This window comes from Dioscorea cayenensis, chromosome 19 (assembly GCF_009730915.1).
Source record: "Dioscorea cayenensis subsp. rotundata cultivar TDr96_F1 chromosome 19, TDr96_F1_v2_PseudoChromosome.rev07_lg8_w22 25.fasta, whole genome shotgun sequence".
Taxonomy (NCBI): Eukaryota; Viridiplantae; Streptophyta; class Magnoliopsida; order Dioscoreales; family Dioscoreaceae; genus Dioscorea; species Dioscorea cayenensis.
Window position 1 is genome coordinate 9,950,266 of NC_052489.1, and position 72,089 is coordinate 10,022,354.

A 72,089-nucleotide genomic window follows, 5' to 3' on the forward strand; every position below is an offset into this window, starting at 1 on the left:
TAGGGCCATGTTACAGGTGTGGTAGTCTGGAGCAACATAGTGTCCACATATGCAGTCTTCTAGAGCACAGAGATCATCCACTGTTTAAAATTCTAGACATATACCTGCACCTAAATCTCAGGGTTCTGTGGGTCAGCTTACAGGGAAGGAGGTGGTCATTGAGCAACCATCATCCTCAACTCAGCAAAAGGCAGGAAGGCCGAAGACACAAGGATATGTTTATGCATTGACTCAAGAGGATGCACATGCCTCAAATGAAGTGGTGTCAGGTATATTATCAATTTATTTAGCATATGCCTGTGTCTTATTTGATTCTGGAGCTACGCATTCATTTATCTTGTATGCTTTTATTCGGAAGCATATTTTGCCTATTACTACTTTTGAGTATGATTTGTGTGTTGCCATCCCTTTGGGAGTTGATGTTGTTCTTAGTAGAGCCTGTGAGAACTGTCCCATTATTTTTGCTGGTCATGAGTTGCTAGCTCGCCTTCATATTATGAGTATGATTGACTATGATATTATTTTGGGAATGGATTTTTTGTCTAAATTCTATGCCATATTCGATTGTTATGAAAAAAGGGTAGTGTTTAAAATCCCTGGTGAAGCAGAGTTCACCTTTTAGGGAAATGAGTCTTTGTCACCGTCTCGTGTGATTTCCACTTTACAAGCTTGGAAATTACTCTTGGGTGGGTGCTCGGGATTTCTTGCAACATTGAGAGAAGTTGAATCAGAAGGGCCAGTGTTAGAGGCTATTCAGGTGGTCAGAGAGTTTTCTGATGTTTTCCCTGAAGGTCTTCCTGGCTTGCCACCCGACAGAGAAGTTGAATTTGCCATTGATTTGGTTCTGAGAATGAGACACATATCTAAGACTCCTTACAGGATGGCACCTGCAGAACTTAAGGAGTTAAAGAAGAAACTTGAGGAACTGCTTGAGAAGGGATTTATTCGCCCCAGTGTTTCTCCGTGGGGTGCTCCAGTTTTGTTCGTGAAGAAAAAAGGATGGCAGTTTTCGATTATGCATCGATTACAAAGAGTTGAATAAGGTAACAATAAAGAATCGCTATCCAATGCCTCAGATCGATGATCTTTTTGATTAGTTGCAGGGTTCTCAAGTGTTTTCAAAAATTGATCTCAGGTCAGGCTATCACTAGCTGAAGATCAAGGCAGGGGATGTGTTGAAGTTTGCATTTCGAACTCGATATGGGCATTATGAGTTTCTTGTAATGTCTTTCGGGTTGACGAATGCCCCGACAGTTTTTATGGATATGATGAATAGAACTTTTAAACCTTTCTTGGATAGGTCGTAGTGGTGTTTATTGATGATATTCTGGTGTATTGGAAGAGTCGGGAAGAGTATGAAGAGCATTTGAGGATTGTGCTAGGCATCTTGAGAGAGAAGAAAGTGTTTGTAAAATTCTCTAAGTGTGAGTTTTGGATGGAAAGGGTAGCTTTCCTTGGTTATGTGATAACTAAGGATGGGATTTCGGTTGATCCCAAGAAGATAGAGGCTGTTGTTGAGTGGAAGAGTCCTACTAGTGTGATATAAATTCGCAGTTTTCTGGGACTAGCTGGTTATTACAGACGGTTTGTGGAAGGATTTTTAGTGTTGGCGGCACCATTGACCAAACTCACCAGGAAAGGAGCAAGTTTTCAGTGCTCAGATCAGTGTGAACAAAGTTTCCAAGAGTTGAAATGCCGATTGGTATCTGCACCTATTCTTACACTTCCATCTCCTGGTGAAGGGTTTACCATTTATAGCGATGCTTGTAAAACTAGCCTTGGGTGTGTATTGATGCAGAATTGTCATGTGGTGGCTTGTACTTTTAGACTGTTGAAGCCATTTGAGGTGAACTATCCCACTTATGATCTAGAGTTAGCTGTAGTGATTTTCATTCTAAAGATATGGAGGCATTACTTGTATGGGGAGACTTGTGAGATGTTTACAGATTATAAGCGCCTTAAATACATTTTCACGCAGAAGGAGCTGAATATGGGGCAGAGGAGATGGTTGGAGTTATTGAAAGACTATGATTTGACCATCAGCTATCATTCTGGAAAGAAAAATGTGGTAGCTGATTCCCTTAGTAGAAAATCTTTCAGTAGTCTTGCTACATTAATTACCTCCAAGAAGCCTATCTTGGAGGATTTGAGACGAATGGAGCTATAAATGCTGTTAAAGGGTACCGACGTGTATTTGGCAAGTTTAGTGGTGAGACCCACTCTATCTGAGAGGATTAAACAGCACAAGAAGTAGATGGTTATTTATAGAAGATTCGGTAGGAAGTGGAAAGGGGCGTCCAAGTTCAGTTTAGAATTCATGAAGATAGCTCAGTAAGATACGGGGATTGGGTTTGTGTTCCAGAAAATTTAGAATTGAAAAAGGAAATCATGGAGGAAGCTCATTATACCAGCTACTCAGTATATCCCAGAAGCACCAAAATGTACAAGGATTTGAAGAGTATCTTTTGGTGGAATAACATGAAGAGAGATGTCGCACAGTTCATGGCACAGTGCTTGACCTGTCATCAGGTCAAGGTGGAGCATCAGAGGCCAGCGGGACTTCTGCACCCTTTTCCCATTCCTGAGTGGAAGTGGGAGAACATTGCTATGGATTTTTTGTGTCTAGGTTTCCTCAAACCAGTAAAGGCTTCGACAGTGTGTGGGTGGTGGTGGATAGGCTAACCAAGTTTGCTCACTTCTTGGCTATCAGGACTAGCATGACTTTAGAGAAGGTAGCTGAGTTGTTCATTGATCAGGTGGTGAGACTTCATGGTGTTCTTATTACTATTGTGTCTGATCAAGGTACTCGGTTCGTGGCACATTTCTGGAGGAGTCTACATAAGGCCTTGGGAACCAAATTGACGTTCAGTACGGCTTTTCATCCGCAAACTAATGGGCAGTCTGAGAGAACAATTCAGATTTCGCAGGATATGCTTTGGGCTTGTATGCTTGATTTTGGGGCTTCTTGGTATTGATACTTGCCTTTGATAGAGTTTTCTTATAATAACAGTTATCAGGCAAGTATTCAGATGACTCATTATGAGGCACTATATGGCAGGAGATTTAGGTCACCTATTTGTTGGGATGATGTGGGAGAACACAAATTCTTAAGGCCAGAGATTGTGCAGTTGACAGTGGATAAAGTTCGTCTAATCAGAGATCGTCCGCGAACAGTTCAGAGCAAGCAGAAAAGTTATGCAGATAATAGTAGAAGAAGCTTGGAGTTTCAAGTGGGTGACCATGTGTTCTTAAGAGTAGCTCCCACTATAGGAGTTATTCGTTTTGTGTGAGAGGAAAGCTCAGCCCTCGGTTTATTGGTCCGTTTGAGATCTTGGAACGCATTGGTGAGGTGGCATATCGGCTTGCATTATCACATTCACTGTCTCGGGTTCATGATGTGTTCCATGTTTCTATACTGAAGAAGTTCATTCCGAATCCTAACCATATGATACAATTCTTTGACTTTGAGCTTAACAATGATTTGACGTATAAGGGGCGACCTATAAAGATCGTGGATTTGAAGGAGCAAATTCTGAGAAGGCGGGTCATTCCTTATGCCAAGGTTCAGTGGAGCAATCACACAGAGCATGAAGCTACTTGGGAATTGGAGTCAGAGATGCGAGAGAAATACTCGTACCTATTCTGACGGGCAGGTGAGAGTTTAGAGGACTAAACTCTTTTGAAGGGGGGAAGTTTGTGGACCCCACTCTTATTAACTATTTTTCGTGATTTTTGTTTTTTTAAATTTAATTAGTTTCTTTTAAAATTTTATCTTATCCTTTTAGTAACCATCCATCCACGTTTTAGGCAACCTCCCACTTACCCGATCTTTTAAATTTAAATAAAAGGATAACTTCGCAGTCTTCTCCCTATCATTTCTATAGCGTTGTGGTGGAAGAATCGAGAGGTTCTCCGTGGTCACGATTGTCAAACGAGGATCCAAGCGACTTCCAAATTCAAGGTTAGGCTATCACCTGATTTTTGTGCCTTGGGGTTGTCTTGTTGGTTAGTGTGGGGGATGGGGGGGGGGAGGGGGTTGTTTGGTGTTGCATATTAGAGGTTCTCTGTATGTAGGTTCTTCCTATTCTTTTAAGTTCCTCTGTTTAATACGGCTTTATAGTTTTTAATGCTAGTGGTGTAGTGAATACATACAAGCATTACTTCTCCATGTTTCGGCTTGGTCATGTTTCATTTTATTTTATTTTATTTTATTTCTTTCTTTATTATCGTTAATTACAGGGAGGCTAAGTTGATGCCATTGTAATTGCTTTAAGTTATATAGTGATGTTTCATTAGATTTGTATGCCATATTGATTGTACGGATTTATTGGCAGTGGAGAAATGAACTGTTAATCAAGCCAAAGTTTTCCCTTTTATGGTGTTAGCAATCCCAACATTTCACTTTTGTTGGATGTGTGTGTTGTGTATATATATGTGTGTTGTGTACATATATACATATACATATATATATATGGTTGTTGTTGTCTATATATATATATGTATTATCCTTCAGGAGTTAAGTAGTAATGTTTTAGTAGTTTAATTATCTTCTTGTTGCATTGTGCTATTTGGGTTAGGAGGTGCAGTATTTTAATTGAGATCATATGTTATCCAATAATATTTATTTCCTAATCCTTTATGGGAATAGGTTCAAATTAGTTCTGTATCTCTTCCCTAATAGAGTGTTTGTATGTTATGCTTGAAATCCAAGAATCCTAGATAACTTGTAAAGTTATGATTACTGAACTTATTTTATGTCTATAGGTTCTTTTGTGGAGAGTTGAGTGGGAGTAAATTTGGATTTTTGGAAATTTAGCGAATATCAGGTAAGTATCCCACATATAAATCTGATTATATGTGTACACTCTAGTTTTTGAATATTTGGGATTTTTGAGAAGAGTACTATTTTTATTTATTTGTATTTTAAACCATTTATTTATTATTATTTTCGGATTTATTTTAAAATTCATTTAAATAACACGTTAATGATATGATATTTTTTGGTTTAGATTTATCTAAAAGGTTTAATATCTATTTAGAAGTTCTGGAGTTATTAAATGTTGATTTATTTAAATTTTGAATTATCATGTACTTTATTTAAAAATCTGGAACATATCATTCCTGAGTTTTAATTCATTTGTTTAAATTCAGATAGTTTAACTTTTGAATTTCAGATATTATATTTAAAATCTGAATTATTAATTCATTTCATTAAATTAAGGATTTGTAAGTATTGAATATCAGATATTTATTTAATTTATGATTAATTTATTTATTTAGATTCAGATTATTTATTTTTAAAATTTTAGGTATTCTATATAATTTTTGATTAACGAATATTATTATTTTTATTATCTATTCATGTTTGGATTCCATTAACTGGTTTATTTTGAAATGATAAAAATGGGATCACTTACTGTAAATTCTTGTAATTTGGCCTATTAGCTTACTGTTTTGTCAACAAGAAGTATTTTGACATAGAAATTAGTCCCCAATTAACTATACAATAACCCTGTCATTGGGGGTTAAACACTGACCGTATCGACACGTACTTTGTTCTAGAAACTATAGTTTCCCACCGCTTGCCGTCGGTGAAGAATATCGGTCTTTGATAATTTTGGCTCGGTTTCACCGAGGGTAAAAATATGACTTTTGATAAATTTTGTCTCGGGTCACTAAGGGTAAATATATGAATTCTGTGATTTTGTTTTGGCAATAGTTGTTTACCTTAAATTTTTGAAATCTATGTTTACATGAAATGAATTTTTTTTTTTGTTGATTTTACAATTTGATAAATTATGATTTTGTATAAGTGATCCCTATATTTTTAGTGGGTGATTACTGGGCTGTCAAGCTCATAATTTTTGTTGATATTTTTTTTTATATCAGGAGTAGAGGTCAGTGGCGGATAGCTTAGCAGGGATTGTTGGGTTATTGCTGTTTTATTTAACTTGTAATAAGTCCCGATTGTTGTGGGCCTAAGTTTTATTTAATTAACTTGTATTAACCGTGCAAAACACTTAGTTTGTTCTTTTAGTGTTGAACACTGTTCTTGTTTTTAGTTTTCGCTTCTCTGTTAGGTTTTGTGAATTTTGAGAACAGGTTTTGAGGCCTTGCATGCCTACTGGGCCTCGGCTTAGTTGGTGTGTGGTCGTTTGTCAGCGCACTAGGCCTGGCGAGCCGGGTTCAGGGCGTGACACATGAACAAGTAGTGAAAAACTAATTTCACCAATTTTTGACTCAAATAAGAATAGTAACAACCAAATGTAGAATACAATTCATTTTCAAGTCTACACACAAATAAATTAAAATTTCAAATTTAAAGCCAAAAATAAATAAATAAATAAACAAGAAAACAAATACTAATAATAATAATAGTAATAAAACATCACAAAACAAAAACAATAATTCAAGCTATGCAAAGACCACATCCACATGCCTCTTATCCTCCACTTGGCCATAATCAACACCATTAAAGTACTGTATCAAGATGATCAAAGTCTAATAAGAAGAACCACTTTCATCCATTGCCTTGCCAGCCATCTCTCCCAGCTCCTTTGCCTCTCTTTCTCATGTGCTCTGCTTCTGCTCCTTCGCCCATGAACCTTACCACTGCCATCTCAATCATCCCCATTCTCAAAAGCACACTACCTTGTAGCTAGGACGCATTACTCCAACTAACACTCGAATCTTCAACACTTGAAACAATCAGCTTCTCATTGATAAATTGTTCAACAAAACTAGGCTATATGATCCTTGTCACACCTTCAGTCACTCCTTCAAGTGTGGAATTCCATCCACGGTGAGTCATGAACCCTCCAACTACTTGGTGAGATAAGATCATTACTTGGGGAGCCCATTCTCTTTCAAACCCTTTAGATAACCACTCATCCATCTTTTCTACCTTTTTCACTAGCTTTTATCATATCTGTAAAAGGCTTCTGTAAAGCTTCAAGTGTGAGTCCCAACTCCACAAACTGATCAAGCCTTCTATGGTCATGCTACCAAGCTCATATAAAGTGTTGAGCTTGGTTTACGGAGTCAAGCCATCTCATGTACAAAATTTTATCAATGGTTGTCTTGTTCTCTCTAGCTGCCATATCAGCTATGTTCTTTTTAGATAGTGACAAAGGACCAATTGTCCAAGCTTGCTTTTCTAGTGGTATTATGTTACCATTCACAACACATACTTTTTCTAACTAATCAAAGCCATTGCCCACGATTAGCCTCAATCTCACATTCTAACAAAAGTCTCACATTTTAGATCTCAATTAGGAATAGAAAAAATAATCTTCAGTCTTCTCTTTCTTTCCAAAAGCAGTGGCTAGGATTAGGATTAGAAAAGAGAACAAAAATGGAATAGAGCTCATGAGTGAAAAGAGAACAATCAATTACTTGGGTTGGAGAGAAGTCATATTTATATATAAATTTCATAAAATGTAATTATTATTATGCCATTATGAAATCACACAATTTAGACGTCTGTTAAGAACAAATTTTTTTTTTGTTATAAGTCCTTATAATTTTGATTAATTATTCAATTCTACCAAATTAAATCCATGTTTAAACTTCAGACAAAATCTAGTCAAATTTATAATTTCATTTAATCATAAAATTGCCAATTTTACCTTTACATTTAAAACAAGAATAATTCTCAATTCTTTTAACTGGCTCTTAGATTTGTCCCAATTGGCAATTGTAGAATACTAATAGATTGGGTGATAACTAGCTAGCACTTTGGCCCCACGTCATAGCCCAATTGAACACAAATAAATAAATCTTTATGGATCTTTGTGATTATGATTACCAAATGTTTATAAACCGTTTGCTCTTGTATCCCAACTGAGTGAGAGTCATAAAAAACATCAAACTATCTAAACTTGATCATATGCAAACAACTATAGTAAATTTAGATTAACAAACTACCCTTCATGTTTCCCACTAATAATTTGTCAGCTTTGGTTGGAGCATAGTACCTTGAAAGGTGGACTCACGTTCTAATTTGAAGACTGAGGATGCCACCTTGAAAGATGAACTCCATGAGTCAATTTTAACACACGAGTGCTTCGCTAATGTGATCATCTCAATGGGGAACATTAATTAACAATCAGTTGGAGCATAATATTTTAAAATGAGAACGACAACAATCTTATACATTAATCCCTGCATAAAAAACTTTTATAAAGTAGTTGTCTATTAATTTTGATTTTTCTTTTTACGCTAAACCACTCAGTCATTTGTAAATTGCATACCATAAAAAAGAAACCCTAATTAGGATTTGTATATGATAATTAGCGGCAGGCTATGATCACATGAACATTGCCCAGTTAGTGTTAGGAAGGAACACTAATCTCCATTAAAGATATCATCAGTTCATGAATTTGTCATGGAATTGAATCAGCAAAACTTGGACTACAATCTCCGCCATCTAGATTAAAGAAATACAGGTTATGAATCATTCTAAGATCAGAAAAGTGTTCTCCTTTAGATTTTATGCTTGATGAAGGCTAGGTACTGTACGAGATAGCTTATGATAGCTTATGTTTCAGACTTTTCTATAGAGTATCCTAAGTTTGAAGTATGATAGCCACCATCTAAATTAAAAAGCAAGAAGCTCTGAATCCTCAGTTAAAATTTTCACGAAATCAGAGATGATGCTATTATTTCTAACTGGTTATAGTAACAACACCAATCTCAATGCTTCCATCAGGTTTTTTGGGAAGTGTTTTAAATTTTGAACTTAATGTGTATGATACAAATTGACTAAAATTAAACTTTAAATCTTCATGTAAAATTTTAGCAAGATCAGAGAATGATTTCACTATTTAATTTCATTATTTGGGAGTAAATACAGTCAAGTTCACATTTTTTTGGATATTAAACTTTGCCCTTATTCTAATTTGAGCATTAACTTTCAATTTGTATTAAAATGAACACAAAGTTTTGATTTCATTTCATCGGCAAGGTCATTGGGATTTTTCGGTGAGTTTTTGGTAACATGGACGGCGGAATGTTTGCATGAATGCCCATAGTCCATGTCACCCACTTGCATGGAGTGTGTCACATCAAATATTCTCATGTCCATGTCACTAAAAACTCAATGAAAATTTCCAAGCATCCTGCCATTGAAATGAAATCAAAGCGAAGTATCTATTTTGATACAAATTGAAATAAGGGCAACCTTCGATACTTGGTCAAAAAATTTACCCGCAGAAAATCCTTTGTTTTTCTTTATCCTTTCCTCTTACCAAAACAACTTCTTTTCTCATCTCTTTATGAAAGTTAATCCAAAAAATAAAAAAAATAAAAAACTCTTCATTTTTCCCTTGGGTATAAAAGGGGTTTGCTTTTATAGTATGAGAAAATTTATTTAAATTATATCAAAAAATAAACTCATCTTTAATTTTAATTTCCTCTCATTCTTTTATTTTTAAATTTTTCCTACTTATTATGAATTTCAGAGAATATACTTTTTTTTTTTTTAATTATGATATATGTATATATATACCTTCATATTTAAAGTTGAATTTTTATTTCAGCCTGACTAGAATTTGAGTCTGAGCAGGATATTTTTCAGAACGTGACTAGTACTAGAATTTATCCTGATCAATTTGCCCAAAGGTGAATATGATTTAATTCAACTTTGACTAAGAATTCAAATATGACCATAATTTAATTTATAAAATGTTGGCATAAAATTATTGTAATAAGATGTACCTAGTCATAAGCCATAAAAATATATTAAATTAACACTAAAATTAAAAATGATTGTATATTGGAATAAAATTAAATGTATTCTAATATGACCGTTCCAAATAAATAGGAAAGGGAGGTTACAATAATACCTTAACTTGTACAATAAAAATAGGAAAGGGAGGTCACAATAATACCTTAACTTGTACAATAAAAAATGAGAGTATATTTCATCATGGGGTTATGGTTCATGATAAACACAGTAATAGTTTCATTTGCATAACATAAATGGTTTATATTATGCGGTTATAACCCATGATATATCATTTTGGGCATATGTAACAAGCAGTCATTGCCTCATATTTTAGCCTGTTCTATATAGTAATTTCGTAGGAATTGTTAAACCATCGTGACTGATGCATCCTATAGCACATGTCTCTTTGGCAATATTTGTCATCTTTATAAAAAATAAATAAATAAATAATAAACTAAAAAAAAAAGAAAATTGGTGGTAGAATATTCTATAAGGTCATAGGCTTCCATTCCAAGTATGGCAATGACCATAAAAATGATTAATAAAGAGCTATAAAGCAGGCAGAAAAAAGTTGGTTGGATGACCAACTACAGCCCCAAAAAGCAGTTGGTTTGATTGCAGGTTTCATTTATTCATCAGAAAGAATGGATCCCACGAGTTCTTCATGAAAAATTTTAATTACCACAGAGCTTTCACTCATGTCTGCAAACTACTCATTCAGTACTTTTCTCATCCCACATAAGTAGCTCGTACTACTTTTCACTTGCGGAGTAATGGAAGACATGGAGCTGTCTACATTGGCTCCTGATGAGGTCCAAGAATCCAATTCTAACTCTAATTCTGTGCATACTGCATTTGCTGCTGCTCCTTCAGTTTCAGGCTTGTTCTCTAGCGCAGAAAGGCTTGACTGGTTCTTGATATTCTTTGGCTCAGTGGGATCATGCATTCATGGTGCTGCTCTTCCTGTCTTCTTTGTTCTCTTTGGGAGACTCATTAATTCTTTGGGAAGTCTCTCCAGTGATCTCCAAAGTTTTTCTTCAGAGGTGTCAAAGGTGAGAGTTTTTGCAACACTAATTTGTCATCAATGGTCCAAACCTCCATTTGCCACAACGTTGGTATTCAGTCAGTAAGCGGGTTCACTATATTGACACTAATATATTCAGTATTAATTCTTGATATTCAATGTTCTCTAACATCAAACATATCTCATTACAAACTTGCAGAATGCTTTGTACTTGGTTTACTTGGGGCTTCTTGTCATGGCATCATCTTGGATAGGTATGTCCTGAAGAATTTTTTTTTTAATAACATACATATACCTCAATCACTCAATCTTCCTAGTTCTTCATCTTTGCAATTCACCTAATACATAAAAATGAAACGAAAAAAAAATAAAAAAAATCCAGTTAATAATCTTTTCGAATAAAGATTAGAATTTAGTATTGAACAAATTTTATGACTGACTTTATTTATGCAGGAGTATCATGTTGGATGCAAACAGGAGAAAGACAAGCATCCAGTTTAAGAGTAAAATATATGCAGTCAGTATTGAAGCAAGAAATATATTTGTTTGATGCAGATGCAAAGAACAATAACATACTGTATCATATTTCAAGTGATGCAGTACTTGTACAGGATGCCATTGGTGATAAAGTACATTTATGATCAATGAATACTTTGATGAACATTCTGAATTGATCATTTTAATGAGTTCATTAAATTAAGTTCAATCTTAAATCATTCAATAAATGATCCTTGATTTTTGAATTGCAGATTGGTCACTGTTTACGATACATTTCTCAATTTTTGGTTGGATTCATTGTCGGGTTTTCATCGGTATGGCAGCTAACATTACTCACTCTAGCCATTGTTCCATTGATGGTCATTGCTGGAGGAATACATACTGTGACAATGTCTGGTTTATCAAAAAAGGGTGAGGCCGCATATGCTGAAGCAGGCAAAATTGCTGATGAGGTAGATGAATATATGCAGAATGAAATACTGCATTTTGAAAAATTTTATATGGACATAAACACAAGAGATACATGAGGTACTAATCTAACATTGCAAAAAAAAAAAAAAATGATAGGTAATGTCTCAAATTCGTACTGTACATTCATATGTCGGAGAGGAAAGATCATTTGGAGCTTATTCGAGGTCAATTAAAAAAGCGTTAGAGTTTGGCAAGAAAAGCGGACTTGCAAAAGGACTAGGGGTAGGCACAACATATGGGCTACTATTTTGTGCATGGTCATTGCTTCTTTGGTATGCAGGTGTTCTAGTGAGACATAAAGTTACAAATGGTGCCAAAGCCTTTACCACAATTCTGAATGTTATCTTCAGTGGCTTGTAAGTTCAATGTAGGAAAATACATGTGCTCCTGATCAACTTTCTTTCACTAAAATGTAAGCTTTGCATTTACAGTGCTCTTGGACAGGCAGCGCCAAACATTGGTTCTTTTGCTAAAGGCCAGGCTGCGGCAAGCTACATAATTAGCATGATCAATGATATGTCAAGTGCTTCAAACACTAGTGACAAGGGAATCGTCTTACAAAAATTTTCAGGAAACATTGACTTCTGCAATGTGTCTTTTTCGTATCCTTCACGCAAGAATCTGGTTCTTGAAGAACTAAACTTATTGATTCTGGCTGGAAGAAAACATGCTGTTGTTGGTCAAAGTGGATCAGGGAAAAGCACCATCATATCCTTAATTGAAAGATTTTATGAGCCAACATCAGGTAGATAGATAGATAGATTGATAAGATAGATATGAATTCCTCATCGCAAGCATTTAATGTCATTTGAGAAATGGAATGAGCACTGATTTTATTATTAGGTGAAATTCTCTTGGATGGCTATGACATGAAAAAGCTTCAATTGAAATGGCTAAGAAACCAGATGGGACTAGTCAGTCAGGAACCTGCATTATTTTCAACCTCTATTGCTGAAAACATACTTTATGGCAAAGAAGATGCAGAAATGGAGGAGATCATTGAAGCAGCAAAAGTTGCCAATGCACATTCTTTTATACAAACTTTACCTGATGGTTACAAAACAGAGGTTAGTATAACAGTATCTGAATTTAATCAGAATGCTTTTTCAATTTTATTGACATGTGGATTGAATGAAAAGGTAGGAGAAGGTGGAACTCAACTCTCAGGAGGCCAAAAACAACGAATTGCCATCGCAAGAGCTGTAATAAGAAATCCAAAGATTCTACTTTTGGATGAAGCCACAAGTGCTCTAGATGCTGAATCTGAATGCCATGTTCAGCAAGCTCTAGAAAGAGTAATGATGAACAGAACAACAGTTGTGGTTGCACACCGCTTATCGACAATCAGCAATGTAGATTTGATTGCTGTCGTAAAAAATGGAAAAATCATTGAAAGTGGAACACATACAGAGTTAATGTCAAAGGAAGACAACGGAGAGTATGCAATGCTAGTACGTCTGCAGTTATCATCAAGCAGCCAAAATTTGAGTGAGGATACTACCAAGGGACAAAAGTAAGTTCTCTTCTCAAGTCGTCTTATCATATTTGAATTTTTTGTGTAGTCCTCAATGTTTTTCATTGCAGGACTTATGCAGAAACATCAACTTATCTTGACATTCATGTTAACAAAGATGATAAAGGGAGTTCAAAATCAGTGGTCATCAGAGATAACAAGATCACTGAATTGGATTCAATAGAGTCAAAAAGAACGCCTTCAATAAGCAAATTCTTAAAACTAAATAAACCAGAGTGGCCATATGGAGTAATGGGATCAGTAGGTGCTATATTGGCAGGCATTGAAGGCCCTTTGTTTGCTCTTGGCATCACTCACATCCTCGATACACTTTATACTCATGACAATGTGAAGATCAGGCATGAGATAAAGGTCGTCTCACTTATATTTATCGCAGCAGCAATTAGCACTGTGCCCATATACTTACTGCAACACTACTTCTATACATTGATGGGAGAGAAACTTACTTCCCGTGTTCGCCTTCTAATGTTTTCAGGTTTTTTCTTGTTTCCTTTGCTATTTTTCACCCTGCAGTTTCACTTCAAAGTGTCAATAAGTATGCAATTCAAAATACACTTATTTTTATCTTCAGAAAAAAAAAAAGATTAAAGCTGAAATCCATAGATAAATAGAGAAATATTTTCTATGCAGTTAGTCTATGAATCTCATATAATTTTCATCATTTGAAATAAAGGGAAATCAAGAATGAAATTCCTGTCTCCCCATCACTAACAAATTCTGTGAAATTTGTGACTTTCATATTTTTTATTTTTTATTTTTTTTTGTGCGGCTGCAGCAATCCTGAAAAATGAGATTGGGTGGTTTGATTTGGAGGATAACAACAGTGGATTTCTCACCTCGTCTTTAGCAGCTGATGCAACATTAGTTAGAAGTGCACTTGCGGATAGAATGTCGACAATTGTTCAGAATGTAGCTCTAACTGTGACGGCATTTGTAATTGCATTTGTACTCAGTTGGCGCATGGCCTTTGTTGTTGTTGCCACATTACCTCTCATAATTGGTGCATCAATAGCTGAGGTAATAACTATTAACCAAACTATTTTTTCTTTCTCATAACATCCTAATTTCGTCATCTTCTTATCAAACTTGCAGCATTTATTTTTAAAAGGATTTGGAGGAAACTACACACATGCCTATGCTCGAGCTACATCAATTGCCCGAGAAGCCATCACGAACATAAGAACAGTGGCAGCATTTGGTGCAGAGGATAGAATTTCAGCCCGTTTCATAAGTGAACTAAATGAGCCGAAGAAACAAGCTACATTGAGGGGCCATATATCAGGAATTGGTTTCGGTTTGTCTCAGCTCTTTGTGTTTTGTTCCTATGCACTTAGCCTCTGGTATGCATCCCAACTTATCAAGCATGGAAATTCTAACTTCGGTAACATCATGAAGTCCTTCATGGTGCTGATCATCACTGCAATTGGCATAGCTGAAACTCTATCGATGGCACCTGACATTGTTAAAGGATCACAAGCTCTTGGTTCAGTGTTTTCCATCCTTGAAAGAAGAACAAGGATAGACCCTGACGACAGAAATTCAGAAATTGTGGCAGAAATTAAAGGAGATATAGAATTCAGAAACGTGAGTTTCAGATATCCCACACGGCCTGAAGTGACCATTCTTGATGACATGAATCTAAAAGTCGAAGCAGGAACTAGTTTTGCAATTGTGGGGAGAAGTGGATCAGGAAAGAGTAGTGTGATTGCTCTCATAATGAGATTCTATGATCCAAGCCACGGGTCAATACTCATTGACAATAAGAACATTAGAAATCTAAACTTAAAATCCTTGAGACTAAGAATTGGTTTTGTTCAGCAAGAACCAGCACTGTTTTCAACAACTATCTATGAAAACATTGCATATGGGAAGGAAGGTGCATCAGAGATTGAGGTAATGAAAGCTGCTAAAGCTGCAAATGCTCATGGATTTATAAGTAGAATGCCAGAAGGGTACAGTACATCAATAGGAGAGCGAGGCTCGCAACTTTCAGGTGGACAGAAACAAAGATTAGCAATTGCTAGAGCTGTCTTGAAAGATCCATCTATTCTTCTTCTTGATGAAGCCACTAGTGCATTGGATACAGCGTCAGAAAAACTGGTCCAGGAGGCTCTGCGCAGACTTATGGAAGCAAGAACAACTGTTGTGGTTGCTCACAGGTTATCAACAATTCAAGATGCTAATATGATTGTGGTACTTCAAGGGGGAAAAGTCCAAGAAATTGGGAGACATTGTGATCTACTTGAAAAGCCCGCAAGTTTGTACTCCCAGCTTGTTCAATTACAGCAACAATCTTGTGTGATTGGTATGTAGTTGGTGCTTCAGATTTGAAGTGGAGGGAATGTGCAACAAAAACTTCAGCTGAAGAAGTTTTGTCGCCTTTATTTGTTCGCTGTCCATCTCTGACTCAGATGTGGCAAGCTATTTTATTCTATCTTTTGTAAAAAGAAATTGGATTAATCTCAAGATCTATTGAAAATTAATGAAAATTAAAAATAGTTGACAAAAAGATAACCATGTCACTGGCAAGGGTTAGTGATGGATGGGTAGTTTCTTTCTGATCTTTTGATTTACAGTTTGTCTTCGTTTTTTTTTTGTTTTTTTGTTTTTTTGTTTTTTTTTTTGTCGTGCCTCGACTCATATGATGGCTCACGACAATAGCCATGATAGTCCAAGGAGGGCTGAGCAACACCCTAAACTCAAATCCCAGCAAGATATAGTATTCCCTGAACTCGTACAATAGCAATATGAAAGCCAAATATCAATTATCAGAATATGGAGCAATGGCCACCCATTGAACATGTGATAGTGCACTACAAGTGCACGAGCCATTCAAGTAATAGAGTGATGAAAGTGTTGCCACATCCCATGAGGAATGAAATCATTGGTATTAACTACTTCTCTATTATTTAGCCCTACGCTAATAATGAAGATTACCCAAAGCTAAAAATTGAAATGATCAAGGAGAGGAGGTATCCTGGCACTGAATCCCACAAGAACTATGACTTGAAGCATTAGATTTGATTATTGATTCCTAATTGAAAGACTGGGACCATGGGTATCCTTAACTATGTCGATAACTTTCTTAAGGCAATCAACAACTAGTCCCCTACAAGGCTTTAGTATCTTTCTCTCTTCACTAAGCCCTTTATGACTGCACAAAGGCTTTAGGGATCCTAATCGCGAGGTGACTGAGTCTCCTAAATTAGGCTAATCACATTCTCAAGCCAACTAGCCTCTAATTCCATACAAGCTTTGGTGGTGATCTCTCTCTTCACTAAAGTTTCTACGATTCCCTTACACTCGGTGATACTCAAAGATAGAGTCAACCTATTTGGGAAAACCAAGGGAAAATGTCTACAAGCTTACTCTCAACTCCCTTCAACCATTGTAAATCTAACATCAATGGGTTTCTCAACTCACATTAGTGTGATTAAATATACAATTGAGCTCTTGCTATAAAGGATTTCATGCCATGAATAATACAAGGTTAAATCTAAAACTAAATCGCAAATAAGGAATCAAACATGAAAAATCACAAATACAATGAAGTTCTAGGGTTCAACATGCCTTAATACCAAATGAGGTTTTACCTCCTTGTAGAAAAGCAATACAAAATCAAATAATAAGAATCAAATACAAATGAAATCATTGTAAAAACTTCCTTAATCCTTGCTTTCTCTCCAAAATCGATGAAGCTTCTCCAATCTCTAAAGAGCCATTGCTAAAAGAATCCAAATATGCCACCTTTGATGACATTGGGTGACTCCCTTGATGAGTATATGAGTGGTCAAATCGATAAGAATCGAGGAAGTAGCCCCATTGAAAACTGCCTTGACCTTTCCTCCAAATTGTAGCTCCAACTCTTATTGAAATATGCCTAAAATATCCCTCAAAACATAATTGCCTGGGTATTTCGAGGAGGTTGTCTCTGTGTAATGAGTGACCTGCGTAACCCTAATCTCGGCAATCTCTGCTTGAGCCTCAGGCACCTCTGCCCGTATCACTCCCACCGTATTCTCGAGCCTCTCAAAGCGATCATGGGCTCGAGATGGTGAAAACAAACTCACGGGGGTGCGTCCTCTGCCGTCGGAGGTGCCTCGGTCTCCATCGGTGCTGGCTGAGGCTCGGGGGCAGGCTGGGAAGCCTCAGCATGATCACCCTCATCCTCAGCTATCTCTGGAGCTGGTAGCACCAAAGTATAAACCCCTGTCCGAACTCTGCGGACCATGCCCATCAATCTCAGTGTCTCTAAACTCAGGGGGGTAGGTATACTCGTCTTCTAAGCCCCACGAATCGAATCCAAGAGACCCATGCCCAGCACTAATCTCGTAATAAGCCTTTGGTCCAGGTGGAAGGTCCCTAACCACGATTAAGCCCTAGATACTAAGCTTACTTCAACGCTTCACTCCATTGCACACGCAACTAAGCCCCAGCGGAGGGTCATCCCTTAGACCATTCGCTCTATTATGGCCGCAAATAACTCGAGGAACAGAGGTAGAATCTATCACGTCGGAGAGGAAAGGGGACGCTCCTATACCTCTCGACTCACCCTCTCAACCCTCTCCAACCTAGCTTTGTCTAACGCTCGTGGTGTGTCACTCACTCACAAGGTTACCAACAAGAACTCTCAACCCTAGTGTCACTATAGGGGAAATGTTCATACAGTCAAGCATTCAAGGTTGGAACTCACAACAAACATCAATTAATTGAAAGCATAACAAAGAGATTCATTGAAACAAATACATCCTAGGGTTCACAAGTACCCAAGTACCCAAGTACCCACTAGGGGTTTAGCTCTCCATGGAGCTAAGTACAATCAAAGAAATAGAATGTAAAAGCAAGAAATCCATAGAGAAACCCCACTCGATAGTCATGTCGATGGTCTTGTGGAAAGTCCTCTACTCGTCGTCCAAGGATTCCCTTATCTGGTATAGGATACGCCTCGACGGAAGCTTCCCTACCAATCTTCTTCCTCAGGAATGATGATGTCGGAGCTATAGAACCTCTCCAAAAGCTTAGCCAATACCTCTCAAAACCCTAGCCGAAACCCTCTCTAAAGTTGGGGATAAGATGGAGAAAAAAATGCTAAAATCGGGGCTGAATCAGCTTTAAATAGGGCTGGAATCGGACGACCACACGGGCCTCACACGCCCATGTGGAATTTCAACACGGGCGTGTATAATTTCCACACGCCCATGTGGATTCTCTGAATTCCTGTTTTCTCGGCCGGCTATGAACAGTGCTGCTACATTACTTTCGCTACAGTGTTCCGCTACATTACCTGGCCTAAAACACTTCCCGAGTCCATATTTTCATCGAGGTGACGCAAACGGGCACACGTTCACGTCGTGGATCGCTTTGCTTCTTTAATGACCGACAAGTTGGTGGAGATCTTGTTCTATGTGCATAAGTCGGAATGCTTGAGTGTGACTGCCCTTGTGCCCCTCCAAATGGTTGTGCTAACTCAAATACGAGGAGGTTGGCACACACTCTAGCATCTCGTACCCGACCTATGTCTTCGCGTTTGAACCTTAGCAAGATTTCCTCCAAAATCGGTGCATTATGATCCACATTGGCTTCTTTCCTTCATACTCATCCTCACAACCCTACCTACACAAAAGTAACATAAAAACACACATATTAGTGTAAAAACTGGAGAAAAGTAATGCTCAACATAAGGAAAGAATGCTTCGCATTCATATCACACAAGCACTTATCAGCCGCGTGGGCTGCAGGAATTTTCACGCGGGCGCGTGAATAGTAATTTTGCTACATTACTGCTATAAAACGCGGTCCAAACGCACGTCCATGTGGTAGGCCACATGTCCTGGCACTCTTCTCTTGAGGCCACCTGTTCGAGCACAAGTCCATGTGGTAGGCTATAAAACGTTTCTTCATCGACGTATCTTTGAGATGTCTTGCAATCTTCACAAAGAGAAGGAACACGAAGATGTGGCTGCCTTTGTGCTCTTTCAACTAGTGAATTGACTTGAATCTTCTTGGAAGTTAGCACATATCTCCACGTTTATGAACTCCTCTCATGTCTTGGTCCTTGAATTGAACAAGAACTCCCAACATTGTGTCTTTATAGCCTATCTTTGCTTCCTTTTTACTCTTCAATGCATTCACAACCTATATGCATAAAAAAAACACCAATTACACAATATGAGACATAAACCATAGTAAAAATGATGCTCAATGCATCTAAAACATATATAAAAATATGTCTACTCAAGCACTTATCAATTAACATAGGGATTTCCCGACCCTCTTGGTTCTCCACTAACATAGGCTACCATCTCTACTGGTGTCAAAGCAGTAATGAAGATGGGGCATTGTCTTGTTACATGTCCGGCACCACATGTTTTACATGCCAAAACTGCTCCAGAATTTGAGCTTGAACCCAACATGAATTGATCAAATCTCTTTGTCAATGCTTTAATCTTTGCGGCCAGTACGGTGGTATCATTCACTTCATAAATACTTTCTGCCCTTGGTGCTTTCTGTCATGTGCTCCAATGACATTCATTATTCGCCAAATCTTCAATGAGCTTGACAATGCCCCTTGCGTATATCCCGCAAGTGCACAGGTTTGTCAAAGTAATAAAATCCCAGGTGAGTGTGTATCGTATCCACAGGGAATAGGGAGTAAAAATACTTAAGTTGTTTCTTAACTAAGCGAAATATAAATAGTGATTTGTGTGGTAAGATGTAATGCAAACAAAAGTAAAAGAGACAAGAGAGAGAGCACAAGTAAAGGAGAGGTAAGGCAATCGGTATAAATGGAGTACTCGGATATTGATCCACCTAGGACAATCGTTTCAAGTGCAAAACCGTCTATTATGCTTCCTAAGTAATGCATTAATGAGTCGTGGAGATCCTTTAATACATGGTCCCAAATCTAAGGTCAACCATGCCTAACCTTATACATGTCCCGGAGGACAAATTGAACAATCTCTCAACCTCGCACTCGTATAGAATTGCAATGAGTTCTAGGGATTCTAAGTGATAAATCCTCTTCCTATATGTAGACCTAACTTTTTGGTCCAGGCGGAAGGTCCTTAGCCACAATTAAGCCCTAGATGCTAAAATCACTTCAACGCTTCACTCCATTGCACTCGCAACTAAGCCCCAGCGGAAGGTCATCCCTTAACCCATTCACTCTATTATGACCGTAAAGAACTCGAGGAATTGGAGGTAGAATAAATCACACATGAGGGGAAAGGGGACGCTCCGCTACCTCTCGACTCACCCTCTCAACCCTCTCAAATCTAGCTTTGTCTAACTCTCGTGGTGTGTCACTCACTCACAAGGGTTACCAACAAGAACTCTCAACCCTAGTGTCACTCTAAGGGAGTATTCATACAATCAATGCATTCAAGATTGGAACTCAATAAAAACATCAATTAATGAAAGCATAATAGCAAGGTTCAATGAAACAAATACATCCTAGGGTTCACAATCCAAGTACCCACTAGGGGGTTTAGCTCTCCATGGAGCTAATTACAATCAATGAAATCAAATGTAAAAGCAATGAATCCATAGAAAACCCCCTCGATAGTCGTGACGATGGTCTTATGGAGAGTCCCCTACTCGTCCAAAGGTCCCTTTGTCCACCCTAGGATACACCTCGCTGGATCGGTGCCGATGAAAGCTCTTCTACTAAGATTCTTCCAAATGGAGTGCGATGTCGGAGCCATAGAACCTCTCCCAATCTCTACCCAATACCTCTCAAAACCCTAGCCACAGGCCTTTCTCAAGTTGGGGAAAAGATGGAGAAAAGAATCCTGAAATCAGGGCTGAAATCGGCCTTAAATAGGGCAGGAATCGGGAATCCACACGCCCATGTGAATATTTCACCCGGCCCGTGTGGAATTAACGCATGGGCTTGTGGGATTTCCACACGCCTGTGTGGCTTCTCTGGATAACTCCTTCTTCGGCCGGCCGTAAATAGTACCCTGCTACAGTGTTGCTACAGTATCGGTCTGAAACACTACCGAAACCATGCTTTCATCGAGGTAATGTAAACGAGCACACATTTACATCGTAGATCGCTTTGCTTCTTCAATGAACGGCCGTTTTGGTGGAGATCTTATTACACATGCACAAACCGGAATACTTAGAATGTGACTGCTTTTGCGCCCCTCCAAATCATTGTGCTAGCTTGAATACAAGGAGGTTGGCACACATTCTAGCATCTTGAACCCGACTTATGTCATTGTGCTTGAACCTTCTCAAGATTTCCTCTAAATGGTGCACTCACGATCTACATTGGCTTCTTTCTCTAAGATTCGGCTTCACAACCCTATATGCATGAAAGTAACATAAATACACACATATTAGCGTTTAAACCCGATAAAATTAATGCTCATCATAAGGATAGAACACTTCGTATTCTTATCACACAAACACTTATCAAACTCTCCCACACTTAAGCTTTTGCTTGTCCTCAACCAAAAATTAAAACATTGTATGCATAGATGAAGGAAATATTGGAAGTGCTTGGCCTTAGGTTCACCAAAGCATGCAAAGAGAGTATTCTACAAGTATGGGAGATTTCAACACTAACTATGAAAAATCAACGCTCTAGCTAAAAACTTGAATAAAAAAGGACAACAAACCAGAAATCGTGTAAGTGTGTGAACTCATTCAAGTCAACCCAAAGTATACTCCTCAAAGTTCTACTTATAAGGGACTTATTTATCTACAAAAAGTAACAACAAAAATTCAAAAAGGGTAGTAGCTTCACACATCCTCTAAGGTAGCCCTTTCCAAAGCGGTCGCTAAGGTGGTTTTCACACTTTCGAGGTGGTAGCTCTTTCTACAGGGGTGGTAGCTTTCACACATCCCATGAGATAGCTCTTTCACTCATTAGGACATAACTAGTATCCGATTTATGAGAGTAGCTTCATACATCATAGGTGGTAGCTCTTTCCACCGAACAAGTACAACTAAACAACAATAACTAATCCCTTTAACATCGAACATGAGTTTCCAAAAGAGTTGAAAGAGTGAGTAGTGCAACAAGTGTCAATCGGGCAAAAATTCCTACAAATTCAAGCAAAAAACTAGAGCATGAAGACATTCAATATTAAAAATTCTCCTAAACTCAAGAATATAATCATTGCAACTAAGGTGAACCGCCATTGGCTATGTGAGGATGTATAACAATCAAAACTAATATAAAAGAGATGTGTGCACTATGAACCTCCACCCCCCCAACACTTAAGTTGTATATTGTCCCCAATGTACACATGGAAGCTCACTCATGATGTATATAAATCAAGAATAATTGTGGGAGAAGCAATCAAAACAATACTCCATTGACTCCTAGTGTTGCATTTGATGGAGCTAATTCGTTGGGAGTGGTGTTCCAACGGGTTGTGAAACACACATGGCCAAGTGCCGAATTACCTTAGCAGTGTCTATGACAAGTTCTCAATTTCCACGATGACAAGACCATCTGCACGCATACACGAGGGGGTTTAATGAAGCTCAATAAAACAAAAACAGCTCGAGTATATAAAATATAGAGAAATGAATACAACTCGAGACAACAAAATGAAAATAAACTCAGAAGGAAAGTCCTTTCTAAGTATACAAGTCCAAAATGAAATGTAAAAAGTAATAAAAATGAAAGAAAATAAATCAAGTGTCGGTGCCGCGCTCTGGCTCCTCTACTGCTGATGCTGGTTTTAGGTCAAAGGGTGCCGGTGGAGGTGGTGATGGTGATGCCGGAGGGGTCAGAGGGGTCCTCAGCCGCAACACAAATGATGAGGAGACGTCTTGCTCTAGAATCAGCTGTAGCATGTCGAAACATGCCATGAACTCTGTGTACTGTACGGCCTGCGCAACCCGAACCTCAGCAATCTCTGTTTCTAAGGTGGCTTTCACACTTTTGAGGTGGTAGCTCTTTCTACAAAAGTATAAGTGTGTGAACTCACTCAAGTTGACCAAAAGTATACTCCTCAAAGTTCTATGTATAAGGGACTTATTTATCTACAAAAAGTAACAACAAAAATTCAAAAAGGGTAGTAGCTTCACACATCCTCTAAGGTAGCCCTTTCCAAAGCGGCCGCTAAGGTGGCTTTCACACTTTCGAGGTGGTAGCTCTTTTAACCGGGGTGGTAGCTTTCACATATCCCATGAGATAGCTCTTTCTCTCATTAGGGCATAACTAGTATCTGATTTATGAGAGTAGCTTCATACATCATAGGTGGTGGCTCTTTCCACCCAACAAACACAACTAAACAACAAAACTATTTTGTTCTTTCTTTTCATTTTATTTTGTTTTTTTCATCTTCATTTTCAATTTTTTTTTGAATTAACACAAGAAACAACTAAAACTAGTCCCTTATACATCAAACATGAGTTTCCAACAGGGTTCAAAGGGTGAGTAGTGCAACATGTGTCAATCGGGCAAAAATTCCTAGAAATTCAAGCAAAAACTAGAGCATGAAAACATTCAATGTTAAAAATTTTCCTAAACTCAAGAATACAATCAATGCAACTAATATGAACCGCCATTGGCTATGTGAGCATGTATATCAATCAAAACTAGTATAAAAAGATGCGTGCACTATGAAACTCCCCCCACACACACACACACTTAAGTTGTATATTGTCCCCAATGTACACATGCAAGCTCATTCATAATGTAACTCAATTAGATTCAGATGTGGGAGAAGCAATCAAAACAATACTCCCCTGACTCCTAGTGTTGCATTTGATGGAACTAAGTCCTTGGGAGTGTTGTTCCAATGGGTCGTGAAGTTCACACGGCCAAGTGTAAAACACATTGGCCATGTCTATGACTAATCCTCAATTTCCATGATGACAAGACCATCTTCACGCTTACACGAGGGGGTTCATTGAAGCTCAATAAAAATAAAAATAACTCGAGTATATAAAAGATAAGACAATGAATACAACTCGAGATACAAAATGAAAATAAACTCAGAAGGAGAGTCCTTTCTGAGTATACAAGTCCAAAATAAAATGTGGAAATAAAAGACGAGGAAAATAAAATCAAGTGTCGATGTCGCGCTATGGATCCTCTGCTGCTGCTGGTGCAAGATCAAAGGATGCTGGTGGAGGTGGTGGTCTGCCTCTCAATAGCTGTCGTAAGAAGTCGAAACGGGCCATCATATCGACATACTGTGCTGACTATATCGATCGCATCTCAATGATCTCAGACCACAATACACTCACAGTGCTCTCGAGCCTCTTAATACAATCATAGGCTCCTGAAAGGGTACCTGGGCCACCTGAGGTCTCGGTCGCCGTCGGTGCGGAACTCTCCGCTGCATCCCTATCACGATCGGCGCTCTCAGTGGTGGTAGTGGCTAAAATGTAAGCTCTAGGCCCATATCTGTGCACCACTCCCATCATACTGAGAGTATCGAGTCCAAGCGGAGAGGGGATAACTGTCTGATCGGTATCCCGAAGAGCATCACCGAGACCCATCCCAGAATAAGTCTAGTAATGTAGGGACCAACAAATAATACTCCTACTCTCACGTTCTGGCCCTGGTACCACATGTAATCCGCCACAATGTGACCCAGATGAATAGGCACAGATCTAGCCATGGAATATAGATAAAGCAGACTCTGTCGGCTTAGAGTACTAGTATTATCACCTCAGCCATCCACAAATCTGCTAATGACAGTGAATAAATATCTGTAGCTTAGCCGAGACAAACATGTGGCCTTGGATATTCCCAGTTCATGCTGCCCCTGTTCGTATAAAATCTGGTAAGCCTACTGTGGACTCAAGGTGCCAAAGTAATCTGTTGGTAGATGTCCATACTCCTCGGTTTCTATATATGCTTCGTCGTACAAGTCCATGTGAACTGAAAACTCAGAAACACTCATAGCAAATTAACGACTGAACACTCTAAATTGTATGGCATCCACAAACTCAAAAGACGTTAGCACCTCCAAAGTCAGCGGCCTGAAACTGGCTCTCGTATAGATAATAACCTCTGCCAGCCTCCTACGACCATCAGCGCCTCCAACTCCCTGATTAACTCATCACCCCGCTAGACCCCACTTAGCACACTCAGGTCCACGAACTGGAATTGGTCAAACCTAAGCTCCTATAGTAGCTCTAAACGAGCTTAATGTTTAGGATTCAAAAATACAATATGTGCTAGCTAGGGTGAAGCCTCCCTAGGGCACTTGCCTTCTTGCCTCCTCCAGTGCGGTGCCATTCCTGCGACAAATGAGGAAGGAATGATCAAAAAATACTCAGAAACAACATACTGCAGAATTCCAAACATGCCTGTGGAAATTACCCACGCACATGTGGATCTGCTGGGTGTGAAAAACGCACGATTGTGCACCAATTCTCCAAAAATTCAACTTAAAACCAGCCCTAAGGAATTCCCAAATATGCATAAGACATTATATCATGAAAATTGGCACAACTCAAGGTTATCAATCTATTAAAAACTAAGATTTGTGAAGAAAAGAGGATAAGAAGGGTTACCGATAAAATAGATGATAGTATTCTTAAAATCAGCATGTAATGTGAAAAAAAATATCCTCCAAACAACGATAAAGGGACGAGAAGTTGATCAGGAGTGGTTTTCAGGTGATTGGAGATGAAGAAAAAGAGAATCCACAAAGATTTTTAATGAAAAACTCGCGTCTCTTAGAATCTTGCGCATCCACACGGGCTTGCGAAAGTTACACATGGCCGTGTACCACCACAAGAAAGCTTCATAGGGGCAGGAGCATGCCCCTGTGTGCTCTCAGGAAAACATTCACTACCTCTGAACCCAAATACATGGGTGTGGGAGAAATACCCACGCCCGTGCGCCAGACCCACAGGGGTAGCCGCACGCCCCTGTGGCTGCTCTGGACATCCGAGAAAAATTGCTAAGTGTTCTGCATGCCCGTATGAAAATTCCACACGGGCGTGGGCATTCACAAGCCCAACTCACAGGGGCAAGCGCATGCCCCTGTGTCTTCTCGGGATGGGGAGAGCTCGTCTGTAGAGATTTGCACGGGCGTGTGGAAATTACCCACGCCCTTGCAATTTTCACAAGGTCACCCACAGGGGCGAGTCCACACCCCTATGTGCTTTCTGGAAAGTTTGCCAATCTCTGCGGGACTTCACACGCCCGTGCGGAAATTACCCACGGGCCTGCGAGGAAAACTCACAATACAGTGTGTTTTCTCTGGATCCTTAGAAAACTCTGTAGGCTCTGCAGAAAATTTCTGAACATGCTTACATATTCAGAGCCTGCCCCAATATGCAATTTATACCAGTGAAAAAACATGAGAAATAGCTCAAACGACCAAAACTTCGCCAAATTCATATGAAAACACATGATGAACTTGAAAACCCACAATAAAATCGTAGCACAAGTATATAAAAATCAAGACACCAACACTCAACACTTTATTCATGCAACACTAAACTACCAAATTAAGAAAACAGTAAACATTTTGGTTGCCTCCCAAGAAGCGCTTGTTTAACGTCACTTAGCTTGACGTACCTTGTCTTACCTCATGGGGGCTCATAGATGAAAGTTACCCTCTTACCCATGGTTTGGAAACATGATGAGCAAAATCTCTTGAGGGTAGAGAGTGAATTGTCGGGCTTGAGACTGCCTTGAAATGGTTCAACCAAATTGTTCAGTTCATGCATGCCTCCAACAGCATTGGAGTGTTTCCGGTGGCGTCTGATAAGTGCTTGAGTAGAAATATTTTTATATATGTTTTACATGCATTGAGCATCATTTTTACTGTGGTTTATGTCTCATATTGTGTATTTGGTGTTCTTTTATGCATATAGGTTGTAAATGCCTTGAAGAGTAAAAAGGAAGCAAAGATAGGCTATAAAGACACAATGTTGGGAGTTCTTGTTCAATTCAAGGACCAAGACACGAGAGCAATTCATAAACGTGGAGATGTGTGCCAACTTCCAAGAAGATTCAAGTCAATTCACTATTTGGAAGGGCACAAAGGCAGCCACATCTTCATATTCCTTCTCTTTGTGAAGATTGCAAGGCCTCTCAAAGATACGTCGATGAAGAAAAGTTTTATAGCCTACCACATGGACGTGTGCCCGGACATGTGGCCTTAAGAGAAGAGTGTTCGGATCGCGTTTTGTGAAAAGTAATGTAGCTATTTCATTATAGCGATACTGTAGCAAAATTACTGTTCACGCGGGCGCGTGGAAATTTCTGCAGCCACGCGGGCGCGTGGAAAATCCACACGGGCGCGTGAGGGTACGTGACAGACGTGATCTAAGGCCTATAAATAGCCGTTTTGCCCTATTCTTTCTCATCTTTTGTGCGGCTCTTGAGGGGTGAGACGGCTAGGATTTGGAGAGGAGGTCTTTGTGGCTTTGGAGGCGCTTCGTCACCAACTTTGATCGATTCCTCCTCCGTCATAGCATCAAGGAAGCCACCGGTGAACCTAGCTTCGGAGTGGGTCCTTCAAGACGTCGAAGCTCTCCATCAAGGCCATCAGTTCATATATAAGGGGGTTTATTTCTATGGTTTTAATGTACTTTCATTCATTGATGGTGTGTTTTGTATGTTGCTCCATGGAGAGCTAAAACCCTAGAGGGTATTTGGGCTTGTGAACCCTAGGATTCTCATCTTTTGTGGATTTGCTTAGTGTTTCTATTTAATCTGAGTTTGATTAAGTTTTAATCTTGTATTCTCATTGCTTGCTTGTTTAATTAATCCTTGTGGTTGATTGGATTTGCATGATTTGTTACTTTGATATGAGAGAAGTCTCCATTAGAGTTAGAACTTCAAGGTTAAAGAGGGTTGAGAGGGTGAGTCATGGGATAGTGGAGTGTCCCCACTCCCTTCCGATTGAGTGTATTCTATCTCCGTTCCCTAAGCTCTATGCAACCATATTTGGTGTGAGGCGTGAGATTGAGAGATTTCTCCACCGGGACCTTGTAGGGGGTTAGGATCCTTCGCCGGGAATTAGGGTTGGATCAATCTTTAGGAATCGGATACAACTCTTGGAATCCCTAGAGTGCTTTGCAGTCATATGTGGTGTGAGGTGTTGAGATTGAGCGATTTCTCCACCGGGACCTCGTAGGGGACTAGTATCGGTGATCGGGAGGCCGGATCCGATTATATTTGGATTTCCACGACTTAACTTACTCATCATAGAAACACTTTGCTTATTCGGTACCTAATACCTGAATCCTTGGGGGAGCATTGCCCGAATACCCCACTTTTACTGATTGAGATCTCCATCCATTTAACCCTTGCGTATTCGTCTCCGGTATTCACTTCTTCGCACATTAGATCACCACACCTTTCCATTTATCATTAGGTTAGAAAGCAGAGAAGAAGTTAGTACTAGTAGCCCTGTTCCTTGTGGATTCGACTACCCACTCACCGGGGTAATTATTACTTCGACACCCGTGCACTTGCTGTTTACACGCATATTCGGACGCGTGTTAGCGTCTCCTAGCCCTCTTCAATTTCCAGAGCACCTTCTTCAAGATCCCCGGGGTAGATGGTACTTCTTTCATCGAACCAAGCATTATTACTTCTTCATTGTCCTCCTCTTGGTCGAACAAGCCTTCATATGGATCCGGATTGAACTTCTCCTGCATGTATTCATCAACAATCTCATCAGTAGAGTCTAGAAAATACAAAGTATCATCGAAATCAAGAGAATGCCACATAGCTTCAGCAAGGAGGTATGTGAGCTTGTCATCTCCAACTTTCAAAGTTAGCTCTCCACTGTCTATGTCAATTAATGCCTTGGAAGTCCACAAAAACGGCCTCCCAAGTATCAAGGGTACATCCCCATCCTCATCGACGTCTAGCACTACGAAGTCAACCGGAAAAATGTACTATTCCACCTTGACAAGCACGTCCTCGATAATGTCTCTCGGATGTCTCACCGTTCGGTCCGCAAGTTGCAAAGTTATCTGAGTAGGTCTAGGCTTGTCCAAGCCTAGCTTTTGAAAGAAGGTGTATGGCATGATGTTGATGCTAGCCCCTGAATCCGCCAATACCATTTCTTCACTTAAATTGCCGATATTGCATGGAATGATGAAGCTTCCCGGGTCTTTCTTCTTGTTCGGCATGTTCTTTTGCAAGATCGCCGAGCAAGACGCATCTAAGATCACCGAAGCACTCTCCTCCAACTTCCTCTTGTTGGTCAACAAGTCCTTCAAGAATTTGGCATACTTAGGTATTTGGGCCAATGCCTCAACAAATGGAATATTGATGTGGAGTTGCTTAAACAAACTCAGGAACTTCTTATATTGTTCATCTCCTTGGTCATTCTCCAATCTAGAGGGATAAGGGATCCTTGGCTTGAAAGGTGGAGGTGCCACCTCCTTCTCTTTGCTTGTTCGCTCTTCAACCTCTACAACCTCGGGTGCGTGTTCATTTGGCTTCTCACTCGGAAGCCTACCGTCGACCTCATGACCACTTCTCAAAGTGATCACCTTCACATGCTCTCTAGGGTTGGTCTCGGTATTGCTTGGCAAACTTCCATGTGGCCTTTCCGATAAGTACTTCACAATCTGCCCCACTTGATTTTCAAGATTATGTAAGGAGGCGGTATGATTACGAAGTATAGCCTCAACTGATTCAAACCTTGTATTTGACGATTGCACAAACCTAGTTAAGGCCTTTTCCAAATCGGTCATTCGGGTCTCCAAACCTGAAACTCTGTTTTCCACATTTGGGCCTTGTTGTTGGAAACCCGGTGGCCCCATTGCCTTTTGTGGACCTTGGTTTATCCACGAGAAATTAGGATGATTCTTCCAACCTGTATTGTAGGTGTTGCTGTATGGGTTCCCTTGAGTCCTCATGATATTACCTACAAAATCGATGTTCTCAACCGAAGATGCAGCACCAATAGATATCGGGCAATCGGAGGGAGTATGTCCTCCACCACACCCGGTGCAAGTAATCACGGCCGCTACTCTATTCGAAGTTAGAAGATTTAACTTCTTACTCAATGATTCCACTTGAGCCGCCAACGAAGTCACTTCATCTATCTCATGGAGACCTCCCACCTTTTTCTTCTCCCTGGCATTCCATTAGTAGTTGTTTAACCCCATTTCTTCAATTAATTGATGAGCCTCACCGGGGGTCTTGCTACCTAAGGTACCTCCTGCTACTGCATCCAAGAGTTGCCTTATATTCGGATTCAGACCATTGTAAAAGGTCAGAACAATCATCCACTCCAGGAATCTGTATTGCGGGCACTTTCTCAGGAGCTCCCTGAACCTTTCCCACGTATCAAATAGAGACTCCAATTCCAATTGTACAAAGGATGAGATCTCATTCCTAAGTTTTGCAGATTTTTCGAGAGGCAAATAACGGCCAAGAAAAGCTTCTACCATCTCCTCCCATGTGGTAATTGATGCTCTAGGTAATGAGTGTAGCCACTGCTTCACTCTCCCTATCATGGAAATTGGGAAGACCCTCAACTTGATGGCATCATCCGTTACCCCATTTATCTTGAGCATATCACACACCTCGAGAAAGTTCTCTGTATGACTGTTTAGATCCTCATCGGCCAAACCATTGAACTGCGCGGATTGCTACAACATATGGATGAATGTCGGCTTCAGCTCGAAGTTTTGAGCTGTAATCGGGGGACGCACAATGCTCGATTATGTCCCCAATAGTGAAGGTCTGGCATAATCAGATAATGTCCGCTGCTACTCATTCTGTTCTGCCATGTTTTCAGATTCTTCTACTTCCAAATAAGCTAGATTGGACTGTTCTTGCACAGGTTCTTTCTTTTTTCTTCTAGTGTACGTTCAAGCTCGGGATCAACTTCAATTAGTATGGAGGGGTTCCCTTGGGTCATAACCTGGAGCTGCACTAAAAGAAAGGAAACAAAATTAGAATGATGATAGAATAAGGAAATATGAAATAGAATTAATAAATGAATAGCTAAGAAAAACAAAGTGGAAAGTATCTCTAAACGCATACTCCCTTGTAACGGCTCCAAAAACTTGACATGTCCGTATATGCGTGTACACCGCAAGTGCACGGGTGTCGAAGTAATAATCCCAGATGAGTGGGTATCGTATCAATAGAGAGTAGGGAATAAAGACACTTAAATTATTTTTTAACTAATGTGGAAGATAAATAGTAATATGTGTGAGAAGATTCAATTCTCAAGAGTAAAAACAACAAGAAAGAGAGCACAAGTAAAGGAGATGGTAAGGCAATCGATAAAGATGGGGTACCCGGATATTATTCCGCCTAGGATAATCATTTCAAGTGAAAGAAACTTCTATTATGCTTCCTAATTAACGCAATAGTGAGTCGTGGAAATCCTTAATTGCATAGTCCCAAATCTAAGGTCAACCATACCTAACTCTATACATGTCCTGGAGGAGAAATCGAACAATCTCAATACCTCGCACTCATATAGAATTGCAATGAGCTCTAAGGATTCCAAATGATAAACCCTATTCCTATGTATAGACCTAACCCTTTGGTCCAGGTGAAAGATCCCTAGCAACAATTAAGCCCTAGATGCTAAAATCACTTCAACGCTTCACTCCGTTGCACTCGCAACTAAGCCCCAGCGGAAGGTCATCCCTTAGCCCATTCATTCTACTATGGCCACAAAGAACTCTTGGAATGTGGAGGTAGGATAGATCACACCGGAGGGGAAAGGGGATGCTCCGCTACCTCTCGACTCACTCTCTCAACCCTCTCCAATCTAGCTTTGTCTAACTCTCATGGTGTGTCACTCACTCACAAGGGTTACCAAGAAGAACTCTCAACCCTAGTGTCACTCTAGGTGGTATTCGTACAATCAAGCATATGAGATTGGAACTCACAATAAACATCAATTAATTGAAAGTATAATAAAGAGATTCAATGAAACGAATACATCCTAGGGTTCATAAATAACCAAGTACCCACTAGGGGTTTAGCTCTCCATGGAGCTAGATACAATTAATGAAATTGAATGTAAAAATAAAGCATCCATAAAAACCCGCTCGTTAGTCATGGCGATGGTCTTATGGAGAGTCCTCAACTCGTCACAAGGGTCCCTTTGTCAGGAATAGGATACACCTCGCCAGATCACTGCCGACGAAAGCTCTTCCACTAACCATCTTCCAAACGACGCGTGATATCGGAGCTGTAGAACCTCTCCAAAGCCCTAGCCAATACCTCTCAAAACCCTAGCGACAGCCCTCTCTCAAGTTTGGGAAAAGGTGGAGAAAAAAATACTAAAATCGGGGCTAAAATCAGCTTTTAAAAAGCTGGAATCAGGATTTCACATGCCTGTATGAGAGCCCCTGTGGATTTTTCACACGGGCATGTGGAATTTCCACACGCCCGTGTGGATTCTCTGTTTTCCTGTTTTCTCGGCCGGCTGTGAACAGTGCTGGTACAATATTCTTGCTACAGTTTTTACTACAATATCTTACTATAGTACCGGCCTGAAATACTCCCGAATCCATGCTTTCATCGAGGTAACGCAAACAGGCACACGTTTACGTCGTGGATCGCTTTGCTTCTTCAATAGCGAACATGGTGGAGATCTTGTTCTATATGCACAAGTCAGAATGCTTGAATGTGACTGCCATTATGCCCCTCCAAATAGTTGTACTAGCTTGAATATGATGAGGTTGGCACAAATTCCTGCATCTCCAACCGGACCTATGTCTTCGCGTTTGAACCTTAGCAAGATTTCCTGCAAATTGGTGCATTTACGACCCACATTGGCTTCTTTATTTCATATTCGGCCTCACAACCCTACCTGCATGAAATTAACATAAATACACACATATTAGCATTAAAATCCGAGAAAATTAATGCTCAACACAAGGAAAGAACACTTCGTATGCTTATCGCACAAGCACTTATCAAGCTCTCTGTGGGGTGAAAGCTCTCGAGTAATTTTTCGGTAACTGGGAATACTCCTCAGTGTCTATAAATGCCTCCTCGTATAAGCCAAGCCGAACTGAAAACTTAGTAATGCTTATGCTATGGTGTTGTCCAAATGCTCTGAACTGAATGGTGTCTAAACTGTCAAATCTCGCCTAAGATCTATCGAACTCGAATGACGATAAGACCTCAAGTGTAAACTCACGAATGGCTGGCTCCCTATTTGACAATAACTGCCTCGAACCTCCCACCGAAATGAGATCATTGACCTCATCTGTGAACTCATCTCCCTGCTATAGATCTCTCAATATTCTATTTTCCAGGAACCGAATCTGTCCGAAACGAAGTCTTGACAAACGCTTAAAACGCGCCTGGTGCTCCGGAATAACATATCTCATACCCTTGGACTCAGGAGATGACTCTTGCAGTTATTTCTCGGCTTGCTTCTTAGACCGATGTGCCATAAGCTGCAAGATTTGAAAAAAATTGATTAAACCAGTTAATTAAGTAATGCTGCAGAAATCCACATGGTCGTGTGGGATTCCGCAAGCCCGTGTAGATCTACGGGGCACCTCAAAAATCCAAGAATACACAGTTAGATTGTTTCTAACCTCGTTCTAAACATGCATAATCATTCTAATTACAAAGACGAAGCATCATTCACCAGTTTCATCGATTAAAATCAAGAAATGATGAAGAAAACAAAAGATAAAGCTTACCGACGAAGTGAAATGGGAAAAACTTGAATCGGCCGGAAAACCTAAACAAAAATCCCTCAAAATTTGCAATAGGAAATCCGAATAAAGTGTGAGTGTGATCGCAGATGAATGGAAAGTGTGAAAATGAGAAGAAATGATGATCCTTTTGAAAGGACTCGAGCCTCTTGACGTTCTGTACATCCACACGGGCGTGCGGAAAGTACACATACCCTTGCGCCTCCACAGGAGAGCTTCACAGGGGCTGATGCACGTCCCTGTGCACTCTCGGGAAAACCCTCACTGCCTTTGAATATAAACGCATGGGCGTGTGGAAAATACCCATGCCCGTGCGCCCGACAGATAGGGGCAGCCGCACGCCCCTGTGACGTCTTTGTCCATCCGAGAAGAATCACTAAGTGTTTTGCACGCCCGTGCAGAAATTCCACACTGGCATGGACAGTCACAGGCCTGACTCACAAAGGCATCCGCGCGTCCCTATGTTTTCTCAGGATGGAGAGAGCTCGTTTGCAGAGATTCACACGGCATGCGAAAAAATACCCACGCCCGTGGGTTTTTCACAGGTTCGCCACAGGGGCGAGTCCACGCCACTGTGTGTGCTCTTAGGATAATTTGCCAAGTCTCTGCAGGAAGACGCATGCCCGTGAGGAAATTACCGACGACCGTGGACCATCGCAAGGTCGCTCATAGGGGCGAGTCCACACCCCTTTGTCTTCTCTGAATGAGCTTTGAACAAAGACGCACGCCCGTGCGAACGGGCGTGTGTTTTCTCTGTACACTTAGAAAACTTTGCAGGTTCTGCAAAAAATTTCTGAACACAACTAAACACTCAGAGCTTGTTTTACAAGGCAACTTTAATAAGAGAAAACACGAAAAAATAAACTCAAACGACCTAAACTTCGCCAAATCCACATGAAAACACACAATGACATTAAAAACCCACTATAAAACACAACAAAAGCATCTAAAAATCAAGACACCAACACTCAATACTTTATTCGCACAAAAACTAAACTACAAGCTAAGAAAAAAGCAAACCCTTGGGTTGCCTCCCAAGAAGCGCTTGTTTTACGTCACTAAGCTTGACGTACCTTGTCTTACCTCAAAGAGGCTCATAGATGAACGTTGCCCTCTTACCCATTGCTTGAAAGCATGACGAGCAAAGTCTCTTGAAGGTAGAGGGGGAGTTATCGAGCTTTGGACCACCTAGCAATGGTTCATCTAACTTGTTTGGTTCACGCGCATCTCCAACAGCCTTGGAGCGTTTCCGGTGGCATCTTCTCGCCCTCTTCATCTTCCGGAGCACCTTCTTCAGGATCCCCAGGGTAGACGGTACTTCTTTCGTCAAGCCAAGCATCATTACTTCTTCATTTTCCTCCTCTTGGTCGAACAAACCCTCGTACGGGTCCGGATTGAACATTTCTTGTATATATTCATTAACAATCTCATAAGTAGTGTCTAGAAAATACAAAGTATCATCGAAATCAAGAGATTGCCGCATGGCTTCAGCAAGGCGGTATGTGAGCTTGTCATTTCCAACTCTCAAAGTTAGCTACCCACCATCCATGTCAATCATTGCCTTGGAAGTCTGCAAGAACGGCCTCCCAAGTATCAAGGGTAGATCCGCATCCTCATCGACATCTAACACCACAAAATCAATAGGAAATATGTACTTCTCTACCTTGACAAGCACATACTCGATGATACCCCTCGGATGTCTCACCGTTCGGTCCAGCAATTGCAAAGTCATCTGAGTAGGCCAACGCTCGGCCAAGCCTAGCTTCTGAAAGAAGGTGTATGGTATGACGTTGATACTCGCCCTGAGTCCGTCAATGCCATTTCTTCACCTAAATTGCCAATGTTACACGGAATGATGAAGCTTCCCCGGTCTTTCCTCTTGTTCTGTATGTTCTTTTGCAAAACCGCCGAGCAAGAAGCATCTAAGATCACTAAAGCACTCTCCTCTAACTTCCTCTTGTTAGTCAACAAGTCCTTCAAGACTTTTGCATACTTAGGCATTTGAGACAATGCATCAACAAAAGGAATGCTGATGTGGAGTTGCTTGAACAAACTCAGGAACTTCTTGTACTATTAATCCGCTTGGTCATTCTTGAACCTAGAGGGATAAGGGATTCTTGGCTTGAAAAGTGGGGGTGCCACCTCCTTTTCTTTTCTTGTTCCCTCTTCAACCGCTATGACCTCGGGTGCATGTTCATTGGGCTTCTCACTCGGAAACCTACCTTTAACATCACAACCAATTCTCAAAGTGATCGCCTTCACATGCTCGCTAGGATTTGTCTCGGTATTGCTTGGCAAGCTTCCTTGTGATCTCTCTGATAGATCACCTGTAAGTGTACGGGGTCACCAAATAATACCTTGTGCAAAAGCGCAAGGTTCGTATTTCACGGGGCTAAGGAGCTCCTATTATACTCCTCCATCACTCGCTTTCTAACCTTACAACTTAAGCATGGTATACTACTCTAATACATGCAAGAATATAAATAAAACACAAGTATAACAATTCCAAGGCTAGCAAGAAAATCACAAGAGCAATGATGATAAGAACAGGCCAAGGGATGAGGTTTCCTAAGAGGGGTCATCATGATGTATGGATGCATAGGAATAAAATAGCAAGGGTGATTTAGACCGACAGACATCAATAATAGTTCAACCCCAATTTCTTGGCGGTTAAACCCTAATCCTGTACAATTGATGACAAGGATCTCTCCTTAATCATATTCCTATGATTACATTAAGTGAATGGAGATTGCGCAACAAGGATACACTTAACCTAAGTTTATCCTCATGGTTCGGAGGGGCAACCTACATCCAATTTCTCTGCATGTTGGTCAAAGATCTCCCCTTCTAGCTCAATAATGATCTTGTACACGCGAGTAGGTCACTTCTACGTATACAACTCAAACAAGAACTAAGTTTTTCTCCACATAATAGTTCTAGGCATAAAACACAATGAGCTAAACCATAAAGCACACCAATGCATTCCAAATAAAAGTGAAGCATCCAAAATACATGATGAACCCCCCAAGGTTCACCTACATCCGGTGGACTTGGGGGTCTAGTGTGCCATCACACAAACAAGTATCTCAAACACAACAAAAACAAGAAGTAAATATATAAGTGGCACTCCCTAGTTTGAATGATGATGAGGAGGGAGGATGCCGGCCGAATGATGCTTCTTCTAGCCCAAGGAAGGCCGAATGCTCCTCATCCTTTGATGATGAAGCTTTCCCCTTGAAGTTCAAGCCCCTTGATCTTCCCAGGCCTGATGCCAAACTCTCCCCAAAATGATTTCTTCGTTCCTCTCTTTCTCCCGAATGGTGGCTGCCAAAAAACTCTCCAAAAAGTTCCCCCCAAAAGTCCCCTCAATCCTTCCCAAAATCACCCTATATACCACTCATCATACCCTCCAAATGGCCTCAATCCCAGGTGGAATTGAATCAGGGCAGTATTGAGGGCGTATGCCAAGATTCAATTCCTGACTCGAAAACCCACCAGGTGCTATAGTGTAAACTACAGTGATTTTAATACAGTACCAACGCTACAGTACCACTACTACAGTACCCCTCCTGCTACAATATCGCAATCTGGTTTTCTTCTCCTTTTTGTCCAAATTGTATCTTCATGTCTTCCGTGGCATTTCCGTGCCCTGCAAAGCAAAGAACACACGATTAAGCACAAAACAGGCATAAATTCTTATAAAAATACATGCTAGATACATCAAATATATACACTAAAATATGTACATTTCGACACTTATCAAGTATCCCCACACCTAAGCGTTTGCTTGCCCCCAAGTAAACACATCATGAAAAACAAAGATAATGATAAGTGGCTAAATGAATTACCTCTGGCTCAAATAAATACAAGACTCTACAAGCATTGGAAAATGATATATAGATAATGAGTTACAAACATTAGTCACAAAAGAAAGATCCTGTCTCACCTCTTATATGTCTGTGCCATGTGTGTTAACCTAATATTTCATCTGCCCTGAATTGGTCCAGCCTACTAACTTCAATCAGTACAGCTCTAGATGCTAATCACTCCACATGCAAGAGTACTCAGTCTTAAAATGCTATAGTATCGTGACCTAGTTTTCTTCTCTTTTTCACCTAAATTGTATCTTCGTGTCTTCCGTGGCATTTTCGTGCCTTGCAAAGCAAATAACACATGATAAAGTAGAAAACAGGCATCAATTCTTATAAAAATACATGCTAGATACATCAAATATATACACTATAATACATACATTTAGACACTTATCATTGCCCCACTTGATTCTCAAGGTTATGCAAAGAAGCGGTGTGCCTGCGAAGTGTAGCCTCAACTGATTGAAACCTTGTATTTGATGATTGCACAAATCTAGTTAAGGCCTTCTCCAAATCGGTTATTCGGGTCTCCAAACCAGAAACTCAGTTCTCCATGTTTGGGGCTTGTTGTTGTTGGAAACCCGGTGGCCCTAGATGCTAAAATCACTTTAACGCTTAACTCCATTGCACTCACAACTAAGCCCAAGTGGAAGGTCATCCCTTAGCCCATTTATGCTATTATGACCACAAAGAACTTGAGGAATTAGAGGTAGAATAAATCACACCGGAGGGGAAAGGGGACGCTCCGCTATCTCTCAACTCACTCTATCAACCCTCTCCAATCTAGCTTTGTCTAACTCTCGTGGTGTGTCACTCACTCACAAGGGTTACCAACAAGAACTCTCAACCCTAGTGTCACTCTAAGGGAGTATTCATACAATCAATGCATTTAAGATTGGAACTCAATAAAAACATCAATTAATGAAAGCATAATAACAAGGTTCAATGAAACAAATACATCCTAGGGTTCACAATCCAAGTACCCACTAGGGGGTTTATCTCTCCATGGAGCTAATTACAATTAATGAAATTGAATGTAAAGGCAATGAATCCATAGAAAACCCCCTCGATAGTCATGATGATGGTCTTGTGGAGAGTCATCTACTCGTTCAAAGGTCCCTTTGTCCGGCCTAGGATATACCTCGCCGGATCAGTGCCGAAGAAAGCTCTCCCACTAACCTTCTTCCAAATAGAGTGCGATGTCAGAGGCGTAGAATCTCTCCCAATCCCTAGCTAATACCTCTCAAAACCATAGCCGCAGCCCTCTCTCAAGTTGGGGAAAGGATGGAGAAAAGAATCCTGAAATCGGGGCTGAAATCGGCCTTAAATAGGTCTGGAATCGGGAATCCACACACCCATGTGAATATTTCACATGGACCTTGTGGAATTAACGAACAGGCGTGTGGCTTCTCTGGATAACTCCTTTGGCCTGTCGTGAACAGTACCTGCTACAATATTTTCCTACAGTGCCCTGCTACAGTCCCGATCCGAAAACACTCCCGAAACCATGCTTTCATCAAGGTAATGTAAATGGGCACATGTTTACGTCGTAGATCGCTTTGCTTCTTCAATGAACGGCCGCGTTGGTGGAGATCTTGTTGCACATGCACAAGTCGAAATACTTAGAATGTGACTGCTTCTTTTCACATCCAAATTATTGTGCTAGCTTGAATACAAGGAGGTTGGCACACAGTCTAGTATCTTGAACTCGACTTATGTCTTCGCATTTGAACCTTCTCAAGATTTCCTCCAAATGGTGCACTCATGATCTACATTGGCTTCTTTCTCTAAGATTCGGCTTCACAACCCTATATGAATGAAAGTAACATAAATACACACATATTAATGTTAAAACCTGATAAAAGTAATGCTCATCATAAGGAAAGAACACTTCGTATTCTTATCACACAAACACTTATTAGAGCTTCTCGGCATCTGCAAGGTATTTGTTGCTCAAGGAGCCCCTTGCTGTAGTATCAAGGAGCTAACGAGTCTGATAGTTCAAACTATTACACAACATCTGTACCCTCATCCAAGAGGAGAAACCATGATGAGGGTATTTTTTTAGAAGGTCCTTGAACCTTTCATGTGCTTTCAAAAGTGTTTCAGAGTCATCTTGCCTGAACACTGAAATCTCTTATCTTGGTATGGCTACCTTGTTTGGTGGGAAGTATCTAGCGAGGAACTTCTCCGCCATCTCCTTCAATGTGGTAATCGATCCGAGAGCCAAGGAAGTAAGCCATCTGTAAGCTTAGGTAGATCTGATGGAAGTGGGATAGATGAGCATGTGGGTCTTCATCGGCCAGACCATCAAATTGCACTAAATTCTGTACCATCCCGATTGTGCTTGCTTTAATCTCAAAAATATTTGCTGGCACTATCAGTGCTTGTAGACTAAACTCTTCACTAGTGAACTCTGGCTTCTCATGATTCGATAAAGTTCTTCTAGGCTCGGCCATAACTAAAGGTTCACTAGATTTGAATATGTGCTTGTGTGTTAAGAATGCGAAGTATTCTTTCCTTATGATGAGCATTACTTTTATCAGATTTTAGCGCTAATACATATGTACTTGTGTTACTTTTGTGCATGTAGGCTTGTGAAACCAAATATGAAAGAAAGAAGGCAAAGTAGACCTTGGATACACTGTTTGATGAAATCTTGGAATGAACAAATGCGAAGACACAAGTTGTGCTTGAAGATACGTGAATGTGTGGGAACCTCCATGCGTTCAAGCAATTACAATGATTTGGAGGGGTACAAAGGCAGTCATACTTGCGTATTCTAACTTGTGCAATGATAGCAAGATTTTCACTATTGAGGCCTTTTATTAAAGAAGTGACACGATCTATGGCATAGACATGTGCCCGTTTATGTTGCCTCGATGAAAAGTGTGGGTACGGTATTATTTTTGGTAGAGTACTATAGCAAGAATTGTAGCTAATTCTTGTAACAGTTACTGTTCACAGCCCGCAAAAAATCAGAATTCCAGAGAATCCACACAGGCGTAGGGAAATTACCCACACTCGTGTGGATGCCCGATTCTAGCCCTATTTAAGCCGCGATTTAGCCCGATTTCAGGATCTTTCTTTCAATCTTTTCTCCATCTTTTGAGAAGCTGGTGGCTAGGGTTTAGAGGGGCTTTGGCAAAGCTTTTGGAGTGGTTCTACGGCTTTGACATTGCGTTTCTCTTAGAAGATAGTTATTGGGGGAGCTTTCATTGGCACCGATCCGGCAAGGTGTTCCATAAGCTTGACAAGGGGACCTTTGTAGAGGATGAGGCTACTCCACAAGACCATCAACACAAATACTGAGGGGTTTTTTTTTATGGATTACATGTTTTTACTTTTGATTTCATTATTGATTGTATTTTGTTCATGGAGAGCTAAATCCCTAGTGGGTACTTGGACTTGTAAACCCTAAGATGTTATTGTTTCATTGACCTTTTATTATGCTTTTCTTAATTGATGTCTTTAATTGAGTTCCAATCTTGAATACTTGTTGAATGGTTTCTCCCTTAGAGTGACACTAGGCTTGAGAGTCCATCTTGGTAGCCTTTATGGATGAGTGACACACCATGAGGGTTAGACAATGCTAGATTAGAAAGGGTTGAGAGGGTGAGTCGAGAGATAGCGGAGCATCCCCTTTCCTCTCCAGTGTGATTTATCCTACCTCCATGTTCCTAGAGTTCTTTCCGGTCATAATAGAGTGAAGTGCTAAGAGAGGAACTCCGTTGGGGCTTAGTTGCACGAGCAACAGTGTGAAGCGTTGAAGTAATCCTTAGTATCAGGGGCTTAATTGTGACTAGGGGTCTTTCGTCTGGACCAAAGGGCTAGATCTATATATAGGAATAGTGTCTATCATTTGGAATCCCTAGAGCTTCTTGTAACTGTATACAATGTGAAGTGTTGAGACTCAGTGATTTCTCCTTCAAGGCATAGTGTAGAGTTAATCACTGATAAGTGCTTGTGCGATAAGAATACGAAGTGTTCTTTCCTTGTGTTGAGCATTACTTTTCTCGGGTTTTAACGCTAATATGTGTGTATTTATGTTACTTTCATGCAAGTAGGATTGTGAGACCGATTATGAAAGAAAGAAGCCAATGTGGGTCATAATGCACCAATTTGTAGGAAATCTTGCTAAGGTTCAAACGCGAAGACATAGGTCGGGTTTGAGATGTGGGAATGTGTGCCAACATCCTCGTATTCGAGTTAGCACAACTATTTGGAGGGGCACAAGGGCAGTCACATTCAAGCATTCCTACTTGTGCATATAGAACAAGATCTCCACCAACATGTCCGTTATTGAAGAAGCAAAGCGATCCACAACGTAAACGTGTGCCCGTTTGCGTTACATCGATGAAAGCATGGATTCGGGAGTATTTCGGGCCGGTACTGTAGTAGGGTACTATAGCAAAAACTGTAGGAAGAATACTGTACCAGCACTATTCACAACCGGCCGAGTAAACAGGAAAACAGAGAATCCACGTGGGCGAGTGGAAATTCCACACACCCATGTGAAAAATCCACAGGGACGCTCACACGGGCGTGTGGATTCCCGATTCCAACCCTTTAAAAGCCGATTTCAGCCCCGATTTCAGCATTCTTTTCTATATCTTTTACCCAACTTGAGAGAGGATGGCGGCTAGGGGTTTGACAGATATTGTCTAGGGCTTTGGAGAGGTTTTACGGCATCGCGCGCCGTTTGGAAGAAGGTTAGTGGAAGAGCTTTCATCGGTACTGATCTAGAGAGGTGTATCCTAGGCCAGACAAAGGGACCCTTGCAATGAGTAGAGGACTCTCCACAAGACCATTGCCATGACTAATGAGGTGGTTTTCTATGGATACTTTGTTTTTACATTTGATTTCATTGATTGTATCTAGCTCCATTGAGAGCTAAACCCCTAGTGGGTACTTGGGTATTTGTGAACCCTAGGATGTATTCGTTTCAGTAAACCTCTTTATTATACTTTCAATTAATTAATGTTTATTGTGAGTTCCAATCTTGGAGACTTGATTGTATGAATGCTCCCCTAGAGTGATACTAGGGTTGAGAATTCTTCTTGGCAACTCTTGTGAGTGAGTGACACACCATGAGTGTTAGACTAAGCTAGATTGGAGAGAGTTGAGAGGGTGAGTCGAGAGGTAGCGGAGCGTCCCCTTTCCCCTCCAGTGTGATCTATCCTACCTCCACGTTCCAAGAGTTCTTTGTGGCCATAGTATAGTGAATGGGCTAAGGGATGACCTTCCGCTGGGGCTTAGTTGTGAGTGCAATGGAGTGAAGAGTTGAAGTGATTTTAGCATTTAAGGCTTAATTGTGGCTAGGGATCTTTCACCTGGACCAAAGGATTATGTCTATACATAGGAATAGGGTTTATCATTTGGAATCCTTAGAGCTCATTGCAATTCTATGCGAGTGCGAGGTTGAGAGGTTATTCAATCTTTCCTCCGGGACATGTATAGTGTTTGGCATGGTTGACCTTAGATTTGGGATCATGTAATTAAGGTTTTCCATAACTCATTTTTGCATCAATTAGGAAGTATAATAGAGGGTTCTTACACTTTAAACGATTGTCCTAGGCAGATCAATATCCGAGTACCCCATCTTTATCGATTGCCTTACTTTCTCCTTTACTCGTGCCTTCTATCTTGTTGTTTTTATTTTTGTTATTTCATATTTTGTCACACTTATCACTATTCATCTTCCACGTTAGTTAAGAAACAACTCAAGTGTCTTTATTCCCTACTCTCTGTGGATACGATACCCACTTATCTGGGATTATTACTTCGACATCCGTGCACTTACAGTTTACACGCATATACGGACGTGTCAGTCATGGTTGACCTAAGTTTGGAACCATGTATTTTAGGATTCCCACCACTCATTAAGCATCAGTTAGGAGACATAATAGTTAGTCTTTCACTTGAAGCAATAGTCCTAGTGGGTGCAATGTTCGAGTGACCCACTTTCTATTGATTGCCTTTCCTCTCATTTTATCGTACCTCTCTTTCTTATTTCTTTTAATTCTTTTCACATAAATTTTATTCACACTATCATTGATTCATCTTCATCATAGTTAAATAGCAATCTTGGTATTTTTGATCACTATTCCCTATGGATAGGATACCCCACTCACCTGGGAATTTATTACTTTGACAAACCCGTGTACTTGCGGGTCACATGCAAGGGGTGTTGTCAAGATTCAACCTGAATTTCTTGCTGTCTTGAACTCTCAGCCCCTTCTCTTACTTTGATGCAATGTCCTCTCAATCTCATTGTCGGGCTCTACCAAATTCTCTTGACTTGCACGTTTCATAAGATGGGTACCTTGCACAATATTTAAGGGCAACACTTAAAATTGAAAAGAGAGCAAGGAAAGAAAATGCAAATAAAGAAATAAAGATATATGTATACATACAATAAACAAAATCAAGATAAAGAAATAAACGAAACAAAGGTCAAATCAACAAGCTCTAAGTTTTCTGAGTATTGCTCGTGGGTCCCTGGCAATGATGCCAAAAACTTGATTGGATCCGTAAGTGCACTGGTCATCAAGTAATACCTCTCACCCAAGCACGAGAGGGTTGTATTCCCTGGGGTCCCAAGAGCTTCTATTACTTCCCCCTACATGACACTATCTAGTCTAACAAAAGTAGGTTTAAAACAAAATAAGAAAACTAACAAGAGAGACAACTATAGACAAATTGGACTAAGGCACACCATATAAACACATTAAGAAAGAAAGTAACAATGAAAGCGTGAAGTGCCCGGGTAAGGATCCCCTCGAGACTACTAAAGTTAGAAAGATGCTAAGATTACACAGGAAATGGTGTTTTTGGGCCAAGAGATAACCTAAAGTAGGTTACCCCGATGGTCATGGTCATAACCCTTAATCCTATATAGGTATTGGGGTTAGAATCACTTCCACCCAAATCCTCCTATGATTGCATTATGCTTAGGTAAATCTCTAATTAGGGCCAGTACTCAATACCTAGGTCTACCCCTAATGGTTGGAGGCGTATGAAAAGCCCGATGGTCACGGCGTATTCATACATGAAAAGCTAGGTGAGTCTACCACAAGGTGATGGTCACGCACCAAGTACAGCCTAGAAGTTGAATCGCAGAGTACTCATGCAAAACAACACATCAAAGAACACCAAGCTTGAACCACAAACCAAACCAAATGTAATAGAAGTAAATCACAACATCCATAAAAGCAAGTTCATCCCAAGGTTTACCGGATGCCCTATGACCTTAGGAGTCCAGTTCAACATGAATAAAAGAGAGATCTCATGATACAAATGAAACACAACAAAACCAAAGACACTCCCTTGAAATGTTGTCTAGAAGGTGGTGATGAGAGCTTGTCAGATCCACTCACGGCAAGCTCCTTGATGTTCTCCTTGATAGTACTCCTCTTCTCCCCTTGGATTTACCCCTCAGATTTGCCTTCTCCAAACTCCGTGAAGCCCTAGGTGATATTGGTGAAGAAAAGGTGGCCAAAGACCCCTTCAATAATGCCCTAGATACCTCTTTTAAACTCCTCTCGAGATGGCATACAGTCAGCAAACAGGCCGTGAGGTCCCCACTCATTCTCACGATTTTCCCGTAAGTTGCTACAGTAACTGGTACAGTAACTACTACTAAAGTAAAACTACTATAGCACTGCTTCTTCAGTCGGCTTGCGATCGTCTTCACGGCCTTAAAATTGCTTGTGAGAAATTCCACACTTAGCATTTTTCTTCAAGTCTTCATGCTATAAGCTGCTACAATGTTGCTATAGTGCCCTGGGGCTTTAAAATGCTATTTTTGGTGTCAATTTCTTCCAAATCACATTGTCGAGCTTACCTAAGCGTCTTTTATGGCTGTAATATGAAAAAAACCAACTAAACCATAAAAGGGCATCGATTCATCAATAAACATATAAATAGTGCATGATAAATACATATAAAATATGTATGTTTAGGCATTTATCAAACTCTTTCTAGAGAAAGCACTGATTCAAAGGTTTAGCCAATTCTTACCTCAAAGCAATTGTCCCTAATTCCATATGAAGTAAAATCAGAATCTCTTCATGAAGCTTACTCCCTATGATTGCATTACACACAAAGTCCTATACTAACTCATTTGGAAGGATCATGGGAGGAGAAATCTCAATTCCAAAATGTCCTATTTTTAGGTAGACTCATGATTCCCTTCCATTACAATATGCTTATACTAGGTGAATCTTTTGATTCATCACACAAGTACATCAATCATGATTTCTCAGTTTTTATTACAATAGAATCCAAGAGAATTGAAGCACACAATTGGATTCAACAATAATAGATTATAGTTAATCAATCAACATAAAAATATACAAAATCTACAACCAATGTCAATCAAAGTATAAATCCCAGGTTCCATCTATGGTCAAACATCAAGAAGTTAGTTCTTTATTAGAGGAGAAGACTCATACAATCTAATAGTTGCTAGAGAATTAAATGAAAATATGGAAAGCCCTTTTTCTCTCTTTCAAGCATTAGAATGGCTATGAACTTCCAACTTATCTTCCACAAATGCCGTTAAGAATGCTGCTCGATGGCTCCAATGGTGCCTTAGATGGTTGACAAGTTCCCCTTGCTTATATCCCGCAAGTGCACGGGCTTGTCGAAGTAATAATCCCGGGTGAGCGGGGTCGAATCCACAGGGAGTAGGGAGTGAAAATACTTAATTTGATTCTTAGCTATGTGGAAGATCAATTGTGATAGGTGTGAAATTGATTCAATTCTCAACAATAAAATCAACAAGTGAAAGAGCAAAAGTAAGAAGAGGGTAAGGCAATCGATAAAGATGGGGTACTCGGATAATGCTTCACCTAGGATAATCGCTTCAAGTGCAAGAACTCTCTATTATGCTTCCTAATCAATGCAATGGTGAGTCGTGGAAATCCTTACATACATAGTCCCAAATCTAAGGTCAACTATGCCTAACTCTATACATGTCCCGGAGGAGAAATCGAACAATCTCAACACCTCGCACTCACATAGAGTTGCAATGAACTCTAGGGATTCCAAGTGATAAATCTCTTCCTAAATATAGACCTAACCCTTTGGTCCAGGCGGAAGGTCCCTAGCCACAATCAAGCCCTAGATACTAAGATCCTCTCAACGCTTCACTCCATTGCACGCACAACTAGGCCCCAGCGGAGGTTCATCCCTTAGACCACTCACTCTATTATGGCCGCAAATACTCAAGGAACGGAGGTAGAATCTGTCACGCCGGAGGGGAAAGGGGACGCTCTTGTATCTCTCGACTCACCCTCTCAACCCTCTCCAACCTAGCCTTGTCTAACGCTCGTGGTGTGCCACTCACTTACAAGGTTACTGACACGTCCGAATATGCGTGTGTAAACCGCAAGTGCACGGGTGTCGAAGTAATAATTACCCCGGTGAGTGGGTAGTCGAATCCACAGGGAACAGGGCTACTAGTACTAACTTCTTCTCTGCTTTCTAACCAAATGATAAATGAAAAGGTGTGGTGATCTAATGTGCGAAGAGATGAACACCGAAGACGAATATGCAAGGGTAAAAATGGAAGGAGAATCTCAATCAAGAAAGTGGGGTATTCGGGCAATGCTCCCCTAGGATTCGGTATTAGGTACCGGATAAGCAAAGTGTTTCTATGATGAGTAAGTTAAGTCGTGGAAATCCAAACATAATCGGGTCTATCTCTAGATCACCGATACTAGTCCCCTACGAGGTCCCGTGGAGAAATCGCTCAATCTCAACACCTCACACCACATATGACCGCAAAGCACTCTAGGGATTCCAAACGTGTATCCAATTCCTAAAGATTGATCCAACCCTAATTCCCGCGAAGGATCCTAACCCCCTACAAGGTCCCGGGCGAGAAATCGAGCAATCTCACGCCTCCCACCAAATATGGTTGCATAGAGCTTAGGGAATGGAGATAGAATACATCAATCGGAGGGGAAAGGGGACACTTCACTATCTCATGACTCACCCTCTCAACCCTCTTCAATCTTGAGGTTCTAACCCTAATGGAGATCTCTCTCCCACCAAGGCAACAAATCATGCAAACCAAATAACCATAAGATCAATAAGGCAAGCAAGCATTAAACAAATCAAGAATGAAACTTAATCAAACTCGGATTAAATAGAAACACTAAAGAAAATCCACAAAAAGATGAGAATCCTAGGGTTCACAAGCCCAAATACCCTCTAGGGTTTTTAGCTCTCCATGGAGCAACATACAAAACACACCATCAATGAATGAAAGTACATTAAAACCATAGAAATAAACCCCTTATATATGAACCGATGGCCTTGATGGAGAGCTTCGACGCCTTGAAGGACCCACTCCGAAGCTAGGTTCACCGGTGGCTTCCTTTATGCTATGACGGAGGAGGAATCGATCAAAGTTGGTGACGAAGCACCTCCAAAGCCGCAAAGACCTCCTCTCCAAACCCTAGCCGTCTCACCCCTCAAGAGCCGCACAAAAGATGAGAAAGAATAGGGCAAAACGGCTATTTATAGGCCTTAGACCACGCTCGTCACGCGCCCCTCACGCCGCATGTGGATTTTTCCACGCCGCGCGCGTGCAGCGCTGCAAGAATTTCCACGCTCGCCGCTGGAAATGCAGAGTATTTTCACCAAAACACGGTCCAAACACTCTTCTCTTGAGGCCACATGTCCGGGCACACGTCCATGTGGTAGGCTATAAAACTTTTTCTTCATCGACGTATCTTTGAGAGGTCTTGCAATCTTCACAAAGAGAAAGGAACATGAAGATGTGGCTGCCTTTGTGCCCTTCTAACTGGTGAATTGACTTGAATCTTCTTGGAAGTTGGCACACATCTCCACGCTTTATGAACTCCTCTCGTGTCTTGGTCATTGAATTGAACAAGAACTCCCAACATTATGTCTTTATAGCCCATCTTTTGCTTCCTTTTTTTACTCTTCAAGGCATTCACAACCTATATGCATAAAAAGAACACCAAATACACAATATGAGACATAAACCACAGTAAAAAAATGATGCTCAATGCATGTAAAACATATATAAAAATATGTCTACTCAAGCACTTATCAAACTCCCCCACACTTAAGTCTTTGCTTGTCCTCAAGCAAAATTAAACATTATACCTATGGAAAGAAAAAGAGAAGTGCTTGGCCTTAGGTTCACCAAATGAGTACAAGAATAAAAATTCTACAGATCATGGAGAGAATCAAACACTAGACAAAAACAATCAATGCTCCAGCAAACAATCCAATCAAAAAAATGAATGTGATAAAAATCCGAATGCGTGTGTGTGTGAAAAAAACTCAACTCATGTCAACACTATGTCCACTACCAAGTTCTTATTAATATGGGACTTATTTATAAACAGAAAGAATAGGTAGTAGCTTCACACAACCTCTAAGGTAGCCCTTTCCCAAGATGCCTCCCGATTGGCTTTCACACTTTCGAGGTGGTAGCTCTTTCTACCGAGGATGGTAGCTTTCACACATCCCATGAGATAGCTCTTTCTCTCATTAGGGCATAACAAGTATCCGACTTATGAGAGTAGCTACATACATCATGGGTGGTAGCTCTTTCCACCCCCTATGTACAAACAACAAACAATTTCCAAAATTTTTTTTTCAATTTTTTTCTGATTTTTTTTCTGATAATTTATAAATAAAAACTAGCATACTAAAGTCCCAAACATAATGAACTAGAGTCTTCATAGGTCTAATGAGTGAGAGAAGTGCACAAAGAGCAATCGGACAAAAATATTCAATGAAATTGGATGAAAACAAGAGCATGATAAAATCTAATGTTTACAACCTCCAAAAACTAAGAATTAAACTCTAAACCCTAAGGTGAACCTTCATTGGCAACAAGAGCATACTCATGAAAACACAAGTAAAAGTCATGTATAAGGTGTACCCTCCCCCACACTTAAGATATACATTGTCCTCAATGTACGCATGCAAGCACAATAAAAATAATAACAATGGAAGCATAATGTGTGCGGGAATGCAATTAAAACAATACTCCCCTGAACTCCTCATTAATCGGTTGGTGAAGCATAACTTATGGGTGTATGTGTTCATCAGGTTGTGAAGCTCACACGACCATGTGACAAAAGCACATGATCGTGTCTATGACAAAAACATCATCAACATCACTCTCAAGGCCATCTGCACGTATATAAGGGGTTCAGTGAAGCTCAACAAAATAGAAAAGATGTACGAGTTCTTATTAGTAAAACACACAAACAAAACAAAACACAAAGTTAACTAAAGTCTAAAAGATAAAATAAGGCAAAAACTAAAAAAATGAAAACAAAAGTAAAGGAAACTAAAGAATCATGAGTGGGACGCCTCAAGCATCAACGTCGTCTTCTGGTGTTGCCGGTGTGCCAAAAGAATGTTCTCATCCAAGGTTAACCGTATGAAATCAAAGCATTTCGAACAAGTTTTTTTCGGTCCTTGGTGTCATGCACCGCAAATAAAGCTTCAAAAGGAAGTCGCTAAGCATGAATTTGATGAGTCAGTGGCTCCACGCGGGCGTGAGGGCAAGCCAAGCACTTTACTGGCCTTATTGGGTGCTTTTCCAGCCCACGCGGGCGCAGGGAAGCCACGCGCCCGCGTGGCGCTGCTCGTCTCGGCCAAGGCGCCACGCGGCCGCGTGGGCCAACCGCGCTGGCTGGCCAGCCCACGCGGGCGCGTGGGCTGGCCACGCCGCCGCTGCTGCTAGCGCGCTGCACGACTGGTCAGCCATCCCACGCTGGGCGCATGGGCGGCCACGCTGCCGCATGGGCACCCAACCATGGCCAAGAAACCATGATTGGGCTCCAACGCTCCAAAAAGTTTTCGATCCATACATTCTAAAGTGTTTCTACATAATTTTTTTCATGAAAAAACAACACTTATAAACCAAGAAAACTTCATGGATTGGCAAAAATAAAGAGCATGGAGAAAATGGGAGAAGATGAAGCTTACCGTGCAAATTGGTGAAGGAAACTTAATGCAAATGCCGCAAAAACACTTTTTTTAAATCTCAAAGGAGTTGAAGAACTTAGTTTTGTGCTCAAAAGTTTGGATTCTTGAAGATGGAGAAGTGGGACATGAAGGGTATAAGTGATGAAGATAATGAAAAAAGTGACCCCTCATATTCTTATAAGCCACATGGGGGTGTGGAAATTCCACACCCCCGCTGCAGATCTAGACACGGCCACGTGGAAATTCCACGCGACCGCGTGAGCTGCAAAAATTTCGCAGATACCCACGCAAGGCTCCAAACTTCAAATTAACACTAATTCTTCAACTATAAACATGAATTACTCCCCTAAACCATGTCACATACACGAAAAATCAAGTTAAATCACCAAAAATTTTTCCATGAAAAACTTCAACACCAACAAAGAAATTCATCAAAAGCACCCACTCATGAATTTATTACTCGCAGAAATGAAAAATCTAAACTAGAAAAACAATTAAAAAAACTTGGGTTGCCTCCCAAGAAGCGCTTTTGTTTTACGTCACTAAGCTTGACGTACCTCTTCCTTACCTTATGGAGGCTTGAAAAGAGTATGTTCCTCCCGACTAGACATTGCATAGCTACTTCCTTTAAAACCAAGAGTCAACTTGCCGGGATGAAGTATTTGTTGGAGAGTCCAACCATCTTACTTTTGGCCTCCAAGGAAACAATTTGGGTTGGGAATTGTCCAAGATTAGAATAGGTGGGTCATTGGATGGCTTCAATCTCCTACCCACATCTTCTTTCCTTCCCAAAACCTCTCTCTTGCATTGTAAGAGTTGATCAATCCCAAAGAGAAATGCTTGTTCCATTACCTTGGGGATTTGCTTCTTCTTGTGTATTTTCAACTTGAGAAGAACATGAGATTAGCAAATCCCCTTGAAAAATTTCCTCGCTCACAAGCACAATCTTCATTCACACAATCCAAAAATCTCAAGATGATGTTCAACTTCTTTCTTTTCATTTTCCGCCCCAATGTACTCAATTTGCCCAATTTCTTCAATGTTGCTCATGGCCTCATCATGTCCCGGAGATACTTGCCTTGCTTGTTTGAATTCTTCTTTTTCCTTAGCAAGCATGTCCAAGATCTCTCCTAATTGATGTTCAATGTTTTTGATGGAGACCTCGTGACAACTTAATGTGGCCTCGATATTTTGGAAACGGGCATCGGTGGCTTCAATAAATCTCGGTAACACTCTTTCCAACCGAAGTACATCATCTTCAAGCTTCTCATCCATCTGAAATTCTTCTTGAGGTGCTTCCCATTGTTGTTCATCAATATCCCACAAGATATTTGGGTAGCTCCTTTGATTTGGATGATAGTTGATGCGATATGGATTGTGATGTTGATGATCATTAACAAATTGATCAAGTTTTCTAGTGAGAACTTCAACCTGAAAATATAAGTTTAAAATTGGATTAATCATCATTCAAGTTCCATGCAAGAAAAAGTAAGAAAGATAAAATAAAACAAAATAGAACGGTGGAAGAAGATAAAGTGAAATGGATGAAAACAAAATAAAAACCGAGTGAATGATGGAAGAAAAAGAGAGTGTGGAATAGAAAAATAAAATGAAAAATGGATAAATGGCTAGAGCAACAAAGTCCTAGTGTTCCTAGTATCCTATTCCCCGGCAACGGCGCCAAAAACTTGACACGTCCGAATATGCGTGTGTAAACCGCAAGTGCACGGGTGTCGAAGTAATAATTACACCGGTGAGTGGGTAGTCGAATCCACAGGGAACAGGGCTACTAGTACTAACTTCTTCTCTGCTTTCTAACCAAATGATAAATGAAAAGGTGTGGTGATCTAATGTGCGAAGAGATGAACACCGGAGACGAATATGCAAGGGTAAAATGGAAGGAGAATCTCAATCAGTAAAAGTGGGTTATTCGGGCAATGCTCCTCCTAGGATTCAGGTATTAGGTACCGGATAAGCAAAGTGTTTCTATGATGAGTAAGTTAAGTCGTGGAAATCCAAACATAATCGGGTCTATCTCTAGATCACCGATACTAGTCCCCTACGAGGTCCCGGTGGAGAAATCGCTCAATCTCAACACCTCACACCACATATGACCGCAAAGCACTCTAGGGATTCCAAACTGTGTATCCAATTCCTAAAGATTGATCCAACCCTAATTCCCGGCGAAGGATCCTAACCCCCTACAAGGTCCTGGCGGAGAAATCGAGCAATCTCACACCTCCCACCAAATATGGTTGCATAGAGCTTAGGGAATTGAGATAGAATACATCAATCGGAGGGGAAAGGGGACACTTCACTATCTCATGACTCACCCTCTCAACCCTCTTCAATCTTGAGGTTCTAACCCTAATGGAGATCTCTCTCCCACCAAGGCAACAAATCATGCAAACCAAATAACCATAAGATCAATAAGGCAAGCAAGCATTAAACAATCAAGAATGAAACTTAATCAAACTCGGATTAAATAGAAACACTAAGAAAATCCACAAAAGATGAGAATCCTAGGATTCACAAGCCCAAATACCCTCTAGGGTTTTAGCTCTCCATGGAGCAACATACAAAACACACCATCAATGAATGAAAGTACATTAAAACCATAGAAATAAACCCCCTTATATATGAACTGATGGCCTTGATGGAGAGCTTCGACGTCTTGAAGGACCCACTCTGAAGCTAGGTTCACCGGTGGCTTCCTTTATGCTATGACGGAGGAGGAATCGATCAAAGTTGGTGACGAAGCGCCTCCAAAGCTGCAAAGACCTCCTCTCCAAACCCTAGCCGTCTCACCCCTCAAGTGCCGCACAAAAGATGAGAAAGAATAGGGCAAAACGGCTATTTATAGGCCTTAGACCGCGTCTGTCACGCGCCCCCACGCGCCCATGTGGATTTTCCACGCGCCCGCGTGTTTCTCTACAGTACTTTTGCTACAGTATTTTTCACCAAAACACGATCCAAACACTCTTCTCTTGAGGCCACATGTCCGGGCACACGTCCATGTGGTAGGCTATAAAACTTTTCTTCATCGACGTATCTTTGAGAGGTCTTGCAATCTTCACAAAGAGAAGGAACATGAAGATGTGGCTGCCTTTGTGCCCTTCCAACTAGTGAATTGACTTGAATCTTCTTGGAAGTTGGCACACATCTCCACGTTTATGAACTCCTCTCGTGTCTTGGTCATTGAATTGAACAAGAACTCCCAACATTATGTCTTTATAGCCCATCTTTGCTTCCTTTTTACTCTTCAAGGCATTCACAACCTATATGCATAAAAGAACACCAAATACACAATATGAGACATAAACCACAGTAAAAATGATGCTCAATGCATGTAAAACATATATAAAAATATGTCTACTCAAGCACTTATCAGTTACCAATAAGAACTCTCAACCCTAGTGTCACTCTAGGGGAAATGTTCATACAATCAAGCATTCAAGGTTGGAACTCACAATAAACATCAATTTATTGAAAGCATAATAAAGAAGTTCAATGAAACGAATACATCCTAGGGTTCACAATCATCCAAGTACCCACTAGGGGTTTAGCTCTCCATGGAGCTTAATACAATCAAAGAAATTGAATGTAAAAGCAATGAATCCATAAAGAAACCCCCTCGATGGCCGTGTCGATGGTCTTGTGGAGAGTCCTCTACTCGTCGTCCAAAGATTCCTTCGTCCGGTATAGGATACGCCTCGATCGAAGCTCCCCTACCAACCTTCTTCCTAATGGAATGATGATGTTAGAGCCGTAGAACTTCTCCAAAACCTTGGCCAATATCCCTCGAAACCCTAGCCGAAGTCCTCTCACAAGTTGGGGAAAAGATGGACAAAAGAATACCAAAATCGGGGCTGAAATCGGCTTTAAATAGGGCTAGAATCGGGCGACTGCACGGGCGTGTATGATGTCACACGCCCCTGTGGATTCTCTGTTTCTCTGATTTCTCGGCCGGGCTGCTACAGTACTATGCCAGAAATACTCCTGAATTCCATACTTTCATTGGGGTAACGCAAACGGGCACACGTTTACGTCATGAATCACTTGCCTCTTCAATGATGTGCACGTTGGTGGATCTCTTGTTCTTATATGCATAAATCAGAATGTTCGAGTGTGACTGCCTTTGTGCCCCTCCAAATGAATGTGCTCACTCGAATACGAGGAGGTTGGCACACACTCTAGCATCTCACACCTGACCTATGTCTTCGCGTTTGAACCTTAGCAAGATCTCCTCCAAAATAGGTGCATTATGATCCACATTGGCCTATTTCCTTCATACTCGGCCTCACAACCCTACCTGCATAAAAGTAACATAAAAACACACATATTAATGTAAAAACCTGAGAAAAGTAATGCTCAACATAAGGAATGAACGCTTCGCATTCATATCGCACAAGCACTTATCAATGGTGGACAAACCTTCCCATCTTATTAGATTGAGGGAGAAACCTTTGAAAATCTCTGCCCCTTTATTCCTTTGCTTGGTTGTCAAAAGATTACCCAAAAACCCTCAGTAAAGTCTTTTATACGAAACCACTTATAGGTTACTTATGGACATAAGTATAAAGGCATAAGGAGTTGAAGATGATTGATTATGTGCCTTACAGACATCTTATAACCATAAGCTCCCTAGTAAGGTCTATTATCTTGGTGCTGCGACCCTTCTTATGGCCGTAAGTGCTGAATCATAAATTCCTCTGGATGGCACTTGTAACATTCTTTATGGGTGAGTGGTCCTATTAAGCTTCTCTCGATGGCCCTTACAATTCCACCTACCAGAGTAAGTCTTGCTAGTAAGTCCCTCTGTCTGATAGTTATGTTCCTCCTTACTAGCATAAGCATTCTCGCAAGATTCTCTAGATGAGGCTTATTGTCTTAAGCCTTGCCATAAGGTGTTTTATCTAGCCAGTTCCATCGCTGTTGATGTCAAGAGAGCTCTATCATTGCCATTCAGGCTCAAAATTGCTTTATTTGACTCTCTTTCCTTATTATGCACTACCCATTACCTAAAATCCTATTTGCACCATGTTTAACATCATCTTCTAAATAAATGTGATAATATATGCCAATTAAGTTTATAAACTAGTATAAAATCTTGTGTAATTATACAATTATCAAATTCCTCCACAAATAAGCTTTTGTTTGTCTGAACCAAAAGGACTTGCTATAACTGAAGAAGAGTAAATACAAAACCTCAAGTAATCAAAATTGGAGAGTTGGAAGAGTAATCGAGAGAGTTCAATGCATAAATGTTAAAAATTTTCAAGTTCCACAAATAATTCATCTCTATTCAATATTAGTATATGCTTGTGTGTTATAACTCTACTTTACTTCTTTCGATCTGCAAGAATTATATAGCAAAAAAAAAAAAGTTCACAATTTAAAATCTTTTTTTCTTCAAGGTGGTAGCTTGATGTAACTTTCAAGGTAGCCTTTTCTCTTCGGCCCTCGAAGAGTGGTTTTCATGCTTAAAAATAGTCGGTTTTTCCATCTATTCTTCAGAGAATGTTAGTTTTCATTTATCTAAAAAGGTAGCTCTTTCTCTCATTAGGGCATACACGATATTAGACCGATCAAGAGTAGCTTCACACATCTAAAGGTATAGCTTTTTTCCATTCCTAACTATTTTTTTAAATAATTCATTTTGTACAATTGAAATTTTTTTCCACGATTATTCCACTTGATTATAATGCACTCTTGATGTGTTCTCCGCAAGTGCACACATCACATACAAATAATATAGTGGTACATAGTAAGGGGTAGGGTTGTCGAACCTCAGGGACTGGACTAAAAATACTCACTTAACATTGATCTTTAGTGAATAATGAATGGGTGATGAGATTAAATAAATGAAAGAGCAATTAAAAGAGAAAAGGAAAAGAGAATAGATGGAGATAAAAGGTAATTGGATTAAGTATCAACAGAAGAGAACAATCCCCGGGATGTTCCCTCTACACTCAGTAATGCTCACTCATTCTCAAGGTTTACCAGGTACATTCTTGGGATCTAGTGTGTGCTCAAAAGCAATGAAGCATATATAGTTCTCAATTACACCAAGTTTTACTAAGGTAACTATGGTTTCACGCACATCAAGTTTTACAATCAGACAAGGAAACCACAACTCTGGCAATCCACACACTAAGTTTTACCTAAGTAACTGTGCAAATCAGTCACATCAAGTTATGCAAACACAAGATTAAACATAAGAACCAAAAAAACTTTGTAAATCATGAAGAGTAAAAAAGTTTAACCATACAAAGTAGCAAAGTTAACACCTTGGGGCACTGTGGCTAGCTAGGCCCTCATGGGTGGGTACAACATGGAGGAGATAAAACTAGATCTCACAAGAGAAGACATGACTCCGTTTTCTTTGAGATTTACCTCCAATGTCAAGCTCCTTGTGCTAGCACCACTTCCCTTATGCCTCCACTCGCTCCTTTATGCCTTAGAAGATGTGGATAAGCTTGATCTTCACCCTTATCAATGTCCTCCCGGTGGAGAAGAAGATCCCCGAACAAAGATGAAGAGGAAACCCTAAAAGCTATAGTTATAAAGAGGGATTTCGGGCTCTACATGGTTTGCACATGATCATGTCCAGACCATGTCATGTCAGGAGAAAATTAAGAAAAAAGGAGTGTCAATGCAAGGAAATTTCCGTGGAAGGGACCCGATCATGTCCTGACTGTGGAAAGCTGTGACACGATCATGTCAGTGGTACCAAGCGCGTGTCAACAATTCTTCAGTAAAATTGCCCATGGCCTGGGATTTTCGGAGGCATGGACACGATCATCTCCTTACCTTGTCAAGCTTGAAAGTGTCCTTCTACACCGAATTCTTGCTAGATCAACATTGGTCTGAGAACTTCGGAGGATATGACACAAGCGTGTCCAACCCGTGTCAAGCTTGAGTACTTGAACTCCTTTTGAATATCTTCTTGTTTTCTTCCCGAATTCACTCCAAAATATGTTGAGTCTCGGATTCCTGCACATATAACAAAAATACCCATAATAGCACTGCTCATGTATATAAGTAAACTTGAGAACAAGAAAAATGATGAATTTAGGATATGAAAACATGTATATAACGTGCACTCATCAACTCTCAAATTGCACAATGTCATCATAAGTCTAAGTCACTACAATAGTGAAGTTGTGTGCTTAACTTTGACAAACAATCAACAATAGAGCAAACTAAAAAAAAATATAACTTAAAAAATAAACATACTAGCATATGTCCACCCTATACTATAAAACTATTAATTTAAATACACCCTCATAGGCCAACAACTTGTCATGTAGAAAGCTCAAATAATCCTAACTTCCTCCCTCACAATTTCAATCATATGTTGTCTTTAATGTGTGTAAAAGAGCATAAATGGGGAAACCATGTAAAATATATGGAAGGTCGAAGGAAGACGAGTACTTCCCCGATTAAAATAAAATTGGCATAATTCTTAAACTGGCCATGGTAGATTCTTATCTCACCCAAGTGGTAGGGATACACCCAAGGTCAAGAAAAGACCATGTGAATATTTCCTTTAATTTGAGAGTGTTGGGGATTGTACTCACTTATCCTATGAAACTAGAAAAGGACATTATTGCTCAATAAAATAAAAATAACAAAAAAAAGAAACTAAAAATCCACTAAAAGTCCAAAAATGGGTGATGAGTGCATTTTATATAGATATTTTATATACCCTATTGCGTATTTTACTTATCCTATTAGCACGTTTATATAATAAAACAATTCTACTTGAGGTATATTTGTTAAATGTTGCTAAAACAATGCTACTTGAGGTATATTTGTTAAATGTTGCAAATAATTGGGGTGCGGACCAAAAGAGAATGAAAAGAGACTAATTTTGATTCAAAATAGTAGCGGAATACAAGTTTCAGGACAAGTAGGGTCTAAAGCACACCCATACTTCTATTCATGGTCAGAAGCACGGGTGTGCTGAACCCTCGAGTGTTTTATTGGAGTTTGCATAGAACTGAGAAGCACGGTTTCAACGCCCCCAGCATTATCATGCTGAGGGAGGACGGTTAGTAAGGACGGGCGTGCTTACCCTTGTATACTTTACTATAAATCTCATGAGAATATCAGCATGGTCATTGTGCTCCATGCACAAACGTGCTCTCAAAGCATAGGTAATAAGCATGGGTGTGCTCACCCCTGTATGATTTACTGGTTTGATGCCAAAATTAATCCCTAGAATCTAGAGCCAAGCACGGTCATTAGCATGCCCATTAGCACGGACGTGCTTATATCAGGAAAGGGTTATTCAAGCCCTAAATTTAGATTTCGGGGGAATATTCTATCTTTCTTAAGGAGCGAGTTAGGGTAGCCATCAACACCGTTTAGTGCTAGATCTGGAGTCAAGATAAGCGTGGAAAAGAAAGATCGTTGGTGATAACCATTGTCAAGCCTTCTCCAACGTGACTATGAAGCAAGAAAGGGGTTTAATGGACAATGTCTATTTCTCTTATTGCTTTCCTATAATTTTTTGTAAGACTTTGAGGGGCTAACCATTGATTGATTACCCGCAAGTGTACGGGGTCGCCAAGTAATACCTTGAGCAAAAGCTCAAGGATCGTATTCCACGGGGTTAAGGAGCTCCTATTACTCCTCCATCACTCACTTTCTAACCTTACAATTCAAGCATGGTATACTAATCTAATACAAGAAAGATTGTAAATAAAACACAAGTGTAACAACTCCAAGTCAAGCAAGAAAATCACAAGAGCAATGATGATAAGAATAGGCCTAGGGATGAGGATTCCCAAGAGAGGTCATCAAGATATAAGGATGCATGAAAATACATGGCACGGGTGATTTAGACCGACGGACCTCAACAATAGTTCAACCCCAATTTCTCGGCGGCTAAACCCTAATCCCATACAAATGATGACAAGGATCTCTCCTTAATCATATTCCTACGATTGCATTAAGTGAATGGAGATCACGCAACAAGGACACACTTAACCTAAGTTTATCCTCATGGTTCGGAGGGGCTACCTACACCCAATTTCTCGGCATGTTGGTCAACAAATACCCCTATTAGCTCATTAACGATCTAGTACACGCGAGTAGGTCACATCTACATGTACAACTCAAACAAGAACTAAGGATTTCTCCACATAATAGTTCTAGGCATGAAACACAATGAGCCAAATCATAAATCACACCAATGCATATCAAATATAAATGTAGCATCCAAAATACAAGATGAACCCCCCAAGGTTCACCTACATCCGGCGGCCTTGGGGGTCTAGTGTGCCATCATACAAATAAGTATCTCAAACACAACAAAAGCAAGAAGTAAATGCATAAATGACACTCCCTAGTCCGAATGATGAAGAGGAGAGAGAATGCCGGCCGAATGATGCTTCTTCTAGCCCTAGAGATGCCAAATGCTTCTCCTCCTTTGATGATGAGGCTTCCCCTTTAAGTTCAAGCTCTTGATCTTCTCAAGCTTCAAGCCAAACTCTAACAAAGAATAGTGTCTTCGTTTCTCTCCTTCGTCCAAGTGATGGCTGCCAAAAACCCTTCAAAAGTCTGCCCTAGAGTCTCCAAGAATTTCAGCCAAAAAGTCCCCAATCATTCTCCAAAAATCCCTCTATATACCACTCATCATACCCCCTTGATGGCCTCCATCCCGAGTGCTATACCACTCCCTATGGCCCTCTTGATGGCCTCCATCCCGAGTGCTATACCACTCCCTATGGCCCCCATCATGAGTGCTATACCAAGTGCTATACCACTCCCTATGGCCTCCATCCTGAGTGCTATACCACTCGCTATGGAGCTCAACATTGACACTATTTGGGGTAGGCAAACTCCATCAAGTAAATATCTTCTATTATAGCTACAGTGATCATCCCGGGCTCTATACCGGGCAGCATTGAGGCCGTATGCCATGATCCAAATCCTGACTTGAAACTCTCCAGGTGCTACACTGACAGCTACAGTGTTGATGTTACAGTACTTTGCTACAGTGAATACCCCTATAGTATCGCGCCCTGGTTTTCTTCTCTTTTTCACCCGAATCATATCCTCGTGTCATCCATGGTGTTCCCGTGCCCTGCAAAGCAAATAACACACGATTAAGCACAAAACAGGCATCAATTCTAATGAAAATACATGCTAGAGGTAACAAATACATACACTCAAATACGTACATTTAGACACTTATCAACCATCTTTTGGTACCCCTAATTATGAACCTTGACATCTAATGCTTTGATTTTAGTGATATTGATTATTGAGTTTTCTTGTGGTTTCCCTTTTTGTTTGTATTACTTATCTTTCTATGTGTTGATTACCTTGATGCTTGTATGTTGCTAGCTTAATGTGAGAATTGTCGATAACCACACGAGCATTGATTTTTTATTGCTAGTGTCCCCATTGGTTGCCATTATATTTTAAGTTGCTAGCTAACCTTAGATTGATTTGCTATCTAAATGTTAATCTCTACTTGTCTAGCTAGGACACACATTAGGGCAGGGTTGAGTCTTCTCTGAGCCTTGAGTGAGGATGTACACTATCAAACCCTCAATAGGTGTTCACCATGGTCCAAGAATTAACTCTTGAATCAGTGCCTAGTCATTACATCAGTCAATGGGATTAATCTGGGGTACTATCATTCCCATTGCTATCTCTTCAAGCCAAAACCCTGTCTTTTCTTCCTTCTCTATTCTTCTATTCTTTAGTAGTGTCAATTACTTTAATCCAATCTTTGAACTGGTTAGACATTGGAAAACAAACGAGTATCGAGAGCTATACCAGGCCCTGTGGATTCGACTACCCGATCCTTTTGGGTACACTTTACTACTTGTATGACCTGTTCACTTGCGGATATACAAGGGGCGTATCAAGTTTTTGGCCCCGTTGCTGGGGATTGGCAAATCTTGAGAAAGTTTTACTTTCTAGTAATTTAGCCATTTTTTTTATATAAGTTTATCTTGCTTTCTTTTATTTTTATTTTGATTTTTATTCATTGCTTATTGAACTGGTCTTCAGGTGCTCTTGTATGAGTAGAGGAAGTTCCTCTTCTCCACTTATCAGTCCTAATCTGGAGTTAGAGAGAACATTGTATAGAAGGTTAAGACAAGTCAAACTCCGAGACACAGGTTCAGTGGAAATCAGTATTGAGGATGATTAGAATAAACCAATGGTCATGAATCAGCATAGAAGTATTTTAGATTATGCTATGCCAAATTTGGAGGGAGCAAGATCCAGTATTGTTCACCCTCCTATGACAATGAATAACTTTGAGCTAAAACTGAATTTCATATAGATGGTACAGTAGACGTGCTAGTTTGATAGATTTCAGGATGAGGACCCGTATGAACACTTAAAGAACTTCTTGGAAATTTGTAACACATTTAAGGTAAACAATGTGTCCAAGGAGGCAGTTCGCCTTTGACTTTTTCCATTCTCAGTGAGACGAAAGGCCAAGCAATATCTAAGTTCCTTGCTAAAGGCATCAATCACTACATGGGCATAGTTGGCCTACTCGATGATATATCTTCCTTTCGATAGATGGAGTCCAAAACCTTATATGAAGCGTGGGAACTAGACAAGGAATTGTTCGAGAAGTGTCCTTAACTTGGGATTATTGAGTGGATGCAGATTCAAATTTTTTACAATGGTTTGAACTTGGCTATGAATCAAATATTAGATATGTAGCCGGGGGTTCTCTTTGCAGCAAACAACCAACTAAAGCCAATACTCTTATTGATGACATGGCATCAAATAGCTATCAGTGGAGCTTAGAAAGAAACAAGCCAGTGGAGCCTCCTGGAATTGATGGGGTTGATGCATTGACAACCCTAGCAACACAAGTGGAAGCTAGTGCCAAAAGGTTGAATGCAATGCAAGTTCAACAATAAGCACCAGTGATGAGTTACGAAGCTTGGGGTGGCCAAGTAGGGCTGATTATTCCATCTCATGAGGGGGCCCCTAGCACTGAGCAGGTTGATTATGTAGATCAGAATAATAGGTTTCAGAACAATTCCTACAATTGTACATACAATATAGGGTGAAGGAACCACACAAATTTCTCTTTGAGCGAACAAGGGCAAAGACCACAAGGGCAGTTTAAGCCACCAAAACTCTAACTTGCACTTTCCCGACCACCATATAAAGTAGGAAGAGGCCAACACTTGAAACTTTGTCAGCAAAGTGCATCTAAGAAAATGATGTCTGTCACATGGGATATGAACAATTGCTAATTAACCAACAAGCATCCTTGCAGAACTTGGAACAACAGGTGGCACTGATTGCCAAGACTCTCACGAACTTACTACAGGTTCATTGCCGATCAATACAGAAGTCAACCCGCATGAGTCCCTAAAAGTGATCACTTTGAGAAGTGGAAGGGAATTAACATCGACCCCATCTCAGATGTGTGAGAAAAAATCTCCTGAACCTAAAGTGGTGATTATGAAGGATACATCGACAAGTTTTAGTGTTGAGAAAAATGAGAATAACCAATGTCGAAGGGTTGCCTCGGGTCCTAACTTGGAGCTGTAATTAAATAAAGAAAAACAAATCAGAAAAATAAATGAAAAGGAATAATTTAATTCGTAGGTATAGATGAAAGACCCCTGGTCACAATTAAGCCACAGCAACAAGGATTACTTCAACCTTCACTCTGTTGTTCACAAAACTAAGCCCCAGTGGAGTTTGTCTCTTAGTACTTCACTCTATCACGACTGCAAAGAACTATTGGAAAGTGGAGGTAGGATAAATCACGTCAGAAGGGAAAGGGGACATTCTGCTACCTCTCGACTCACCCTCTCAACCCTCTTCATTCTCGTTAAGTCTAATTGTAATGAAGTTGTAACACATTCAAAGAAGTACCTAGATAGATTCTCAACACTAGTGTCACTCTAAGGAAAAATCAAATCAACAAGCACACGAGATTGAAACTCAATTAAAACATCAATTAAAAGAAGCATAAGAAGAGTCAATGAAACAAAATCATCCCTAAGTTTACAAGTCCAAACACCCACTAGGGGTGACACAACCCTTGCGTGTGACCCGCAAGTGCACGAATTTATCGAAGTAATAATTCCCAAGTGGGTGGGGTTTCGTATCCACAGGGAATAAGGAATAGAAACACCAAGATTGCTACTTAACTAAGTAGGAATGAAACAATGATGGTGTGTGACAAGATCCCCTTGCGTATATCCCGCAAGTGCACGGGTTTGTTAAAGTAATAATCCCGGGTGAGCGGGGTTGAATCCACAGGGAGTAGTGAGTAAAAACACTTAATTTGATTCTTAGCTATGTGAAAAATCAATGATAAGGAGTGTGATAATGATTCAATTCTCAATAATAAAAGCAACAAGAAAGAGAGCAAAAGTAAGGAGGAGGTAAGGCAATTGATAAAGATGGGGTACTCGGATGATGCTTCACCTAGGATAATCGCTTCAAGTGCAAGAACTCTCTATTATGCTTCCTAATCAATGCAATGGTGAGTCATGGAAATCCTTACATACATAGTCCCAAATCTAAGGTCAACTATGCCTAACTCTATTCATGTCCTGGAGGAGAGATTAAATAACCTCTCAACCTCGCACTCGAATAAAGTTGCAATGAGCTCTAGGGATTCCAGGTGATAAATCTCTTCCTAATTATAGACCTAACCCTTTGGTCCAGGCGGAAGGTCCCTAACCACAATTAAGCCCTAGATACTAAGATCCCCTCAACGCTCACTCTGTTGCACGCACAACTAAGCCACAGCGGAGATTCATCCCTTAGGCTATTCACTCTATTATGGCCGCAAAGAACTCGAGGAAATGAGGTAGAATCTATCACGTCGGAGGGGAAAGGGGACACTCCTGTATCTCTCGACTCACCCTCTCAACCCTCTCCAACCTAGCTTTGTCTAACGCTTGTGGTGTGTCACTCACTCACAAGGTTACCAACAAGAACTCTCAACCCTAGTGTCACTCTAGGGGAAATGTTCATACAATCAAGCATTCAAGGTTGGAACTCACAATAAACATCAATTTATTGAAAGCATAATAAAGAAGTTCAATGAAATAAATACATCCTAGGGTTCACAATCACCCAAGTACCCACTAGGGGTTTAGCTCTCCATGGAGCTAAGTACAATCAAAGAAATCGAATGTAAAAGCAATGAATCCATAAAGAAACCCCCTCGATGGTCGTGTCGATGATCTTGTGGAGAGTCCTCTACTCGTCGCAAGGGATCCTTTGTCCGGCCTAGGATACACCTCGCCGGATCGATGCCGACGAAAGCTCTCCCAATAACCTCTCCAAAAACCTAGCCAATACCCCCCAAAACCCTAGCCGAAGCCCTCTCTCAAGTTGGGGAAAAGATGAAGAAAAGAATACAAAAATCAGGGCTGATTCGGCTATAAATAGGGCTGGAATCGGCCGACTCCACGGGCGTGGACGGTACACGCACCAGTGCGGAATTTCCACACGGCCGTGGATAATTTCCACACGCTCGTGTGGATTCTCTGTTTCTCTGATTTCTCGGCCGGCTGTGAACAGTGCTCCTACAGTACATGCTACAGTGCTCTTCTACAGTCTTCAACCTGAATAACTTCCCAATTCCATATTTTCATCGCTGTAACGCAAACGGGCACACGTTTACATCGTGAATCACTTGCTTCTTCAATGGTATACATGTTGGTGGAGCTCTCGTCCTTATGTGCATAAATCGGAATGCTCGAGTGTGACTGCCTTTGTGCCCCTCCAAATGGATGTGCTCACTCGAATGCGAGGAGGTTGGCATACACTCTAGCATCTCACACCTGACCTATGTCTTCGCGTTTGAACCTTTGCAAGATTTCCTCCAAAATAGGTGCATTATGATCCACATTGGCCTATTTCCTTCATACTCGGCCTCACAACCCTACTTGCATAAAAGTAACATAAAAACACACATATTAGTGTAAAAACCTGAGAAAAGTAATGCTCAACATAAGGAATGAACACTTCGCATTCATATCGCACAAGCACTTATCAGTGTGGATAAAGATCGATGCAAATACACTAAAAAAAATAACAAAGAGAGGTATAATAAAATGAGAGGAGAGACAATCGATTAAAGTAGGGTACTCAGATATTGTTCCTCCTAGGATTAATGCTTCAAGTGCAAAACCAACTATTATGCTTCCTAACTAATCCTTAATGAGTTGTAGACATCCTTAAATACATTGTCCCAAACCTAAGGTCAACCGTGACTAACTCTACACTATACCCCGGCAGAGAAATCAACCAGTCTCAACACCTAACACTGTGTAAAGCTGCAAGAAGTTCTAGGGATTCCAAGTGATAAACCATATTCCTATATGTAGATCTAACCATTTGGTCCAGGCGAAAGACCCCTAGTCATAATTAAGCCCCAAGTGTTAAAGTCACTTCAACGCTTCACTCCGTTGCTCGCGCAACTAAGCCCCAGTGGAGTTCATCCCTTAACCCTTTACACTATTGTGACCGCAAAGAACTCTTGGAACATGGAGGTAGGATAAATCACACAAGAGGGGAAAGGTGACGCTCTGCTGCCATATTGGTGAAGATGTTGCTAACATTGCACAAGTCAGAATACAAAAATGTGACTGCCTTTATGCCCCTCCAAACCATGTAATTGCTTGAGCACATGGAGGTTGCTACACATTCATGTATCTTCAATCGCAACTTATGTCTTCACATTTGTCCATTCCAAGATTTCATCCACAATATGCATTCATGATCCACTTTGGCTTCTATCTTCTTTATTTGATTTCACCACCCTATATACGCAAAAGAACACAGAACCACATGTATTAGCGCTAAAATCTTATAAAAGTAATGCTCATCGTAAGAAAAGAATACTTCGTATTTTTAGTACACAAGCACTTATCAAACTCCCCCACACTTAAGCTTTTGCTTGTCCTCGAGAAAAATTAAAACATTGAAGTGTAGAAGAAGGAAATATTGAAAGTTCTTAACCTTAGGTTCACCAAAGCATGCAAGGAAAGCATTCTACAAGTAAGGGAAATTTCAACACTAAATACGAAAAGAATCATTGCTTTAGCTAAAAACTTGAATAAAAAAGGACAACAAACCCAAAATCGTGTAAGTGTGTGAACTCACTCAAATCAACCCAAAGTATACTCTTCAAAGTTCTAAGCATAAGTGACTTATTTATATATAAAACAAAGTAAAGAGGTGGTAGTAGCTTCACACATCCTCTAAGGTAGCCCTTTCCAAAGCGGCCGCTAAGGTGGCTTTCACACTTTCGAGGTGGTAGCTCTTTCTACCAAGGTAGTAGCTTTCACTCATCCTATGAGATAGATCTTTCTCTCATTAGGGCATAACTATTATCCGACTTATGAGAGTAGCTTCATACTTCATAGGTAGTAGCTCTTTCCAGCCCCCAATGCATGACTAAAACAAGTATTGTTCTCTTTTAATCATTTTTTATTTTTTTTAACAAAATGAAATACACGAAATAAAAATACTTAGTCCCTTAAACACTTACTTGAGTTTCCAAAAGAGTTTAGTGAGTGGGTAGTGCAACAACTGTTAATCGGGCAAAAATTCCTAGAAATTCAAGTAAAAACTAGAGCATGAGAACATCAATGTTAAAAATTCTCCTAAACTCAAGAATACAATCATTGCAACTAAGGTGAACTGCTATTGGCTACATGAGCATGCACAATCAAAGCATAAGTATAGAACATGTGTAATGAAAATTCCCCATCACACTTAAGATGTACATTGCCCTCAATGTACACATGCAATCACAATAAAAGATATAACAATCAAAATATATGTGGGAGTGGGCAATTGAAACAATACTCCCCTGAACTCATAGTGGTACATTTGATGGAGCTAAATTCCTTGGGAGTGGAGTTCCAACAGGTGGTGAAGCACACACGGCCAAGTGTAAAAACACATTGGCCGTGCCCATGACTAGTTCTCAATTACTATACTGACAAGACCATCTGTACACATACACAAGGGGTTCAGTGAAGCTCAGCAAAACCAAAATAAACTCGAGTATATAAAAGATAGAGTAATGAAATACAACTTGAGACAAAAATAAAAGTAAACTCAGAAGAAAGATCCTTTCTGAGTGATACAAGTCCGACATAAAATACGTAAATAAAATACAAAAGATAAGAAAATAAAAGAAAGAAAGGATGCATCAAGAGTCGGTCCCAACTGCTGGTGCATCTACTGCAGTTACTGGTGAAGATGATGCTGGTGCTACAAAATAAATGAAGATTGGGCGAAGAAAAGAAAAAAAGAAGCTTACCGATGAAATGAGAATGAAAGACTAGAAAACAGCCAGAAAACTCGAGTGAAAACCCTCAAAATCGACGATGCTAAATCGGGGGAGTGCAAGGATGTGTTCTCTAAATGTTTTGGACTGAAAGGATGAATAAACGCAAATAAGTTTTAAAGAAAAGCCGGCACTCTGTACATCCACATGGGTGTGTGCAAATTCCCCACACTTGTGTTCCCGACCGACAGGGCCATCCACATGCTCCTGTGGCTCCTCTGTCTACCCGAGAATTTCTCTGAGTGTTTCACACGCCCGTGTGTCTTCTTAAGATGGTGAGGGATTCTCTACAGGAAATCACACGGGTGTGTGAAAATTACCCACGCCCATGTGTAATACAATGGGTCAGACACAGGGTCAGACACATGCCGCTGTGCCTTCTCGGGATAGAGCTCTGAATGTCTGCAGAGAAACACACGCCTGTGTGGAAATTCCACACGGGTATGTGACCGTCATAAGGTCATTCACAGGGGTAGACACACGCCCATGTGCCTTTTCGGAATGAGCTCTGAACGAAAACACACGACGATGTGGAATTTCCACATGGCAGTGTACCTTCTCTGGTCAACTTAGAAAAATCTGCAGGCTCTACGAAAAATTCCTGAACATGTATACATACTCAGAGGCTACCTTATAATGCAATATTAACGAGAGAAAACATTAAAAACACACTCAAACGACCAAGAACTTTGCCACAGACATTAAAGCACATGATAACACCGAACAATCCACGAGAAAAATCATAGCAATAGCATCTAAAAGATCAAAATGGCAACACTCAAGCTTTATTCATGCACACACTAACTAAAACCTAGAAAAATAGTAAAGAACTTGGGTTGCCTCCCAAGAAGCGCTTGTTTAACGTTAGTTAGCTTGACGTACGTATTTCTCACCTTATGGAGACTTGAAAAGAGTATGTTCCTCCTGACCAGACATTGTAAAGTTATTTCTTTTAAACCAAAAATCTACTTGCCAAGGTGGAATATTTGTGGAAGAGTCCAACCATCTTACCTTTGGCCTCCAAGGAAACAATTTGGGTTGGGAATTGTCTAAGCTTAACACAGGTGGGTCATTGGATGGCTTCAATTCCTACCAACATCTTCTCCCAAACCCAAAATCTCTTTCTCGCAATTTATGAGCTGATCAATCCCAAAGAGAGGTGCTTGTTCCATTACCTTAGGATTTATTTCTTCTTGTGTATTTTCAGCTTGAAAGGAACGTGACACTAGCAAATCTCCTTGAAAATTTTCTTGCTCACAAGCACAATCTTCATTCACACAATCCAAAATCTCAAAATGGTATTCAACTTCTTTCTTTTCATGTTATGCACCAATGTACTCAATTTGCCCAACTTCTTCATTGTCGTTCACTACTACATCGTTTCTATGAGGAACTTGAATTGCTTGCTCAAATATTTGTTGTTCCTTAGAGAGTGTGTCAAGTATCCATCCTAATTGATACTCAAGGTTTTTGAAGGAGGCTTCATGATATCTTAATGTGGTCTCAATATTTTCGACACAGACATCGGTTGCTTCAATAAAATTAGCTAATATTTTTTGCAACTTAATTGCATCCACTCCAAGTATCTCACCCTTTTGACATTCCTCTTGAGGTGCTTCCAAATGTTGTCCATCATTATTCCATAAGAGGTTTGGGTAGCCCACTTCAATTGGATGATATATGCTGTAACATGGATTGCTATGTTGTTGTGAAGTAACAATTTTATCAACTTTTTCATTGAGAGCTTTAACCTGAAAATATAGTACAATGAGTGGATCAATCATCATTTAAGCTCCTTGCTAGAAAAAGTAAGATATGACAAAAGAAAACAAATGAGAATGATGGAAGAATAAGTGTGATATAGAATGAATGATAGATAGCTAAAATAGTAAAGTGCAAAATGTTTCTAAACTGCCTATTTTCCAGCAACAGCGCCAAAAACTTGACACACCCATTGCATGTGACCCGCAAGTGCACGGGTGATAAGTGCTTGTGCGATAAGAATGCGAGCGTTCATTCCTTATGTTGAGCATTACTTTTCTCAGTTTTTTACATTAATATGTGTGTTTTTATGTTACTTCTATGCAGGTAGGGTTGTGAGGCCGAGTACGAAGGAAATGGGCCAATGTGGATCATAATGCACCTATTTTGGAGGAGATCTTGCTAAGGTTCAAATGCGAAGACATAGGACAGGTGTGAGATGCTAGAGTGTGTGCCAACCTCCTAGCATTCGAGTGAGCACATCCATTTGGAGGGGCACAAAGGCAGTCACACTCGAGCATTCTGATTTATGTACATAAGAACGAGAGCTCCACCAACATGTATATCATTGAAGAAGCAAGTGATTCACGACGTAAACGTGTGCCCGTTTGCATTACCCCGATGAAAATATGGAATTGGGAAGTTATTCAGGTCGAAGACTGCAGTAGAGCACTGTAACAACACTATAGAAAGTACTGTAGCAGCACTGTTCACAGCCGGCCGAGAAATCAGAGAGACAGAGAATCCACACGGGAGTGTGGAAATTATCCACGCCCGTGTGGAAATTCCGCACGGGCGCGTGTACCATCCACGCCCATGGAGTTGCCCGATTCCAGCCCTATTTAAAGCCGATTCAGCCCCTATTTTGGTATTCTTTCCTCCATCTTTTCCCCAACTTGTGAGAGGGCTTCGGCTAGGGTTTTGAGGGGTATTGGCCAAGGTTTTGGAGAGGTTCTACGGCTCCGACATCGTGATTCCATTAGGAAGAAGGTTGGTAGGGGAGCTTCGATCAAGGCGTATCCTATACCGGACGAAGGAATCCTTGGACGACGAGTAGAGGACTTTCCACAAGACCATCGACACGACCATCGAGGGGGTTTCTTTATGGATTTATTGCTTTTACATTCGATTTCTTTGATTGTACTTAGCTCCATGGAGAGCTAAACCCCTAGTGGGTACTTGGATGATTGCGAACCCTAGGATGTATTCGTTTCATTGAACTTCTTTATTATGCTTTCAATAAATTGATGTTTATTGTGATTTCCAACCATGAATGCTTGATTATATGAACATTTCCCATAGAGTGACACTAGGGTTGAGAGTTCTTCTTGGTAACCATGTGAGTGAGTGACACACCATGAGCGTTAGACAAAGCTAGGTTGGAGAGGGTTGAGAGGGTGATTCGAGAGGTACAGGAGCGTCCCCTTTCACCTCCAGCGTGATAGATTCTACCTCCGTTCCTCGAGTTCTTTACGACCATAATAGAGTGAGTGGTCTAAGGGATGAACCTCCGCTGGGGCCTAGTTGCGCGTGCAATGGAGTGAAGCATTAAGAGGATCTTAGTATCTAGGGCTTAATTGTGGCTAGGGACCTTCCGCCTGGACCAAAGGGTTAGGTCTACTTTTAGGAAGAGATTTATCACTTGGAATCCCTAGAGCTCATTGCAACTCTATGCGAGTGCGAGGTGTTGAGATTGTTCGATTTCTCCTCCGGGACATGTATAGAGTTAGGCATAGTTGACCTTAGATTTGGGACTATGTATGTAAGGATTTCCATGACTCACCATTGCATTGATTAGGAAGCATAATAGAGAGTTCTTGTACTTGAAGCGATTATTCTAGGTAAAACATCATCCGAGTACCCCATCTTTATCGATTGCCTTACCTCCTCCTTACTTTTGCTCTCTTACTTGTTGCTTTTAATTTATGAGAATTGAATCATTACCACACTTATCATTGTTGATACTCCACATAGCTAAGAATCGAATTAAGTGTCTTTACTCCCTACTCCCTGTGGATTCGACCCCGCTCATCCAGGATTATTACTTCGACAAACCCGTGCACTTGCGGGATATAAGCAAGGGGATCTTGTTAACGGGTTTGTCGAAGTAATAAATCGCAAGTGTGTGGGGTATCATATCCACAGGGAATAAAGAATAGAAACACCAAGATTACTACTTAACTAATTGGAAATGAAACAATTATGGTGTGGATAAAGATTGATGCAAATAAACTAAAGAAAATAAGAAAGAGAGGCACAATAAAATGAGAGGAAAGACAATC

The 72,089-nt window shown here is 40.4% G+C and overlaps 2 protein-coding genes and 2 non-coding genes across 4 annotated transcripts; all 4 read left to right on the forward strand.

Annotated features, from left to right (window-relative positions):
• Positions 1–3,029: 3,029 nt before the first annotated feature.
• On the forward strand, positions 3,030–3,646 carry LOC120284036. The gene is made up of 2 exons (XM_039290860.1): positions 3,030–3,230; positions 3,299–3,646. Exons 1-2 carry the CDS (start codon positions 3,030–3,032, stop codon positions 3,644–3,646), a joined length of 549 nt encoding a protein of 182 aa, XP_039146794.1.
• A 6,820-nt stretch (positions 3,647–10,466) lies between these two features.
• On the forward strand, positions 10,467–15,747 carry LOC120283436 (ABC transporter B family member 13-like). Its single transcript, XM_039290122.1, has 11 exons — positions 10,467–10,779; positions 10,951–11,005; positions 11,205–11,380; positions 11,501–11,701; positions 11,817–12,076; positions 12,152–12,465; positions 12,564–12,787; positions 12,860–13,233; positions 13,305–13,729; positions 14,030–14,271; positions 14,347–15,747. The coding sequence occupies exons 1-11, from the start codon at positions 10,501–10,503 to the stop codon at positions 15,565–15,567; spliced, it is 3,771 nt and encodes a 1,256-aa protein (XP_039146056.1). The 5' UTR covers positions 10,467–10,500; the 3' UTR covers positions 15,568–15,747.
• A 14,704-nt stretch (positions 15,748–30,451) lies between these two features.
• On the forward strand, positions 30,452–30,558 carry LOC120250806. The gene has a single exon (XR_005533142.1). It is a non-coding gene; the product is annotated as a small nucleolar RNA R71 (small nucleolar RNA).
• A 9,214-nt stretch (positions 30,559–39,772) lies between these two features.
• On the forward strand, positions 39,773–39,879 carry LOC120250822. Its single transcript, XR_005533157.1, has one exon. It is a non-coding gene; the product is annotated as a small nucleolar RNA R71 (small nucleolar RNA).
• Positions 39,880–72,089: the final 32,210 nt, after the last annotated feature.

Coding starts and splice junctions, on each gene's coding strand:
- LOC120284036 (XM_039290860.1), top strand. CDS start 3,030: ATGACTCATTATGAGGCACTATATGGCAGGAGATTTAGGTCACCTATT. Junction 3,231..3,298: donor GAAGAAGCTTGGAGTTTCAA/GTGGGTGACCAT, acceptor GTGAGAGGAAAG/CTCAGCCCTCGGTTTATTGG.
- LOC120283436 (XM_039290122.1), top strand. CDS start 10,501: ATGGAAGACATGGAGCTGTCTACATTGGCTCCTGATGAGGTCCAAGAA. Junction 10,780..10,950: donor TTTCTTCAGAGGTGTCAAAG/GTGAGAGTTTTT, acceptor ACAAACTTGCAG/AATGCTTTGTACTTGGTTTA. Junction 12,077..12,151: donor AATGTTATCTTCAGTGGCTT/GTAAGTTCAATG, acceptor TTGCATTTACAG/TGCTCTTGGACAGGCAGCGC.